The sequence below is a fragment of the Tetrao urogallus genome, assembly GCF_951394365.1.
Source record: "Tetrao urogallus genome assembly, chromosome: 11".
Lineage (NCBI taxonomy): Eukaryota > Metazoa > Chordata > Aves > Galliformes > Phasianidae > Tetrao > Tetrao urogallus.
The window spans coordinates 12,030,837-12,102,925 of record NC_136824.1 but is presented as its reverse complement, the minus strand read 5'-3'; positions in this window follow the sequence as shown (position 1 = coordinate 12,102,925).

Below are 72,089 nucleotides of genomic sequence, written 5' to 3'. Positions count from 1 at the left end.
CATTTTTTACATTGTTGCCACATTAATACTGTTCTATCCAAATACTCCCACAACTCCAGAAACGTTTGATGGTGCAGATTGGTGAATATGACCTCTGACCTCTTCAGATGTCAAAGAAGTTCCTAATCATACCTCATATCTGCTAATTAGTACAACTGTCACCTATCAATGCTATGTTTTACCCCTTTCTAAAGAGGAAAGTTCTGCCTTCTCCTGCTGCTGATCATTACCTCCTCGAGGTATGTTTCACACCTTCAAGGGAGTGGTGGTTCTGTTCATGAAAACTGTTCCTACCTGAAGGAAGAGATTATTCATCTAGTGATCCGAAAAGACAAAGAAAGGGGTCCCAGAGCTTGAACTGTTGTTACTTATTTTTGTTCAACACTTTAGTCTGTTCCCTGTTTAAGTATTCACGTGACCTCTTCCTCCATGACTACATCAACCAGGGCTACTGCTGCACCTCTCACCACCACACTGCTATTTCCTTCAAACACTGGAGCAGCGGGAAAAGAAAAAAGAGCTCCAAGAGGCAAGTTACCACAGGAAGAGTGAAGTTGTTGGAAATGTGATAATAATGCTCCATGACTGCTCCCTGCAAGCAGCTTGGCCTTGCAGCTGTAGGTGTCTGTGATCCATAATCTGCGAGTTCTCTCACCAAAAGTCGTTGTGCAGTTGTTCCTATTGTTGACTCTGACTGAAGGTCCTGCCTTGTATTTGTTGCTATCATCCAGTGTCTGTGAGAAGCCCTTGGAAGTTTTTTGGCTGTTGCTACAGAGCAATTAGATTTGTCTGAAAGTGTGCTTAAGAAGAAAAGCAAAAGGGGAAACTATGAAGTACTGATGTATGGGAAATAGTTTTGCACGAGAATCAAACACAATGAGAAAAAAGAGAGGAGGATTGTAGGGAATTTCCATTTCACTGAGAGGACTCAACAGGTGTCATGGCCTTAATTTTCAGCTGTTTTCCTTTGGTTAGACACAGGTGGGATACTGTCTGTCCTTTTGGGAGTACCATATGCACTGTAGACCCTATTAAAATGTAATAATACTCTGTGTCTCTGTGCCAGGTGATGCAGTACTTCCAATCTCAAGCTTGGATTCGCATGATAACATTTATCTTTCTATTTTTCTAACAATCAAATAAAAGAGAGCACCACCAGCAGGGTCTGGGATATTCTTTCAGGGAAATGCAAACAAAATTGCTCAAATTCAGCAACTCTTTGATATATTAATTTGCCATAGCATGTTAGTAGTTCGAATGTAGCTCTTTGTAGATGATTTCTACTGTTGCATATTATTGCTGTATCTGGCAGAAAAAAGTTGCAGAAAAAGCGAAATTCTACTTCTTGTAGCTGAAACATTAGTAAATAGCACAAGCACTAGCAGATGACCTCCTAGTGAAATAACAAACTAGTATTTTTATTTTTGTTTTTAATTCTAGTACATGTGTTTCTGAGAAATTTGTCCCTATAAGCTGACCAGGTTAGAAGAATAAAATACAGTAATGGTGTATGGCAAGCCACTCTGCACTGACTTTACAGTTATAGTTAAATTCCATGTGTTTATATTTTAATAGTGTCAATGTGATGTTTATTACTGTTCAACGCTAACTAAGTTTTTTTTCCCCAAGCTAAGGTCTCCTACAGATCATTTTGACCATCTCTGAAATAAGAAAATGCTACTTGAATGACACAGGCACTGGTTAATTAAATGTGAGCTGAACACCCAGAACTAGATTATATATTTTACTTCATCGTGTAAAGATCCTTGGACAGTGCTATTTGATCGTACAGATTTCTAAAGACTGACATACCATAAAAGCCTTTTTCCACCTGATGTGGAATTGGCATTATTAATACAGACGCTTTTTTTTTTTTTACTGACGCTGATAACATGTGGAAAAATTTGAAAACACATCTGTGATCCACAAATTAGAATCAAAGTTCCCCAAGACATGGAATCCTAATCTGCTTAACTGAGCCACAAAATTTGGCTTACCTGGATGTTGTGTTTGAGCCCACCCCTCTCTGCTGCTTAGCTAATAAGGAAGTGTGTGCCTCTTTTGAGTCCTAGTGTTTTATTTCTTGCATGCATGGAAGTGGAGATCAGAATTTAGAAGTGCCACATTGTAACTGGAACAGGGTTTAAAAAGGAGAGTCCTAATTCATTGTGAGTTAGTTGAAAGTCTTTTTAGGGGAGATAATCAAATGTAACTCAGCAATATTTTGCAGTGAAAGAAACACCATCAAAAGTAACACTTGGACAATTTTTTTTTCATATTGCACAGTTCTGATTGTCTTTTTTAAAACATCACAGAGTACTTAAAGGACCGTGACAGATAAATGCAGTCTTTAAAACTACTCATGCATTCTTAATGGACAGCTTGTTAATTTGAGGTCTAGGTCATGAATTTGAATGCCACTCACTAAACACTTCTTTGTCAACAAAAGCTAGTTTTCCCTTAGGGTAAATTGTAACTCATTAATTGTAATTAAATTAAACATATGCGACAACTAGAAAACCTAGAATGCATTCAGTGAGGAACACTGGTACAGCAATCTGTGGCTGAGTTCTGGGATGTTCAGGTTTTTTGCCAGTGAGAAGAAAATAAAGATCTGTTACTTAATGATAGCCTCAATAAAGATGGCAAGAAACTATCCTGCCTATTCAAAAATTGTTTTATTATTTTCCTATTGGATATTAATATAAAAAGGTATATAAATATTACATTAGCAATAAAAATCAGGGTTTCTAATTTTTCAGGTTTGAGCCAAAAGTCATAATTCTCAACGTATTTTGTATCCTTTAAATCAACCCTAAGAGGATGTAATTTTCCATCTGTATTTATGTTTACAGTAGTGATTAAACTATTTTAACAGCAGATGCCTTTGTACTTGGAATCGCTGTATAATCCATCCTCAGGTCTTGAGGTGAATCAGTTTGGTTGTCAAAGATGTGTCCCTAATGGGCAATGGTCCACATCACATAGCTATCACGTAATTGCCACTATTTGGCATATTTGGCAGTTCCTATTAGGAGAGGCCCAGGACTGAGCTTGTACACTGAAGCGTTACATCATCACAGATTGGACACCAAGAAACAAGAGCTGCGATGAAAACCATAAACTGGTTTGTACTTTTTGTTGGTTTTTCATTTGTTTTTGGTTTTGTTTTTTTTTTCAGTTAAAATGTGGATACAAATTTTTTTTATTCTGGTGATTTGCAGGCTTTTATCACTTGTCTGCACATCAAAGATTTCTCTCAGTATCTGACTTTTTTTTTTAATCCGTTTCCTTTTTTTTTCAAGATCCTTTTTTTTTTTTTTTTAACCAATTAGTTTGCTAAAACTATTTCAAATTCATGAATCATATGTTGTGCTTTGGTGGGAAGAAATGCTTTCACTAAACTGCTTAGCCCACTTTAGTACAAAATGTATCAGTGTGCTACAGTCTGATACGTGAGGAGAGAGTGAGCTGCTGTGCACACTGTCTTCAGACACAGAAACTGCGGATGTGATTTGAACTGTAAGTGGTTAATGTAGAAGACTGAGGGCATTCAGAAAGAGTAGATAACTGACCTTGTATTATTTGTTCAGCTGAGATATGTGCTTATAAAAATTCAGTTAACATGCTCTCTGCAGCTTCCTAGCTGCAAATCTGTTGGGAGCACATGTCTCTATTTAAAACGTGTGTTGTTTAGCATCACTATTTGTATCAAAATCCCCACTGTGAATAGTCAGGTGACAAATATTAAAGTGGGGAACCTTGTATGAGCAGGAGTGCTAGGCCCCTTTGAATGTGTATGGTGAATGTTAAAAGGAGTTTTGGGGAAAGAAATACCTCACCTCTATCTGATGTTATGATTTACTCACGAGAAACCTAATAATGTGTTATTAATGAACACCACAGTGTTGCAGTTGTGTGAGATTTACATGAAAATTAACCCATGAAATCCCGCATCTAAGGCTTACTAATTTTACAACTCTAGGATACATCTCACCTTTATCGCTGACCCAGTCCTGGAGAAAAGCGTCTTAACAGCAATAAAGATACAGCATTTCTAAAAGTTCTGATTCAAAGAGGCAACCTGACTAACAGACTGCCAGCACTGTAAAAAGTGTTTGGATCTCTCCCCATTGTACAAAACGCAAGCTACTCTGCAAGCAATATGAGTACATGGGAAATGCAAACTCCCAAAGAAGGATGAAAAGCAGAGGGAAACAGGAAGATAAGTGTCGGGTTTGTTTCCTTCACTGGATTTAGAAACCTAATCTTGAAAAAAAAGCCATTGCCTGGGAGCTAAGCAAGCTTTAATGGACATGCTGGCTTTGTCACAAATTGTTCCTCAGGTCTTGGAGTTAATAAACCCAACTACCACAGGGAGTTACTCTTCCCTACTTCCAGTCACAAAATAGAAGCACTTAAATAATACAGGAATGATGGCTACAAGAGTAAGCCATTATTTACCTCCTGCAACAGAGTTCAGCATTAACTACTTTTTCTTCATTTCTTCTTGTTTTCTACTTACTTCCTTTTCATGTCAAAATCCTTTCGGAGAACTAGCTCTTTAAGATCTGGAAACCACCTTTTGCTAACAGGTAAATGCAGGCTGCAGTGGAATTTTATACATGTCAATTTCGCAACAAACCTGTGAAATTATTTGTTCTGCCCTCTGTATTTGGCTAAATTTTCCCTTTCTCCATCTGCAATCAGTGTCCTGTTGACTCAACTCTGTCATCTGTCTTACACATTCTGTGTGTGACTGGCATATCTATTTTGCTTTCTCAGGTGTCATAAGGTGCATTATTGCTACGGAGCACACATTTACTTGCTTTGTTCACCATAGTTTTTTTCAGTGATTTACTACTTCATGAAGACAAATTGCTTTCCAAGCCCTGACTTTTGTATTCTCAGTTGTGTCCTCTCTGGCTATCAAAACACAAGAGAGAACTCCCACCTTCACTGAGCTATCTTGTATTCACTAACTCTATATCTGTGGGAGCAGTGATCAGGGGTGTGGTAAGTACTAATGCATATAATGTGAGGCTTTGCCTTGATGCTTGACCTCCTCTGGAAAGCAGATAAATGAAGAAAGTGCTCCCCAAAGTTCTTTGTGTCCCATTGAACTGAAAGCTGTACAGCACATTCTGACCTTGACCGGACACAGATTTAAATCCATCAAGCCCTTTTCCCAAACCCCACATTTAGCCATTCTATACCGTAACATTTAGCACTGCCTCTTGACCACAGCTCCTTACCTTCCTACTTGGCCACAGATCACTTGATCACATTGGCTTTTGTTACCACAAGTAACTTCTACCCATAAAACTATGTTGTGCAGTTGGGGCACGATATAAAATTTAGATTTGAGTCCAATTGGCTTTGTTTTTAATTGATGTTGTGAAGAAAGGTTAAAATTGGGCAGGTACTTTTTCTATCTGGTCATCCCAAGAAAATCCTTTCTTTACCTCTGTAAATACTAGACATCCCACAGCAAGTATCAAGTATCAAGCTATGTGTAATTATCCCATGATGACAGTGATCACAGCTTTATCACTGTGGTCACAAGAAAATTATGGAGGCTCAATAAGTGCAGACGAAATACACCTTGCTGGCACCCTTGAGGGGTTGCTTGTGACCAGAATCTAAAGTCAGGAAGGGCTGCAGTCACAACCTTCTCTCATTATTCCAATCCAGTCAAATTCTTCCTCTCCTTACAGACAGATTGTGGAGAGAGGGCAGCTGTGCCACTGTTTCTGTTATTATTTAATAATTGTACAATCCAAAAATGTGAAGAATGGGAAATCATCATGAGAGCAACTAAAAAAGAAAATTGGTCACACTGACAGAAAGTACTGAGATAAGTAATGCATCTTACTCACAGGTTAGCGTTATCTTGCTTGGGGGATGTCAGCTCCTTGGCTGTCTGGCTGTATGATTGCCATTGTTAAGATCTGTCAACTACCTGTGATTTGATGAATTATGTGAATGCTGGGCTTCTTCACAAAATGAAGTTTCATATAGATGCATCAGTGCCATTGGAGATCATCGCTAGGCTGCTCCTCTAGTGCAAGCATATCCTGTCCAAACAACCAGATAACATGTTAGCGAAATCAAATTTCAATGGAGAAGATGTCGGTGGTTTCTATGTCTATAGTAAGTCTGGAAAGTTATTTGTAACCTATAGCATTAATATTTCCTTTCTTGTGTCAAGAATTGATGGCACTGTATTTGTGTGTGTGTGTAGGTTTTTACTGCTTCTCATGTCAAGAACCCCTGTGTATCTTGGCAAGTTCAGACAAATTTAATGTTTTTTTTTCACTTGCTTATTTTAGTACTGGGTAACCCCAAGATCAGTCTGTGGAAAATGAAATTATTTCTGAACATGCAAAGAGAGTACAAGAAGCCATATCTTCATCAGTTTTAACAGTGATGTAGCAACAGCTGCTCATACTGTCCTATAATGATGATGAATGGGATGTTAAAAAGCTTCATCCTCACAAAGAAGGTGGAGCAGAAAATTCTGTATCATATCAAACAGGAAAGTGCCTTGGTGAGATAGTCAGTAGTTGCTGGGTGCTGATCAACCTCACCTGTAGGCACAGGTGGAATCCCCTCAATAATGTATCCCTATACATCAAATGCTTTACAAAGAATCACTTCTTAAAGCCACAGTAAAGTAAAATGATTAAGGTTAGCTAAATACATTCACTGCGCTCACCTGGAGGCCCACACCTGTGCCAGCACCACTCTGAGGCCCTGTGGGATGGTGTGGATCGTGAAGTGTGAGCGTGGCAATGCCATGCTCTGGATGGCCCCAACCAGCTCCTCTCAGCGTCTCCTCTCCCCCATCTCAGGGCTTTGTGTCAGCTTGCCCTGCCTCAGCCTTGCTAGTATCCAGCTATGACTCAGCCCTGGCTCAATTTCCCGCCACTGCACCACAGCCTCCCTGAGGGGACTGAAAGGACCCAGCCTGAGGCCCTGCGCTGAGGTAGAACACGTAGTTCTGGTGTGTGTGTTGGGCAGGCCTCAAATCACCTCATCTTTGGAGGAGGGGAGAAAAGGCACTGAAAAGCTCAGTGCTGGCAGCAGCTGGGCTTGTTTCATCTGCTGGTTTTAAGAGAGACTGCACAAGTGCTGTGACAAATCCTGACTGAGCTGTTAGAGAAAACCTTAAATATTCTCAGTAATAGGAACCTCTTCCTCAGGTGGCGCTGATTTGGGCCATGGGAAAAGGATTGGCACGCACTGCATGCAGCTGCCTCACTTCACAAGATGGAGAGGCAGTGCTCCACATACATGGATCCTGCTCTTACCTCTTTCCATAAGCAAAGAGCAGTTGTTGTGTCCTCACATGAAAAATCAAATGGACTTGCTCCAGAAGGCCGTGTAAGCTCAGCTTTTCCCACTCGCTCCTGCCACAGCCTGGGCTGTTCGTCTTCCCAGGAGGCCATCGTGACTGAAGTGAGCAGCGGCCTCTTGTTTCCTCCGTGCTGCAGACAGAGCTCTATCCATGTAACGTATGAGCTTTCTATAGTGGGCATAATGACTCTGGGACAGAAAAAGAAATACTTCAAGGAGCCATGCTGACAAAAGAAGATGGATAAAAGGCACCTTGCGCCTTTCTGTGACAGGCTGCATAAGGACACTTGAGCTGAAGTGGCAGGTGGTACCTGCTGAGCTGTCTGCTGAGAGCAGTTGAGGTGCAGGTAAGAGAACTGGCGCGGGCTGTGGGTGCTCTCCTGTGTTTTGGATGTTATCATTGTATCCCCAGGGACTGAGGGAATGTGTAACTCCATAAGGAAAAACAGTAACTAATGGTGAAAGTGCAGAGGGAAGAATATAGAGAATGTACTAGAAATGTAGAGAAAGCGACCTTGTCCCTAAATTTCTAGCTTCAGCATCACTCTCATTTTTGGTTACTTCATTCTGCTTTCTTGGCTGCTTTATAAGTAGTAAAGGCAAGAGTAGTCGGAAGCAATTGTGTGTGATTAAAGTAAACTGTTTCACCTGTTGCTATGGTTCTTGTTTGCTGTAAAGTTGAAAGAGAAATATTTTAAAAAAATGGATTGTCTTAAGGGTTGATGTGGTATGAATTAAGGGTTAAGATATTAAACAGCAGATATATTAACTGTTTTGCATCTGGTTTTACAAATAAAGAGGGTGGAGACTTAAACTGCATCAGATGTTTATGGGTAACAGACGAAGAATTAGGAAGTGTGCAGATTAACACAAGTAATGATTAAAAAGAGCTTATGGACTTTAAACCCTATTAAGGTCTATGACAAATAACAAGAGATACAAGAAGGAGATGCACAAGTGTGGTTTGGAGAGGAATGGAAACACGCAGAGAAAGGGCTGCTTAGTTGGATTTTGAGTCCTGGAACATCATTAGAAGGATAAAATTGACTTTGACAAACTCAAGCACTGCAAATACCCTGACATTTATTCAGTTCTATTCCTGTGATCTATTAGCTCTGAATCTGATTGTTGTGCTGTTCTGGTTACATAGTATTCAGAAGCCCTCTGTGACTTGGAAGCCATGTCACCTACTAGCATGTAACTGCATATATAGTCAGACTTGGAAGGGAAGTTTGAGTCATCTGGTCTCTAAGTATCAAATAGGCCACGTCCTGGCACTCCATTCTTGCCTCATTTGCAATAAAAAGGACTTACAGTGGAGATATAATGTGTTTTTTGAAGAAATCAGCATTGTTGGTGCAAAACAAAGTATGGCAGGTGCTTTGCAGAATTAACAGAGATTTGTCTGTATTTCACATTATCTCTTCTACCTCTTGCTCTAGAAGTATGTTAGTATCTGTAAATGCTTGCAACTAATATTTGGTAACAATATCTTTTTTGGAGCTTGCTATGTTATGTCTGGAGAAAGCAAAAGGAGAAAGCTCAACCTTATAGATAGCCTTGGGTTGAAGGATAAGAGGAGCTTATTTGAAATTTATATAAAAATATATAAAGTATATATATATATGTAATATAAATATATATATAAAATAAATAAATAAATAGAAGAGGCTGTAAGAGAAAAGGGAACTGTGGAGTCCTGGAGAAGGGACTGGGCAAGTACAGGTGCTTGGGGGTTAAAAAACAAAACAAAAGAACACCTGAAATAAAAAGAGGCATGAGGTATGTTGCAAGAGGAATTTCACCATCAAGTGTGGAGATGAAGATTCCAAAGGTAAGTTCAAAAGGCAGCTACAGGTATTAAGCTGATAACTTTCATGAATTAATTAGGAAAGATTTGGTGCCAGTATAATGCTGGTATTGGTCTGAAAATGTTGCTGAGGAGAGCTTACAAGAAAAAAATCTTCTGAAGGAAAGACGTTGGCATCGTGGTAGGAGTAGATATATGCTGTTGTGCTGAAAATATTTAGAACCAACTGGGAGAAATGTTTTGGTGAGCTAATAAATAAATAAACTGTAGCAGAAACACCAAGACATGGCTTGACCCAGTGACTAAGCACCTGATGGGAAGGCAAGGCCAACATGCTCCGTGCACGAAGCTCAAGCTCATGTGCATGAAATGCAATGCACCTGAGAGACCAGAAGGGATGCAGCCAGGATCCACTCCTTCCCAGACCAGATTTAAATGTTGGCAGTGGAGGCAAGGGTATCTTGCTGGAGATTCCTGCATACCTGGGGCCTTCCAAGGGCAAGTAGACTTTTTATTTTTTGCTGCATCCACAACTGCTGCTCTTGGACTTATCCTCACTAGGAGTTTGCTACTCTGCTATTATTGCTGTTGCTGAGTTTTGTATTGTGCTATAACGTTACACCAAGGCAGAGTGAAAGGCTGAGGTAGGAGGAAATTCGAGGGTGTAAAATTGCAAACCCAGTTTTCCCGATGGTGGTTTTTTTTTTTTGTTTTTTTTTTTTTTTTCCTACTCCTTTCCAAAGCTGGGTACACTGTTCAATAAGAGCATGAAGGTTGCATTGGTTCCATGTCATCCTTCCTCTAGTCCTAGGTTTGTGGGGAGTTTTGACTTGCTTTACTTTTGTTCAGTGTTACCCACCCCCATCCTGAAGATTCACTCTGCGAAAAAGCAAAGAGAGTGAAATTTGTTGAGCAGTCATGGTGGTTGTTCTGCTGTTTGTTGAACTTTAGTGTGAAATCTTCTGTTTTTTTTCCTTTTGGCACTCAGAAAGCTACTTTAGTTATATAGTATACTGTAAAAATGTTATACAGCTTTATGTACCCTACTGATTACAACAAATAAAACTTGAAAACCAGGGTGGAGGTACAGCTGAATTTGTAATTTTCAAGGGGATGTTCAGATTGTACCATAGTTCACAATGTGTTCTAGTAGTTGCAGCCAGAAAAGTAGTCAGTTTTGTCCCTGATGTCGGTTTATGTAAACAGTCCCAGCAGTGACTATCAGGTACTCCTGGCTCACACCACTAAGAGGCTCTTTTCCTTCAAGCTACCAGTGGAAACATTGCTTGGTCTTTTGTAGAATGTCAGTCGCTGGTCAGAAGTGAAGTAACTCTTCCTTTTTTGTTTTTTCTTCCCTTCTGTGATTGTATTTTTGGTTCTGTTAATCCAGCTTCTTCTGATATTACCTTTGTTGTTCATGCTTAGGTGATACATCAGCTGAGAAACAGAGTAACTGTGGTTCTTTTTAAGCTAAATAATCTGCAAAGTGACTTTGTTTGTATTTGCTAATTGGAGAAGATGACTGTTCCTAGTGAGTTTTGGATGAATCAGTGACCGAATTCTTTGTCAGTACCAAATGTTGGACTTGTTCTAGGTTGGATCTTGGCTATAATACTTTGCCTTTTGCCCAGATGTAACTGATGCTTTGACTTGCTGCTTTATGTTTCAATTACTGAATCTCATTGAATATTCTTAAATAATTACCATTTTGCCAGAAAAGCTGGTTTGCCAGAAAACTGCATAACACTTGAGGGTTTTCACCCTCAACCATATGTGCATGTGCAGACCATATGTGCATAAAGTAATCAAGCACAGGCTTCTTTGGAGTTGCCTGTCATATTTTGATAACCTTGGTATTCACATTATTGAATATGCTGAAGGATTTTCTCTTTTCCATCTTTTTTCTTTTTTTCCTCCCCTGTATGAAATATATGAGAAGACTGGGGAAATCGGTGTCCTGCTTCTTCTGTACTGGATGCTGTTTGGCTGGATAGACATGGGAGAGAGTGGGAAGATACTTCCCCACCTAAAGGGCTCTGCTTTCTGATCTTGGCTCCTCTGGGGCAGAGAGAAGGGCAGAGGGCAGTTTCCAGGCTGAACAGTAATAGAAGGGCAAGGCAGTTGTACAGTGTGTCTGCGTTGAGCTTTGAGCAAGGTTTAGTGAAGAATCCCTCTGCCTGCTGTTCAGAGTTGATATATAGAAATCCTGACAGTTCATAGAGCGTGGAGATAGTCTGTGAAGGGGATCTAACATTGTTCCTATGGGAAAGTGGGTTACCTCATTTTAAAAACGATCTTAAAAACACAATATTCTGAAAGGTCCTCTAAAGAGAAACAAAAACTGAAAAGCAAACTAAAATACAAGTAACTTTTAAATTAGCTACAGTAAATCGGATACAACTTAACAACAGGCCTGAAATATTCTTTAGCAGATATCACATGCAAGGGCACCCTACTTCAATTTGAAGTTGCATTCTCTTCTTGGTGTGACGACCATAGCGTCACCAAAGACCAGTGACCAGTAATGAATGTGTCGCATTCGAAGATCCCTCCAGGGTTCTGATTCAATCTTTTGAGTTATAGGATCAGGACAAAATGAACTATTTTTCAGGCTTGTAAATATGTGACAAATGACAGTGCAGGAACTATTGATTCCAATCACACTGATACAATGTTTCATAGTCAGGACGGACCGGCTTTACAAATTACTTGCAAGTTGAACAGCAAAACCATACATAACATGCTTCAAACCGTATCAATCTTCTAGGGTGTTTCTGTCACCAGTTGCCTTCAGATTTGAATAAAGTGCCCCAAATTGAAATGTGTTTTCTTTAAATATTTCTCTGGATGAAAGCAGTGCCACAGAGTTTTGACTTGAAGCAGAGTCAGATAACGGGATCTGGGCCCCCTACGTAGGGTTTGGGCTTTTGTATGGTGCCGAGCGTGTACTGGTGATTGCACAACATTAGCAATGTTTAAGTAGCATGTAGATGTGGATAACTGACTGTTTTCTATGTAGAGGCTGTTCCTGCAATTACTACAGCATGAGAAACGTGTAAAGATAAAACAAGGTTGTCTCATCTGATTCTGAGGAGCCAGTTGTGGCTTCAGGAATTTCTTTGAAATAATGGACGTGACTGTAAATTAGTTTGAATTTTCTGAAACCAAGATGATAATAAGTGATCTTGTTTTTTGTTTTTTGTGTCTTGTTGTTGTTGTTGTCGTTTTGTTTTTAAAGAGTATTGTAGAGTTCATGCTAATAGAAAATTGTTACCCTTGACAGTACTTGCAAATGTCATAGGCAAGCTGTATCTCACGTAAACTGTCTTCTCCTTGGAGATACTCGGAGGAGCCAACTACATGTGGCAAGTTGTTCATGTCACTAAACAGACTGATGCAAAGAGTTTAAATGCAATGATGAAGGCAATGCAGTAACCTAAACAAAGGGAAAAAAAAAAAAAGTCTGGTAAATGTAGCACACAACTAGCTTTTTCATTTTCTGTTATAGCTGGGGGGGGGCCTACCATGTTTATAATACTTGAAATCTTTCCACTGTATACAGAAGTCAAATGAAAACTTTCTTTTTTAGGGATAAAATTTGAGGAGGTTTACGGGAGAAATGTTCATTTGATCAGCTGATAATAAATGGCATACGATCATTTCAGTGGGATATGAACAACAAGCTTTACCTGAGAGCAGCTCTCGGTCTTCTGTAGACATCTCCAAAGTTAGTTGCAGCAGGAAAGCAATAAAAATTGCTTGTGTTAGTAATGAATGATTAAAGTGTACTTTCAGCTACAGAAAGGGATGCAATAGTTTGAGCTTTATAACTACTACTTCCATTTCTTGGCTTTTTGCCATTATCCTAAACTCAGTTTTAGTTCACCATGCTTTGTTTCTTTAAAGAAGCTCTGTGTGGTGATTTATTATAGACATTTTCCTAATGCTTGAAGAAGCAAGTTGTGAGTATCATAACGATGGAAAAGTTTTACTGTATTTGTAAGGCAGAAAAGTTATTAGAAAGAGAAGCCCTTGTTCATGAAGGTGTTTCTCCCACTGCAAGCACTGCTGAACCAGCAAGGGTACAGCTCCATCCTTAGCTTCATACCCAATCACAGAATCAGGTTGGAAAGAACTTTAAAGACCATGTAGTTCTAGCAGCTGCCATGGGCAGGGACAGCCCCCACTAGGACGAGTTGCCTAAAGCTCCATCCAGCCCAGCTTCTCTGAGCACCTTCTTCCAATGCCACACCACCCTTCCTTTTCCTTTTCTCTCCGTTGTTTTAATATCTATTTTTCTCCTCTATTAAACTGTGGTAAATCAAAAGATGGGGGAAGTTAAAGCAACCACTAGCAACCTCTCATTAGGGAGTCAATCTTCTGGCAAGGCCATAATAAAGTAGACTTTTATTTAACTACAAGCCAATACCAGAACATATAATTGGCTCACTTTGCTCAGTCCAAGATTCATGTAGCGAATTCAAGTGAAACTGTTGTCTGGAAGCTATTTTAACTTTAGCGTACTGCTAAACCTAAATTGTAGTTGCCTGAAGTTTATTTGGCTGTGCAAGCTGGGGTATAACATAGCCAAACTGCAGAGAATTCAGCTTTGCCAGGCCAGGTTGAGACAGAAGTGTGGCTTCCCAGGTGAATTTTTCTCAAGCTGGAATCCATTCCTTTGCCGCTTCACTTGGTTGATCAATGGGTCCCATTCAGTGGTAATATTGACCGAGGAAACTAGCTCAGAATGTCAGATGAAGTTCATACTGCTCCAGTCTACAGGAGGCAATGATAATCATCAGCACTTTACAGAACAGCAATGGCACAAAGCAGAGAAGTTCTCAGTTCTTTCCCAGATCTCCAGGAATGTGCTGTTTCAGTGCTTTGTCGTGTGGCTAGGAAAGCATTTAATTGCAACTTTTTCACTAACTCCCATGGCTTTCTGAACTCCTGTGTTTGCTATTCTATAACCAGCTTGGTTCACAATTTTCTATTTGATAATTCACAAGGGAAATGCCTCCATTTATATAGTGTTGTATGCAGCAATTGTTTAAAGTCTTGCATTTAATCTGCTACACTGTGACATTTCTTGACATAGACATTTGAAAAGGGAGAATCACACTTTTTTTTTTGTTTCAAACAAAGCAAAGAAAAATACAGTAGTACATTCCGAAACTGCTTTACAAAACAACTCTAAAGGTTAGAGAAAAGCTCCTACAAACAGAAGTTTAAATATCATGGATCCTTACGTTACCTCAGTCAGTTCAGGTCCAAAGCTGGTATTGTTATGGTCATCTTTATTTGGTGTTAGCTAGTCAAACGTAGAGAAGAATAACATATTCTTCTTTTTCTTTTTGGTTTTCTATAGAAGTTTGACATTCCTGAATTCCTTTGCATTTGAGTGATGTATTAAAAGAGGTAATACATACTAATGCAGAAGTGTGGGGGGGAAGGAGAAAAAACAAACAAACAAAAAAAAAAAAAAAACAAAAAAAAAAACAGATTTCTTACTCCCTTACCACTCTCAACAAGAGGTCACTGCTGGTTGGAAACTTGGCAGCTCCACAAGCAGAGGCAAGAACTTGGTACAGAAAGTTCAGAATTTGTATGAACCTGTTGAAAAAATGTTTCAAAAATGTCTGTGAGAAATCTATGGGAAGGGGAAACGGAGTGAGGCTGTGGTGCTCAGCTCTCGTGCTCTCAGAAATGCATGCTGACTCCAGCTGAGAGCTTTCAGGAAAGCTACAATTAAGCCTTTTTCTATTTACAGCCTACATACAGCGTATGATCTGTGTGCTGGGTGTACTCAGGTTAGGAATGTTAGTAACAAAAAACTCTGGAAGGCTATATGGGTAAACTTGCAATGCTTCACTGGATAAGCAATTTCTGAATCTTGCATCTAAAAGAGACTCTGTTCTTACATTCATTATTTCTGTTTGTAAGAACAGAATTCCCAATGAATACAAACTTCAATCTTGCTTAAGGATTTCATGTAGTGTTCTTAGAATTGCTAGAATTTTGTTTTTCCTGAGGACTCTCATACTAAATTGAGGTTTAGAGAACAGGCTGAGTGGTAGTCACAGAGTGATGGAGTCCGGAAGGGACATCTTGAGGTCATCTGGTCCAACCTCTGTGTGTCAAATAGGGCCACCCAGAGAAGGTTGCTCAGGGCTGTCTCCAGATGGCCTTTGAAGATCTCCAAAGATTTCACAACCTCGCTAGGCACCCCATGTCAATAATTGGACACCTTCATTGTACTGGGGATTCTAGGCAGATTTTTGTGAGTTTTTTGTTTTGTTTTTCTGTTGATGTTTTTATCAAAAAGTGTTTTGCGATGTTTGGATGACTTCCCACGTGTTGGTTTCTGCTCATTGCCTCTTGTCCTGCCACAGAGCACCACTGAAAAGAGCTTGGTTCTATTCCCTGTGCCTTCTCTTCAGATTTTTATAGACATAGATGAGACTCCTCCCAGCTTTCTCTTTTCTAGGCTGAATTGTTGCACTTCTCAGCCTTTCTTCATAGCAGAAAATCTAGTCTCCGTATCATCTCTGTGGCCCTTTTTTGGGGCACTCTCCAGCACATGTCACAGTTTTTGTTTTGTTAATTCCTGTATGCTGACCTATGCAGCATGTTTGGGCTTCGAGTTGCCATCTCCTTTCCTTGTAGCTCCCCGTGAATCTGTAGGAAAACAGGTATGTGTCTGTTCTGCAACCTTCCATCCACAGCTGTTGTGGTTAGCCATATGGACACTTGCACGTTAAACCTAGATGCATAATAAGCAGCTTTAATTGTGGAATTAGAAGGAATACCCAATTTATTCTGGTTTCTTCTTTAATTTTTTTTTAATGTTGGAGCCTAGATACAGCCATGCTAGTGAAGTGTGCACTGCAGTGGTTCACAGCAGGGACCCCCCCCAGAGTCCCTCTGCTTCTTGTGACCATGCTGATGGTGAGAAGGGATTATGTCTTGGCAGGGTGTTTTCACAGCCATACAGAAGATATCTTCTGTCTCTGAACTTGCTCAGAGGGTGACAGAATTGCAAGGCTATTCCATCTGCATGCAGACCTTAGGAGCAGCAGATGGCCAGCTTGTGTTATTAAACTGTGTGTCTTTCCCTAAAGAATTAAGGTTGTCCGAGTGTAATAACCTCTTTTTCATTTAAAGATTGTTCTCAAACAACAGTTAAAAGTACAAAAGCATTCATGAAACATCACTGTTCATCTTGGCAACTGTATTTATATTTGAGAATTTTGTATGATGTGGCCAAAGACATTTACATATTTACTTGGCACCTGGATTAGAGGAAAATGGAGGAACATTATCTATTCAGCTTAAATGGAGATTAAATGAATTGCAAGAAAAAAATTGTATGTAGACTTTATACAATCATTAAGAGAGATAGGGACCCCAGAGCATCATAGCAATACTGTCACACCCCTGAACAATCCCACGAACTCTGGCTCCTCAAGCATTTTTCCCCCGCACAGAGGGAATGTTCTTTGTTGCTCATGAAAACAAAAAAATATTTCATTTAAAATCGAATGTTTACGTCAAGTTTATTTCCTCAGGTGCCTGCTATATTTCAGTAATGCTGAGTGATGTCACCCTTTTAACTAATAAGATGCATGGCTAATAGAGCAACACATTTAAAGGATATAATAGCGGGCTTTAAAGTCTCCATTACTTGTAAACTCATCAGGTGGTGTTTTAATTTTTGTGGCATTACGTCCAGTAATACGTTGCTTGTTCACTCAAGACTCCTCCATGGGGGGGAGGGGGGCAGAATCAGCGTAACTGATTGTTAAAATTCAAATCTGCTTGTCAATTCAGTAAGCACTAGTGTGTTTTATTTTTGTTATGTGTGGATGCTTCACTGTTTTATTCAGTGCTTAAGGCAAGGCTGTGTGCACGATTTTACAGAAATAACTGATGTCCCATTACTAATAGCTTAGTTCTTAAACCATATCATGCAACCTCTCCCAGCGTGAAACAAATTAACTATTGGAAATCTAAACCAGAAATCATTGATAGATCATAGTCAGGTCTTCAGGGTTAGCTTGAATCATAGTCTTAGGGGTGAAAGGTCAGAACTTCAAATACTTCCCAATTCGTTATTTCCTTTCTTAATAACATTCACTTAGATACAGCTGTTAGTACTTCCAGGCCTAAATGTGTGGCCTTGTTTGATAAAGATAAGATGTCATTCTGGAAAACTCGCATGCAGTTTCTCTTTAACTTTGTAGCAGAAGCTTTAAACAATCTAATAGCCAAATCACCTGTATGCACCCTCCACTAAATTAAATGCTGAGTGTGGAAGGGTAGAGTAGGAAAAACATTTTGGTAATGAAATATTTTTAGTCTCTTCAACTAAAATTAGCAAATAGAAGGGCTTGGGATGGATCCTTAGCAGAAGTGAACTTTCTTCTCTCACTTGTGGATAAGTCCGCTATAAAGCAAGTTAAGGGCAGAAGAAAGGGCAGAAGTCCAATAATCCCCTCCTGGTAGAATGGGTCCCCAAGGGGCCTGTCTGGTTGGCATAAATTAGAGCAATCTGACTCATGTTTTACCAGGCTCAATTCGCATTTTACCAGATCATTGGGTGATCTGGGGTGCTTTGCAGGAAAAAAAAAAAAAGTCTGAAAACACTGCTTTTGTGAACAAGTGCCCTGGAGTACAGTCAATATGCATGTCTTCTCAACTAGGGGTAACTGGAAGAGTTTGTCAGAAGCAGTGTGTTGGAAGCCTTTGGAATGGGGGCTGGTGACATTAAGGTATTTTCTTAAGGGGCTGTATTGCTAATAGTGGCCTGCAGGAATGAGCAGTAAGGGATTACAACATGGTGGTGGTTTTCATTTTGTTTAAAAACAAACAAACAAAAAAAAAACACCCCAAAAAACCACCACCAGTACTTTGGTGAAGTGTTATTTCACCTTGTACCTCTCATTCAGTCATTTCCTAATTCAGCAAATCACTCCCTCGCATTTGCTGAATGCAATGGCTATTGCTTCTTTGTCTTGAAACTTCAAGTGCTGGCTCTGCTAGGGTAAGAGGTGAAAGCACACCTTGGTTCTGGCTGCAGTTATCAAATACAAATTCATTAGATGCCAATAAAGCCTTGTGTTCTGCAGACATATTTATTTTCTTTCCTCTAGCTTGTAACTCTGTCACTGCCTAACCACTGCCATAATATTATTTGTCTATTAAATGAATACAGTTTTTTATTGTTAAAATCTAGGCTACTTCTTGCTGCTTCTGTTTACAGACTGCGTATGTCTTTAGTCCATAGGAACAAAGTTAGTATTTATTCCATGAACTGTGTGTATTCCTTCTCTTTCCTTAGCATGCTGAAACAATAAAATAAGTTCCAAAGTAAGTAAACTGCTAATGCATTGAAGATTATTTGTTTGGAGGCACCGCGTATTTCATTTTTTTTCCCTCTCTGCTAAATACTTTGTTCATTAGATGTTTTTTGTCATACATATCTTCAAGTGTTCAGCTGAATGGGTTATTCTGTGTCTGTATGTCTGAAGTCGTTTTGTCTCAGAACACTTATCTTGAAGTTCAACATTAATTCTGTGGTGTAGATGACACAGTTTTCTTGTTGCAGTGCTATATTATTCCCACTGTTTTTCTTGTTTAGTGCACTGCCTCTGGGGACACAGAGAATGAAATTTTCTTCTTGCTTTTCTAAGCATATGCATACGAAGTGCCATCGGTCAGTTGTAGTGGTAGATATGTCCATAGCTTCATATCTAAAAATTAAATGATTTGAAAGGGAACAAAAGGCTATTGAAACATACTGTAGGTCGTTCTGATTGACCTTACAAGCATCCAAAGTGATTTCAGGGCCAAATCTAAATCGATAAATACAGTTTCTGTCTAGAATAAGTTTTTCTGTCGTTGTCAAGAGGTAATCTGTGTGCATCTGAATTCTTATCAGTGCTTCCAGGTTTCAAATTTTGGATGCACATTGTGCTCTCAAGCTGAAACTTGGGATGTGACATTGCATTGCACGCAACTAGAGGTGAGGTCAATAGAAAAATAGCGGAGCTGGTGTGCAGACGATCAGCATAAGTTTAGAAACCAACATGCTTCATTTGTGTGTAAGCTCTATATGCTTTTACTACGAGAGAAATATCAATCAGTACTAAAATGAAGGTCAATAAAAGTAAAACTGAAGCATTCAATATTAACAACAAATTAAGTTTTGTTACTACTGGATAAAGCTCTTCAATTATGATCTATTTCATTTAATTTCAAAGGGAGAATCAGGTAAGGATGATAATGCTGTGAATCAGTTCCCACTACTTAGGTGAAGTATAGCTAGGTTAAACACATTTATTTAAAATGGGAGTTTGTAGGTTCTAACTACTGTCACCACAATTCCTTGTGCAGAGAAGCCAATGGTCTGTGATTGCAGAGGAAGCAATTTCTGGTTTGAGAATTTAAACCAATAAAAAAAATTGTGGCGAAGTTAGAGCTACATATTTCCAGAAGTCCTACTTTGTCCGCAAATATACGAGTGCAAAGACTTTAACGGAGTCTTTCTATTCAATCATTTATAATGGGATTATGCTAGTATACAATATAGAAGGGATTTTCTATGCATCAGCTGCTATTGTATGACCATACATAATTGGGTCTAAGTGCTTACATCAGATGCCTATTACATGAAATTAATTTTTGGAACATATGCTGTTGTATTTATACCATTGTTGTTTCATGCTAGATTAATTCTTCAAGGGTTATAATCACATGACACTTATCATTTTAATTATGCCTCTTTAGCTGCAACATATGACAGCTTTTGACTTCTCACCCTCTCCTTCTGCATGTGTGACAGATAAAATTATTAATAAATGCTTGTTTATTATGTAGTTATGCTGTACATGTCCACAGGGTGTAGGTTGGCCTCATGTATTTTACCCGGAGTACAGTGTCAGCAGAGCCTTTGTGGTTTGCTAATGAGCTAAATCCCACTAACACCACACACACTCTAAACTGCCAAAAGCCCTTTACACATTCAAACACATACAAAGACTCAGCTGGGTCCTTTGTATAAAAGATTAACTCTTTATTCCAATTAAAGATGAGCTGGCCTGGCTTCGTCCAAGCAATTAAGAACTGGAAGTAATGAACAGAACTGATGGACAAGGTGGTTTCGTATCAACAGTCAACTTTGTCCTAGTAAGCAGGTATTTTTATAGATTTTTTGAACCCAATAAAGAGGAAAAAGGTAGGTTCCTGAGAACTCTTTTCCTCATGCTTATCTCTGAGAGGTGAGACATCCTTGCTTGGTGAAACTTTTGTTTCCGCAAGAAGCTAGTTTTGGCTAGGAAGATAGAAAGAGGAACGTTTTGTAACTTAGTGCACTTAAACCCTGATGTTTGCTGCACTACCACTTCCTTCTGAGGTTTGAGTTGCATGCTATTTGTTGCAGAATTTACTACTTCAATTAAGAAAAACTTTTATTAGTTGCTTCAAAACATTTTGGCTTTAAACGAAGTTTGAAATTGTCAGGTTCACAGCATGTTGACCAAGTTTTTTGTTTGTTTATTACATTTTCTTCTCCCATTAATTTTCTTTCCCTTGTTATGCTAGAGCACCTGAAGCTAGTTAAGTACATGCTTGTGCCTGGCTGTTGAATTGTTATCTTGGTGGAAGCTGCCTGGCCAAGTCATGGTCAAGGGCAGCTGGCCATACAGTGGTAATGAGCATGGAATGTGTGAAGAAACTCTAGAGTGTCTTCTGCCTCTCTTTGCAACAATAATAATGATAAGGTACTGATGGTAATGTCTGGAAAGCTACTGGCCAGAAGAACAATTTGAGCGTTTTTAAGCATTTGTGAATATGAGGCATTGCTTTCAAATGATCGCTCCTGCTCTTGGCATAGAATCCTTCTAAACACTTGGACTTTACAAATAACAGCTGTTTGCCATGGATTCCAGGTGCAAGTTTATGGTCTAAAATTCTGTTACTGATTTTTCTGCTCTGTTTAGATAGCACTGTTCTGTGTAGGCAGAGATGCCCTGGCCCTACTCACTCCTCTCTGCTTATTAGGACCATTTGGTAGTGCTGAGTGTCCTCCTGCCTTTCAGGTGGGGCCCTGTCACCCATATGTAGGATGGTGTGGTGGCTTTCCCATTGCTTTATGGGAATGCCAGCTGTTAAGAGCTTGAGCAAGCTGTTCCCTTACAATCAACACAAAATGGGAAAATGTTATGATTTTATGAATACACCTAAGCACAGAAGAATAGTTCAAAATCTGTGATCAAAATAATATCTCGTGTTATTGTATTCACTTATAACTTATTAATCTGTTAATACTGTTCTTGACTGTCACATAGACTGAGCAATACGTATTCTCATGTACACTGCATATGGTTTTTTTTAAAGAAAACCTCCAAAAATATTAATGAAGTCCCAAATATGTGATTTGACATTAGAAAAATAGTATTTAATTCAACAGATAACTACCTTTAGAGAGAACTTTATCTCAAGGGTGGAGCAGAGCCTATTTGGTCTCTCAAGAGTAAAAATCACTACTGCTCCAGTCAAAGTTGGCTTTGCTGGATAAAAGAAAGCAAAGCTTGACTAGCTGTGATACCATTCCAGTGAACGGAGTTACCTGATCTAAAGAAAAGCAGAATTTTGGGTGCCCTATTACTGTTTGCAAATTATTACGCTATTTTCTACCTTAAGTGTGATAATAAAGACAGAAAAAAAAATCTTAATCTAAGCAAGCTCTGTAAAGTTATTTAAATGTCTCAGATATTGATGAGATTATGCAGGCTTTTCAAAATCTCTGGTAATTGGACGTCTATATTCTTAAAAATATCAATGGGCAAAATCTACTGTGTTAAGTTCTTAAACACCTTTAAAAGTCTGAAGTTCGGTAGGTTACTATCAGTGGAAAATTCATGTAAAACCTTAATTTATTTCAGGGCTGGACATAAATCTCCATTAACTTTCAGTGAGACTAAAGTATTTTTAAAACGATTTCTGAAGTATTTGCATGCTGCCATCGCACTTCTGATGTCTTTTATAACTGCATAATCCAGCAGAAGTGTGGCACAGAACTGCCTTCTCACTGCATTCATAAGGCACATCGCCAGTAGCTGGGGGAGGGCTGGTTTTGTACTTGCTCTGCGTTTTTACGTCTTCTGTTTTTTCACCTCCATAACCTTGTCTGATGGGCATCCCTCACATTTACAATGCCTGATGTGCTTCCTGACATCTGTTCAATTTGATTTTCTATAATTTCCATTGATGCCCCTGTTTTCCTGTCATTAAACTAGTATATTGCCCAGCTGTATTCTGGGTCAAGAATGGGCAATCTTTTAAATCTAGTATAAGGTGAAATATGACTGTGGAATGGGGAAGGGAGGAGGAGGGGAGGAAGAAAGGGTAAGACAAGAATTATAAAACTGACTGAAGGACTGTCTGTCCTAGAAAGGAAAAGTATGTGCTTATCTGGGAGGGCTGGGAGAGAGAAGGTACATGTATATTTAAAGGAAGAATATATTTGCTGGCACTGGAAGGCTTTGCAACACCAGCAGCTGAAATTCTGTGTCTGTAGCTGAGATGAATACAAGCAGACAATATCAGCCTTTCTACCCCACGGTGGCTAGCCATTGACCTTAACCCTGAAGGAAAGGGGCACTCTCACTAGGGGAATTGCATGCTTACTCAGCCCTAAGCCACATCTGAGCCGAAGCTACCAATTTTGCCAAATTGTGTGTGATGCTTTTGAAATGTGGACTATTGTCCACCAGGGACCAAGCTAAAATGATCGAATTCATTTCACTTAGGTTTTCAATAGCAATAACATTATTTAAAAAAAAAAAAAAAAAAAAAAAAAAAAAACCAACAACAACCAACTATAAAACATTTATCATTCTGATTTTATTCATCTTTGTCATTTACTTATGTTTCACGGTAGTTTGTAAAAGGTAGTGAAGTTAATGCCCCATTATTTCAAACCCCCAAGGTTATATTTTCAGGCTTAAATTGAATTTAAAAACCACATGTATTGTTAATTTGTACATTAACTAAATTTCTGTCAATCACAAGAGCCTTGGGATCTTGCATATTTTTGTGTTGGTTTTTTTTTTTTTTTTTTTTTTTCTGGAATTCTGAATAGCTGCAAAAGAACCTGAGACCGAGAAATTCTTTTGACCTGTAGACACAAAAATGGTTTCTCAGGTGAATCATTAGCATTCCTTTGCTGTGCAAAATAGCAAAGTGCAAGGTAAGAGCTGGTGTACCTTTGGGTCCTTCGTGCAGTGCTGTCAAGACATCTTCTAATGCTGTTGCTAAGAAATGTTGCAATGCTTCTGGATTTGTGTTGGTAGTGTAATTAAAATGAAAACAAAAATCTAAGCCACTGAGTTGATTGGTTAGAAACTTTAAAATTGTTACTTTGTCAGGAAATCTGTAGGTTTTTTTTCTTTCATAGAGAAAATTTTAGGATTGGTTCTGTCATATTTGCTTAGAAATGATGAAAATTGGTCACAGAACGCATAGGTCTTGGTGGCAGAATTATGTTTCTTATTAACATTAAAAAAAAAAAATCAGACTTTTGTGTAGGAATGAGGTTTTGGGGGAAGTCCTGCTGTTAATAAAGCATTCTGAAAGTTAGTAGAAAATGCCTACACAACGAAAATTGCCTGTGTCGTGTGCTGTGACCAGCACTGATGGAGAATGGTAATACTGAGTGTGTCATTTGATGCCTCACCGATGAGTCTGCGTGCATTTGGCTGCTTGCAGTGCTGTACATTTTGTAAATGCCCATAAAGCTGCCTCCCATCTTGACTTGAGCTGCAGAATTAGGGACAGCCTTAAACTCTGTCGTGCTTCAGCACTCTCTAAACCTGCCTGAAACCACACAAGCACTGAAAAATCAATTATGTGATAGCCTACTCCTCTGTGGTCATTTACTTACAGTGCAAAACTAACTTTTGGCAGAGCTGAGGATGAGCAGAAGTAGAAGTTGTCAAGTGTGCTCCATCAGGACAAAGAATGGAATATAGGAACTGTCCAGAAATAACCATGAGATCCAAGATGATCTTTCTAAGCTTTTAAAATTAAATAATTGGTTTTTTGTTGTTTTTATGTTTAGATCTTCTCCCATAAGCTGCATTTATTCTTTCTTCCACAAAAAGCTACGCTGCTGCATCCTCTGGTCTGTTTCTGGAAACCCAAAAATCTAGCAGTGACCCACAGTTAATATCCAGGCAGTCGTGGCTGTTGTTTTTCTAATTAATATGGTGGGAAGGCTTCATCTTCACTGACCTATATCCTGTATTCATACTTCCAGAGCTTGTTTCTGTAACATCTTGCCTATTTCCTCTTACCTGCTATGTTCATTTGTTGTACTTCTGGTTGTATTTTGCCTCTTATAATATAGCCTCTAAGGAGAAAAGTGTATGGGTCCTTGCACCAGTCAGCTTTTATTAGTGTGAATGCTGGTTGGGAACAGGGTCACCCAGACCACTAAGCCAACACAGCTGCAGAAGCCACTACTTGTCTCAGGGACCTGAAGAGAAATGATGGCGCTTTTCTTGATTGTGCATCAACTTCTTTTTGTTGGAGGAGACAAAATGATAGCATTTGTGGTTTCCAGATCTTTAGAAATAAAATTCTCATTTGCATGCATGCTTATTTTAGACTTTGGAAGAGAACTGGAGATTACCTTCTGGGTGTTTTCACTCCCATTTCAATTCAAAGCCTACTTCTGCAGCTTGAAAATGGTTAAAAGAGAAGGAGCTTAGTATCTTCCCAATAATCATGTTTCCTCCAGCACTACTTAATGTGGTGGTAGAACTGAAAATGAATCCCCCACCCCTGTTTTAAACCACCTTGACAGTAAGTTCAGTAGTTGATCTCTGCCAACCATGCTTTAGGAAAGCCAGTGTAGCAATGGTGTCAGTCTGCTGTGGGGATGCAGTGGAAGGAGCAGAAGAATTATGTGAAAGAAATGTGATTTCAAGCATACCTGTCATTTTTCATCATTGAATTATACTGGCTGAAAAGCTTCTATCTACCCCAATTAGAATCTCATTACAGGTCAACTTGTAAAGTAATACTCAGTAAAAGTAAAAGTGATAGAATTTAGGTCTTAATTTCCCCGCTGGCAGATGGCCCAATTTCAGAAGTATTCACCTTAAAATGGTAGTCATGTGAATAATACCAAATAGATCAGTAGCGCTTTACCAGCAGAAGCGTTTTACATTTTACCAGTGTTTTATATATGTGCTGCAATAAAGGCAAATTCGCAATTTGGAAGTGAAAAATGTATTGTTGTCTTGTACATTATTTACTTTGGGGTAACTGAGATGCAGCAAGTGTGAGGGTATCTGTCCCAGCTTGGCCATTATCTGGGCTCTGATAAGAACCAGGTGCTGATTTCTAAGACAAAGTGCTAGAACAGAGCAAGAACTTGATATTTCACCAACTTCATTTATCCTGCACAGTTTTGCAGCTTTGGGAGCTTTGTGTATTTGATACCTTTTCTGTTTGGTAGCTCTCAATGGGTTTTCCTTCTATAAATTTGCTTGGAGACATTTTGATTCTGTATACCTGTTAGTAGGTAATCATCAGAACTTCTTAACCTGTGTTCAATCTGGATGAAACCTGCTCTACAAGTAGCGTCAGTCTGCCACCTGAACAGAAATGCTACTTTTTTTAACAACCAAACTGTAGCATTCTCAAAAGACTAATGGAACAAATGCCAGGGAGGTTGGTGAGCCCTAATATTTTCTGCCTCTGGGGTGTTCCACAGCACTGGCTATGCAGGCATAGCAGTTGAAAACTCTTCAGATGGGTAAGAAAAACAGAATCGTACTTGTATGTATAATTGAATGCTAATATAGCACAGATATACATAGGAGATGAGGGAACATTACATTTGGAAGACAAAAAATCCAGTCTAATATTCTTCATTCTGAGGAACCTTTGGTGTAATATTTTTGGAACTGAGGGAAGTCAATTTGAATTATTCCTTTCTAAGGGGAAAACACATTTCCAAAGAAAAGAGAATTCCAGGGGGGGAAAAAAGTTTTATTCTATGTATCTGAGGTTATATTATGAGGATTTTGGCTACCATTTTTATTATAAATCTTTATTACAGACTGTGTATGTGTGCTCACGTGTACACACAATGATTTTGTTAGCTGTCTACAGAAGCGTCTGCCTTTGTAGAGCCTTGCTGATTCCCTCAGGTCCAGTTTCTTGTCTGAGGAGAGTGATGCTTCCCCAGAGCTCTGCTGTCTGTCTGCAAAGCTGGTTCCCTCCCCAGAGCTCTGCTGCCTCCCCATAGGATTAAAGCCACTTGTCTTCAGGGTTTTGTCTGACTGAAGGCTTTCATATCTATAGCCTGTGAAAGTTCACTTCTATTGTAAGGATTACTGTGTTTGCTTTACATACTTTACTGCTTTAGACTCAGCCAGCTTCTCTTTTGATTTTGGAAGAATGGTCTCTTCCTACAAAGAAATAAAGATGAAATGATGATGATTTTTTTGTCACAAAACAATTTTTTGTTTTATACATTCAGACCAAACAACATATTTTCTAAAAAGAAAAAACTTTCAGTCCAGTATATTAGCTTCACTTAAGTTTTCACCAGTCAGTGGTATTTCTGTAAAATCCTATACTACTAACCTTTCTGATTTTCAGTTCTTAGTGTGCTAAAATACTTGCTTGGGATCTTTGCTGGTTCTTTGCTAGGTGTGCTAGACACTTCATTCTACTGTTTGGCAGATGTGATTCCTACAACCACTTGAAAATACTGACAATACTTTTTGGTTTAATGTCCTCAATTGTGTCTTATAATGAAATTTGATTAAATGTCTTAGTTGTTTTGCTTTGAAAATTAATATTATACTTTTCTGCCACCTTCTTTGTCTTGCCTGATACTTGTAGTAGCCACTAAAAATGTTTTACCTAAAAATGTTTTAACACAGATGAGGCATTTTAATTGTCTCCTGTTATTCAAGGTATGGCTCCTTCATTCATTTGTATCATCTTCCTTAGCTATGACAAACATCTCTCAATCAGGAAATGCAGTGATTGTGGTCCCTTTTTTCACTTGTTTCAATTTCAGACAATGTTACCTCAATAGCTTGGCAAGTCAGCATGGATAATTTCCTGCGCTCCTCATCAAGCTGCAGGCTTCTACAGACACAGAGAAAGCAGTGTCTGGATAAAACTCAGCAGCGTCTGAATCCAGGAAGGGCCTGCCCAATTGACAGAGCCCCTCAGTAGTGCTACTGCTGCTACTGCTGAGAACATGCTATAGGACAAGTGCATGGGCAGATGTGGTGCTTTGTCTGCCGTCAGCTCCAAGAATCTCCCTGCCTGGTGTTTGCTGTGTATCCGCATAACCTCCCAGGAGACAGATTTTCCAAGGAGAAAAGCTGTGCTCAGCTCCCCTCACTATCGGAGCCCTACCAAAGTTGGTCACAGGAAACCTTGCTTTGTAACTGCAACCTGCAACTCTTGCAGTGAATCCAAATATTGTACTGACAAAAAGGTGAATAATAACATTATTCTCCTTTTTTGTTTTTTTCTTTCCATATGTTTATTGGGACTTAGCATTTTTGTGTTCTATTCAATGTCAGGTATGTAAATCTAGGCTGGTACTATCCTATGTATGCTAAGATGATGTGTTTCTGTTTAGTTTGTTGTCATAATAAGGGGAAATACAATACTTTTTTCCTCAGAGTTCCAACTTCGTAAGTCCTTTTTCAGCTCCATTTGAAATCAATCTGAGGAAATTGATTTCAAAGCCAAGTGAATTCAGTTGCAGTTATTCCATTGACTTTGAATGTGCTTTCAGATGTGCCCTGCAGTAGTGGCATGATCACAGCTAAAACAGGAAAATTTTAATCTAGTATTGAATAGGATGGTGAAACTATTCTTTATTAAAAATTTCTGCCAGCTGGAATCTTAGGGTAATGCTTGCAACAGCATTATCAGTGTACAAAGATCCTGCTAAACAAATGTTCTCTTCCAGTCAGCTTGGTGAGCGAGGAATCTGAATGCACAAGAGCTGTGATAGATCTGGTGCAAGTTTTAAAAACTAGAGGAAGTATTCCTGAATTCCAAAAGCAAAGGCCGTACTCTGGAGTCTATCAGCTGTTCTTAATGCACTTAAATATAAATTACATAACCAGATGTTCCAGTACCTTCATGAACTGCCTGGGGATACCTGTATATGAAGGCATATATCAAAATTAAAAGATAACAATTGGGTTGTTTTGTTATCAAAGTGGCCTTTGCATAATCCCGTGTGTATCTATGAGAAAACATAGATAAACATTCACTTTTGCTTATTTGGAGGAGCTTCTTTCCAGATGAGAATTGAAATGTTTAAGTACTGCTTGTGATCACATGCGTGAGACCTTTAGCCTTTTGCACAGTTCTTGTGGAACTGTACTGTTCACATTGACTTCAGTGACATGGATGGTTATGTTATTCCCTGTGCTCAGTGTTAACACTTTTTTCTTTCTTGTGCATAACTGCAGCTGCAGATTCGTTCTGAAGAAGCCATTAAATTAGTACAGTAGGCAGTTGTTCCTTCAAATGCTATGAATAGAAAGCTCCCTAGCGAACAGGGCAAATGTCACCTGTATTGGATCAGGCTAGAGGTTATTGTTCCTTCTGCAATTAAGTACAGACAGCCTTCACATTCAAGCCTATAATAGCTGATGTGGAAATGGCTGTGAGCACAAGCGCTCAAACAGTATAAATGAATATCAGTGCTTGTTACTGAGTTCAACTTTGAAGACATTTTTTGGTTTCCTTTATCTTGGGTCCCCAGGTCTCTTAGCAAGAGACCAGAAGCCTGACTCAAAGAATACTTGCTATCTCCAATATTACTCTTTAATTTTAAAACCAGGGAACTAGTTCTTCAAATGAGTGCATGAGGTGGTTTGTGTTGATTTAACTGGAGAAATGTTTAAACATAAGTAGTTGTAAAGCTTTCTAGAAATATTGGGCTAGTTCTTGTACATGCAATCAAATGCATTTTCCTTGTGAATCGTGGAGTCATAATTTGTCTTGATACAAACAAGCTGCTACCATTTATCCAAATCCTGCAGGGGGAAATGAATATTGCAATGTCTCTGGTGCTGTTCATTAACATATGCTATTAATTTTTTCTCTAATACCTACTAATCCAAAAGATTACGAACATGTAGCACACCAGAAGAAAACCCTAATTAAAAATGAGCACTAAAATGAGCCTGAGTACACAAAAAATCAGGTTGTTTTGTTTAAAAAATAACAACAAGCATTATCTCTAGGCTGTGTTTGTGTAGTGAAACATGAACTGCCTTTACAGTGTTTCTGGTGTTGCTCATGTAACATTTCCATGAACTCATAGGCTCTCTACAGGAGGAATGAGGGGGTGCCAGAATTTTCCCTGATAAATTTCAGTTTCTGAATCCTGTTAGCCAGTGGCTCTAGCAATAATAATAATAATAATAATAATTAAAAAAAAAAAAAAAAAGGCAAAGTGTTCTACAGCACCTTCCTCAGGATGCCAAAACTTCCATTTGTTTCCTTGAAAAGTTCTGAATTCTAGGAAAGTTCCTTAATGATTCTGTGAGCTGGAAGTCTGCTGAGGTAGATGGCACCTCTGCATCTCTTAATGCTTCTTTAGCTGTTACGTCTGCCCAAAGGCAGGAAAACAGATTGGACTACGTATTATTTTAACCTGCTTTAGTTTGAATATTCTCTTGCTCAGGTCTTCTATTTGTATATTGTTAATTTCTTGAAGAATAATCAGGAATCTCTCAAGTGGGTGTGATATTTTTCAGTCAACATTTCCTTAGTGTTCAAGATCGTTCTTGTAGAAAACTCCAATATATATATACACAAAAGTAAAGCACTTTCTAACAGAGGACTTCTGGCAGAGCAGTAGGTACCTAAGGGTATCTGAAGTTGTCTTTCCAGTTGGCATACACCCTTCTGGAGTCAGAACAGGTTAATGCCCAGCTGTGGAACTACCAAAGGGAGAGGCTGAAGCTCATTCTTGTAAATACAGCATTTCCATAGTGCCACACCGGTCAGGGAGTGTTCATGTGATGTATGAGCGGGAGCTGCAAAATGCAGCCTTGAGGCAACTTTGTGTTTCTTACCCCAGTGATGCAGCACATAAAAATAAGCACAGAATAAAATTCTGTAACTTAGGATGATTTATGCTTGAGTACTAAAAAGAGTTTGTTGTTGTTGCTGATTGTGATATTTATTATTGCAATTAATAAATTTGAATCAGTTCTTTAAACATCCTTCTGTTATGATTTACAATGGATATTGAGCCATCAAGCCTATCAAAAGCATTAATCTTTAATATGAGGTTAATTCATTTATCTTACTAGAAAATTTTAATTAGAAATTCCTAATCTCTATGATACTTAGCTGTATTAATCTTTCTGCATTGCCATATCAAGTTTTGGCTGCAGGAACAATGTTTTAACTTTATTAATTCTTGAGGAAAAAGTTGCTCTGAAGGATGAGCTTTGTTAGATAGCTATTCAGTGCCTCTTCTGCCCTTGAGAAGCACTATGAACTGTACTGGTTCAAAAACCCCAGCTTTTTTGAAAGCATATGTGTTTTATGTGTCCCCTTAGAATGCAAGTGGCTCCAGATGCTCTGTCAGGGAAGGGCTGAGGTCCTAATGCCTTCCCAGTGGGCTCTGTAACTCATCCCACAGCCTTCTCACAGCAGCAGGATCCTAATCCTCATTGAGATCAGGATGCAGAGCCTCTAGAAAGCTGATTAATGTAGATGATTTTCTCCAGAAGAAACAACAGCTGTAATTGGTCAGAAATGATAGTGCAATTAAGTCTTTTTGTGACATGATACACTATCAGAATGAAAGGTTTTTTTCTTTGATTCCAGGAAAACATTTCAGCCATTATTATTGACAATATATTAGTGGTAAACCTTGATTAAGATGATTTGCACAACAGCGAAGCATATTTCAAAGTTTTTAATTTATCCTAAATTACGTTATGTAGGAGCTACAATTTCTCTTCAGCCAATTGCATAAACTAAGAGAATGCCTGCTTTAAATGAAAAAAAGAAGCTAGTTCCAGGTATTAAAAAAAAAAAAAAATTCACATGAAAAATTCCTAACCTAAGAATGATCTAATCCTACCTATATATTTATCCATTTCCCACAACCGTGGTTTTTCATTGTAATTGCTGAACTTACAGGAAATAGTGTTTTTCTATCTCATATTAAGTAACAGGTGCCTATTTCTTCTCATATCTTTATGCACATGTCTCTTTCAAGTAGCAAATTTAATTTGTGTTATATTGTGCCTCTTCCTGTCCACATTCTACCAGTTAAGATGTGAAAGTAATACAAGAATTCTTTGAAAATATTTTTAAGACTCTACTTAATAACAACAATAAATATTTGATATGTAATCTGGAGCTTTTTGATTTAAAAAAGTTAAAATAAATTCCCTGAAATTTGAAGCTTTCCTCTTCTCCTTGTAAAAGCCACTCCCTGCAAGCATTCTTTAGAAGCCTGCTCAAGCTACTTTACCCCATCTTCCACAGAAGGACCTCATAGAAAGCCTCATTTCATTTTAGGTTCACTGTTTTGAAAGCATGTGTAACTTTGTGCCCTGGCTGCACTGAACTCTAGGATCTAATTAGGCTTGTTCATAACAGTCTGAGCACTGGGAAATGCACTCAGGTTGTATCAAACCTGTGCTGGTGGTGTTTTTGTGGTTAAATTTTTCACTTCAGTTAATCTCTGCTGTATGTGAGTCTAGTTGTTTTTTTTTCTCCAGTATCTCGTGACTAACGTTATGCTATGCTGCAAGGACTATACATGAGGCTTTGTTCTCCATATAATCAATTATTATATATTATAATCAAATAATTTTTTGCAACATTTTCTTTTAAATCCAACAGGTTATTGTTATTAACGTTCTCTTTTTCTGGGGAAACTGAATGCTTGTAATGTTAATGAAGATATAAGTGTCTGAACCAGGGCTGACCTCAAAGTTAGACACATTAGTTGGTGTTCTATGCGCTATGAGAAGCTTGTGCTGAAGGCATAGATGGACCAGAACAGTGTGCTCTGTAGCTTGTGAGGAGCTAACATGGTCTTATACTGAACCCTAGACTCTCTGACTGGATGTGTCACTTAGAAGACCTGTAGCATGGAACAATGAGCTGAAGGAAATAGAGCTTCATGAGAGGTATAAAGTCATTTTTGAGCAAGGATGTTTGTATTTCTTTGCATTGTGCTTGTGAGATGAACAGCATCTAATGCAGATTAATAGGCAGAAGAAAAGACAGTGGAATGATCTGAAATTTTCTTTGAACTATCTCACTTTTTCTAAGCTGAAAGATCTGAGATTGCATCCTTTTTATCCAGTGTTCAGTGACCTTTGCTATGGTTTTATTTTAAGGCTCAAATATCTGCCTCAGGATGCTTTTTGAGATGACTTAAAATGTAGGAAGAAAACATACTCTCATTTCTTAAACCATTTTCTATCATTTGAAGAGTGAACACAGCAGTTATAAATCTGTAGCATGTTTAACTGCACTTGTTTGTATCTGCACCTCCTGTAAAAATTAGTGTCCAGACCAACAGTTCAAGATTATTGTATACTAATACGTTGTGTTTAAAAAGCCCTGTAACCTGGGTGTTGTATGGACTCTCACACAGAAATTCAGAAGTCTGGAGCAATAGACTTATGGGTATTTTGGTCATTTAAATAATGGTACTAGTTGTTTTACGAAGAGTGTAGAACAGTAAAATCCAGAAGAGATCCAAAGGTTCTCTTCCATAGATCATGGAATTGAAATCTGGATGTTGGTGCAGAGGGAAGTTTGCTACCATTTTAGCAATGGCAGCATATACAGTGATTGTACATTTTCTGGTCCCGATTGAGAAGTTCAATGAGTAGACAACTTTTCTCCCTTCTAGAGATGGGCCCTGGGTCGGGAGTGAAGCATGTTGAAAGAGCTCTTCAGTAAAGAGCTGCCATATACTGCAAGTGTTCTCTGTAATGTATTTGTGCGGTGGATCAATGGCGTAGATTTTCAGTGTCATAAATCTGAAAGTTCAACAGCTTTCAAAAGCAATGCAGGCACTTACAAAAAAAAAAAAAAAAAAGTCTAATGGTTGAGTAGAGATTTCAGTAATGGGGATCAGCAGTGCTCATGGAAAGCAAAACAAGCAGGAAAGGTATTTTCAAGCTGAAGAAATTCTAGCAAAACAAAGCATTAATCAAATAAGGCAAATCTGTATAAATATATTATTTAGTTCCTAAATCCCAGATATGAATAACCCAACACTACACATTCAAAATTCATAAATGAACGTGCTAATGGGCACTTATCAGAAGGCACTGCAATGCTTTCATACGTGTCAAATACCCAAACCTTGAATACACTTATGCCTTAGCTAAGTAGCTATCTATTTCTTCTACTTCTAATCCCTTTTGCATGAATATTTGTGATATGGGCCCAGATGCTGGCTGATGCACTCAGATGGGGGTTTTAGACACACAAAATTGTACTTAGAACTGCAGTCTTAAATAGGTACAGCAGCAGAAGTATCAAACAATTATCACCTGAAAACTGAATTATGATCAATTTGTGCATTTTTTTTAAATGCATTTGCAAGACCTTAATGCACCCATCAGAGACTTGCTCTACTTTATGTTACTACTCTGTAATGGGGGAGTAAGGCAAGGAATTTATAACAGTGTGTTTTCTTGGTGAATAACGTACTCTTTCCAAGGCATGGAGGTAATACAGACTAGTGTGTTCATGTGTCTATGTGAGAAAATAGAATCCTTCTGTGGATTTAATATGCTGTATCAAGAAAATCTTCAAGCCACAGTGTAAATAAGTGCTACCTTCCTTTATTCTCTTTGAAAATTCTCTGCCTCTCAAATACTATGCATGAAGACCTACTATATTCTCCTTTGCTGCAGTAACGTCTTGAGACACTGAAAAAACTTGGCTTTCAAGGATGCTGATATAATAAGGCTTAAGGTATTTGTAGAAAATTCATAGGGATTAAGGAGTAGTTCATGGAATATCTTCACATTCACTTGTGTGAAGCAGCAATGCAGATTTTAAATTAAATGCTCAATTAATTTTTAACAGTGAAAGAAGCCACTTTTCCAAATAAATCATTTCAATTAGAAAAAAAGTGTATTCATTTCTAAGGCTTTGTGGAAAAAATCCTCTTCATCTTTGGTCTAGGAAGCTAATATCTGAAGTGGATATTTTCCTGAAACCGTGCTGAGAAAGAAGCACATCAAAAACTGCTTTTTGCTCGTGGTTGAACCCATCATTGTAGCTGTGTAATATGGCTAAGCTGCTCTTGATTTCTGAAGATGGAGTATTGCTCTGCTTTAGAATTGCTCGAAGCCAATTTTGCTCTTTAGAAATACAGGACAATGAAGAATGAGGTTCTGCTTTTTTTTGTCTATCAGTCTGCATAATCAATAGTTGACACAAAAGGACTAATTGCTCTTAGCATTTAAAAGGAAGTGCTTATTAGCACAAAAGCTGTGTATCCTCTTATTGTAGTTAGTAACTCTACTACTTTGATACTTATCTGCAGCCACAATCAGATCAAAAGAGTTGATTTCAGCAGTCAGAATCTGGGGAAGAACTAAGAGCTATAGGAAGGTGGGAAGAACATAAGCAGTGTAATCCAGTTGTCAAGAAGTTTCTTTGCTGTTATTGAAGTATTGGTCTGTTGCCTTTCCCTCTTTCCCTGAAATTCAATTATGTGACAGTTAAAACTGTAATGTCTGTCCTGCATTCCCTTTCTGGTCTGGAACCTAGAAGCACAATAGAATTGTGGTGAAAAGGTAACACAATTTCAATATGCTTTATTTTAAAACAGTGACCAGGAATAGGCATAAACAAAATGTAAAGTGCTTCCACTGGTTGACTACATCAGATAATGCTCCAGACAATTGATTTTATTGCTTGCACTTATGTACAAAGCAGTGTGTTGGCCTGATTCAGCACATATGTATCATGAGGCTGTGGAAAAGAGAGGCTAATTCCACTGAGTGTTACGGAAAGTGTGTGCACATAAAGCAGGTCGGTGCATATGTGCACAAGGAGGACATTAAATTGACTAGAATGCTTGCCAATTACACAAGATTGCTCAACGTTTCCCACTGATGTTGAAATTCTGAGCTTCAATTTCATTACAAGCTTTCTGTAGAAAGATTTCAGAAATGTTAAATAGCAGTGCTATAATATCCTTCAGTGCCAACCACTCTTAGCATTCTCGTGCTATACCACGGAATACAACCACACTCTGAAGTCTACCAAAATGAGCGAGAAGATGCTTGCAAATTTCTGTGGTTGTTGAGTCAGAGCCCAGATTCCAGGTGTCATTGTTAAGTAGCTGCACAACAGCTTGTGCTGTCATCACGTGGTGAGGGTCAAAGTGTGGAAGTGGGAGGGCAAGGAGCAGGGCTACTAGCAGAATTCTTCCTGGAAGTTGAATTGCAGAGAAATTTCTTTTTCAGATTAGATTTTTCTATCACTATTGTCTAAATCCGTGATTAGATATCTACATTAATGTAATCCAGTACCCACTGCTTCCTCTGTGGTCCATGAGAACTGTAGATGTACAGCATGTACAAAAATTTCTAGGTAGGAGGCCTAGCTGGGCATTAACCCCAATTTTACCCGTGTTGAACAAGCTCTAATTGAAAGGTATGGGAGCGGCAATTGCAAATGAAGAAACAGGACTACAGCATTGCAGGACATCTCTTGTGCTTATTGACACACCAAACACAGCAATCTGCCTTTAGCTGGGGAATAGTTAAAATTTGAATCAAATCTTTTATGTTGTAAAATAAAAGTTGAGTTTATTTTCGGGTGAGGAGCAATTGGTCCCTTTATGTAGGTACTTTTCATAGTGCTCTCTGAAAATTTCTTTAGAAAGATCTGCTTCCATGAATGTTTTGCTTACTGTCCTGTGCAATTTTGATATTTCTTGCTAAGATTCTCTGCGTTTTCACGTTCTTGGCTGTTGAGTGTTTCGCTGATGTTTCAAGCATCTTCATTGGTATTTCGGAGCTCTGTGTTTGATTTTGGTGCCAATTCCCAATTTACTTTTAACTGACTTCTGCTTTTCCTACTGAATTCCTTCTAAAATACTGGCTTTGGATCTTTTAGGAGCTGAATAGAACATGGATTTATTCTCTGCCTTTGTAGGTCCACAGTACGCCTAATATAGAGTTTTTTCTGTCTAACATTGTGGCAGCAGCAGCATTGTCACATGAAATACCTTTAATTCTAACTGAAAGATTTCTGGTCTCTCTTCCTGATTATATTAATAGAAATAGTTCTATCACAATAAAAAAAAATATTAAACAAATTTTTCCAGTGTCTAAAACATGCTTTTACTACTCAAATTATTGGGAATGATCTTCTAACCAGTTATTGTTAGCAGGATGATCAATTTGTTCCAGAATTTATTAAGAGATTGCTATAAAAATCAGTATTCTTGCTATAGAAATCTGACTAATTCAGAATAAACGGAGTCTGGCTGATTAAGGGTATGAAATGGAGATATCTCTGTTTCTTTAAGATCGCCTTTTCAGTGATGCCCCTGAAAAAGTAGGTCTCCTTTGTACCTTCTCTCTTATATTTATTCCTAAGGACTCTTTCCAACAATGCATGACTAAGTCATTCTTTTATCTTGATTTCTGTGAAAAACTACTTTTCCCTTATGGCTTCTTTTGGCCTAGAGCCTGTGAACTTCAGTCTTTGTCAGTATGGCATGAAGGAATACAAAATTTTCTGCAAATTGCCCCAGTGTATTAGCACCAGAGCTATGTGAACTTTTCCAAGTGTGATTTGAAAGTAATGCTTTCAAATCATAACTTCTGTGGGAGATCCAGTTCTTATGGGTTCACAGGCCAACCAGTTAAAGGAAAGGTTTCAGGCTGAGCTGCCCCCTCCCTTCCCCCTGCATGTTTTCCCATGAGTTAGATCTCATTATAAACCCACAGGCAAGGTACGGGGTCAATCACATCATGTTAATTCATACAGGTTGACTGGTTCATGGGACTGGATGCTGGATTAAAGGTGAGAAGTTTATCACAGCAGCAGAACTCTGATCTTAGAAAAACAAACATCTCAAAAATGGGTTTCTAGTTATCACAGGAATCAACATTTTAAATAAAACCAGATCATTTTAAATAGTACAGGGAATCAATCTTTCCCTACGTGAAGTACTCAGAGGTTGGCTCTACTTCTAGCAGAAGAACTCTGATCTCAAGGAACTATTCCTCTCTGAAACTTGGGTATAATTACATGAGCTGAAGTATAAAATAATAATGAGACAGTTCTATATACCTGGGAGAATAGGAGTGAAACACACAAGGGAAGGAAACATTTTAATGACTATACTGTCTGGAGAAGTAAACTCAACTGCTTTTTCTTTCTATGGAGGAAAAATAAGTTAAAATGCTCTCAGCTGAGCAAAAAATGACACCAGACAGCTTTAGTCCTATGCATTAATTTTAGCTAATCAGAGAAACATGGGAAAAATTAAATTATTTTCTTATGTGAGCTCTCCTACTAACTACATTTGAAATATATCATGAATATCATGAATTTTACTGTGATTGATCTGAAAGCAGTCAATGGCATTCCAAGCAGTTCTGGTTTCATTTCTATGCACTTTTTAGTGTTTTAAAATCAGTTTGTATCAAGAGATTTTTTTTTTTTTTTTTTTTTTTTTTTTTTTTTCAATTTCTAAACCTAAATGATGCCAAATGCAAGCAGTTTGTATTGTTACGCTTTTACTGGATGATAATGCAGACTTCTACGCCTCACTTTTCTCTTTACTGGTGCTCTCTTTTCACCAGGCTATTCTCATTTAAAAAAAAAAAAAAAAAAAATGCCATTCAGTTTGATTTGGATATATGCCATAAAAACAAGTTACCTTTGATAAGTACATAAATATTTAAAAGTAGGTGTATATTATATCACATGTACACACTGTACCTAGCGGGTATAGTGCACACCAGCAGCAGTTGCTGTACTTTTGGAGGTAGTGCTGTACAGTAGATCTGAACCTAAAATGGCTGACTAGTTTCTAAATAATCCCCTAGGAAACAGTTTAGTCTAGGCCATTATCTTGATAGTTCATAATTAGGTTCAATAATAAAGCTTGTTTTGCTGACCTAGGTCAGATCATGGCGTCCACCACATCTGTGCGCAGTGACCTTGCTCTGAGAGTGTATTGTTAGAAAATCCATTATTATCATCACATACACTTCGGAGAAGTGGCTGTTTTGTGAACTGATGGTGTGATGTTGCCACTTTAGATAAAAGAATCCATGAATTATTGACTTAATGAGTTAATGTTGCTTGATTTCACAACAAGGTCTTTTTAGACTGGATGCTATTTACTGAACACATAATCACAACATATGAAGGAAGACACAGATAATAATACAGTACATTTGCAACACTTCTAACAAAGCAATGTTTGCTAAGAATTGTTCTGCCTCCTTTGGAAAACCATCGAAACTTACGCAATCATAAGCAATTCCTGTTTAAACAATTAATAAATAAAATATTTATCTCACTGATTCCTTATCTTGTCCCCTGTTTGGCATAAGGTCTGTGCCAGCAAAGCATTTTTACATTCTTAAAAATTAGGAAGTTCTTCATTCCTGCACCTAAACCAAATATTGCTCTCGTGTGGAGATCCAAGGAAAGCCAATCTGTGTCATCCAAAGTACATCATATTCATATTATTCTTTTAAAGCACATTTTTTTCTGATAAATTTATGATATTCAGAAACCTTGATGATATCAAGTTTTCATTATAGAACGCAACCTGTGAGAGGAAAGCAGGAATACAGATCCCTTAATAGTATAAGCATCAGGTTTCAAATACCTACTCTCCTTTGATCCGAAGGTGTGAATCCCAGCTCTGTTAACTGTTCACACTTACAAATAGATTTAAAAAAAGGTCTGTGTGCAGTATCTTACAGAAACACATCCTATGGAAATGTGCCTCTCACGATGACTGAAGTCAAATTTGTTTTCACAGAGGCAGGAGGGCCGTAGAATTCAGCTCCACATAGAGATCTTTAGGATGGGATCATATCGACTGACGTCCTCACATTCTTCTGAGATCTTCATTGATTTTTATGCAAAGCCGTGACTGTACAGTGTTGTCTCAGTATGTATTTGTATGTGCAGTTTCTGCAACCGTAGATGTAGTTCAAACATGCTGTCCACGTATGATCCACTGTCACATGAAAATTTTACTCTAGCACTTAACAGTGTTTTCTGCTTGCTTTTTTTTTTTTTTTTAACCTTTCAGTCTTCAAATACTGTTAATTGCGTCAGATTTCTATTGTTGTCCTTGTTTTAAAAGAAACTCCCAGAAGGGGACACACAGTGGTGAATAAACTTACCCTTCTGTATACACACAGGAAACAGTTTAAGGGCTGGATGTAATAATGCTTCCATGATTCTTCGTGCTCAGTACTACAGAGAACTTCGGTCTATCTGGAAAATGGATGCTGTGGACCCATGAGTCCAGAAGTACAAATGGCAGTGGAGGTTTTGAACTTGGCAGTGTGGTCGTGTGGGGGAACATGACAATGAGTTATCCCGTGCTTTCTGGAAATTTCTTGTGAAGATACTGTGAACTAAAAAAAGCTGCTGAAAGCCTTGCTTAATCCTGGAGTTTATACTGTGCTGTGAAATCTTGCCATCTAAGCTCATTGAAACAAAGCATGCTGAGGATAACACGCATCATGGTGCTTAACAAGCACAACTTTTCTAAGTTTGTTTGAATCGTTAAGTTAAAAAATCATCAATATTCTAAATATTTTAGGACATTTGGTTTGCAAATGGTTAAAAAAATGTCAGGAATCCAATAGCTTAAAAACCTGAGTGTGCACATGGAATATTTCCTGGAAAAACTAATTCCGTACACTTGACCAGCTCTGGTTACAGATATCTTATTTCAACATATCACTGATTTATTACATGATGCTCAAAGCCAGGAACAATCTGCAAAGAAGTAGAAAGCTAACTGATGTACTTCAGTCACAGTGAAACTTTCTTTTAATGGAAAAAGCATTTCTTTCAAGTTTTCAATTTTCTTCATCTTCAGGCTCTCAAAATTCTTGAGAAAATTGTGTTACACTAATGTTGCTTTAGTATAATCTGATTCTTGATGTTAAACTGCAAATGAGTTAATAATAGTTATTAATTATTTGCAAACCTCATCATAGGAGTTTTGAAACAATACTTACCAAAAGGAAGAGTAACTTCTTTTTTCCTTTTCATGAGGAGAAGGAAAACATCAGGGCTTCAGGGAGGTTCTCAAACAAGCCCTAACATTTTTGCAGTTACCACTTCAGTATTACATGTCTATTCGATTCAGTGGAGATTAAATTTAGACGGTTATCTAACTCTTGTAAAACTCAATAGATTATGTTCTTCTTTTTAACAGTACCCATGGATATAGTAGGATTATTTTTTAAATTAATTCCCACGATGGAAAAGCACACCACAGGATTCCTGACCAAAGCACAAGTTTTCTGAGAGCGACAGTGAAGAAGCAGCCCGAGGTTGTCAGAGGCTTGTGAAACAAACTGCATCAGTTCGCATCAGCACATGTGAATTTCCCTTTATGTCCGGCCTTGGCGTGCAGGTTTTCTGCTGTTGCTTTTCAATATAGGGTGTGCTCAACATTGACCCAAAACAATGTTCTGCAGGCTCTGGTTCCCATGTACATTAGGAGTAAGGGGGGAATCATGGCAGACTCATGGCCACATGTGTTTCTTCTCAAGTGCTGCGCTCTTTGTAAATTAAAGAGGGCAATCAATAGGGCAGTAAGGAAGGAGGACAAGTAGCCTGCTGGTACACACTGCATGGAATGGTCAGCCTGTTTCTAAGGTCTCAGAATTTGCTGGGTTTTGCTATAGTTTGCCAGTAGTAGAGCAGGGAAATGAGATGAATGGGGTTTTCCTTAGGAATGCATGTAAGAGCTTTAGAATACAGTGAGGCACTTTATTACTTTTCGGTGTCTTGTTCCATTCCGTCACCATGCATTGCACAGAGGTGGAAAGGTGGTGGTGGTTTAATTGGTGTTTTGACTGAATATTGTTTTTCTGTGCAATGGATATGCTGTTCAACCCAAATATGCTAGGCAAAATGCTATCATTCTGTTGAGGTAGAACTTTAAGGCCTTGATTTCAGTAGTTCTCTACACGTGCACCAAGCTGCTAGAAAATTTGCCCACGTCTCCTTACATTTTTTCTCTGCTATTAAGAAGGAAAAAAGACATTGATTCCATCTGCCTATGCTTGGAGATGATTTGGTGAAATTAAATTGGAAAAACATATAGCAACACAGCAATAGATGTATTTTGTGGTACTTCGGAATCGATTGTGTGTGTGTGTGCGTTTGTACCTCTTATTTTCTTCCTTTATACCAAATTTCCTTAGTGCTGTGAAGTTATTTGTACAGGTCTTTCAAGGCTGAGAACTTGAATAATTAACTTCCAAGTGTGATCTGAGAGCCTTTCAGTGCCTCACAACACTGCAATTTGAAAGTCTGATATCTTGTGATTTACCGGGACTAAAATAAAAAACTTGGACATCTGATAAAGCATATACTAAAAAATTAAGGGTGTGAGTTTATTGCTCGCCCCCATTTCTGAGCTTCCAGTGATTTGAGATATTAGATTTTAAACTTGCTGGTGTTTTAGAGTGCCCTGAAGCTCAGATAACTACACTGTGGAGGCATATTCCTCATCTGCGGGAAGTAAAAGCTTTCTTTTTAGCGGGTTGTTATCTAGAAAAAAAAATGACGATTGTCTGCCAACAGCTGATAGGTTTAGAAGGTTAGAGGTAGTCCTGGCAAAGATGGATTAGTGGGCAGAGTGCAGGTGAGGCGGTCAGAGGTGCTGGAGAAATGCAATTTATCACTTGGTTTCAGAGTCCAGTACATATATGTCACTGCTGCATATATGGTGCGTGTAATTATTTTATATGAAGGACAATACTCTCTGTATCCTTGTTGTAGAGGGTAGCACCATCTGTACTGGTAAGACAATATGAATTAGGAGAGGGATTATAATGACACTAACCAGAAAACATCTGAGCATCTTTTGCCCAAGCAGCTCTCTGTGGTTCATTAAAATGCTTGTATCTTGTTTGCTGCTTTGTGTATTTGCAAAGCAGGATCTTTTTACTGAGATTAGATTTTCTTCTGGGTTTGGGTTCTCAACTACTTGAATTAACTCATCAACCACACTTGCAATGATCTTGTTTGCTCCCCTGCGCTAGTGCCCCTCGACCACCCTTAGTTCTGGTTACCTACTGCACTAGCCAGATTTCTTCTCTACTCTCCACTTTTCTAAAAACCCATGTTCTCCTCAGGATGAGTATTACTTACTGTCCCTGTAAGAAACATCAGTGACTTAAATTTAGGTGCCCTTGATAAAGCTAGCCACTGTAAGCAAGAACAGCAGTGCCTAGCTCACTGGATTTTACTGGATGTAAGAATTTTTTTCAACTGATTCACCTTTACAGCTGTGATATCTGTTGGGTGTCAAAGAAGGTGCTAAGAGCATCAGATAATCTTTCTGCTCTTTTCTAAAACAATAATAGTGATTGCTGGGAGATCTTCCACAAGGCTGTCTGTACTGTTTCTCTGCAGCTCACTGGATCAAATGGTCTGCTTTTGTAACTGTGGAAAATCACAGTAGACATCTGGCACCAGAAGAATCTAGGTAGTAAGGGCAGAAGTCATCAGAGAGGCAGTGTTAATGAGAGCGCATCTGCTTTTGAAAAGCATCGATAAATTATTCAAAATACTAAAATGCTTAAATGCTTCCTCTTCAGTCTTACCTATCCTTTTTTTTTTTCCTGTGTTTCTCTACTGGCATAACTTCAATGACATCTGCAAGTATTTTCTAGAGGAAATTGACATTTGATGTGGTTCAGCGACACTTTAAACACACTGATACACAGCAGTGAAAGAAACAGTAATATATTTGGGGAAAAAGGTATGTGGTTTGGTGGTTTGGGTATCATTGCATAAATAGTCTTTAATTTTCTAACTGAATTAACTTCTGGTCTTGTATAACAGCAGTTTTATCTTTCAGACAGAGATAAAGAAAGTGACTTCTAGCTGGCTGAAATGTAGGTATCTCACAGATTTTCTTATGTTACTCTTCAGGCAAAACCTGTACTCAGACACCTGTCAATCATACTCGGGAAACTTTTTTGGGCAGCATTTGACAGCAGTCATGTCTTCACAGGGTATATACTCTATTGGGTATATATACTACCTCCTGCTACACTGTGAAGCTGCCTTATAGGGGGCATGAAAGGAAAAACAATCCCAAATACATAAATAGCTGAGGGCATGAATTGCAGTTTTGTAAGGGAATTAATACAGATGGTCCATTCCACCATCATGACTGATAAAGCAGACATCACAACAAAATCTGCTTTCATTCAGTTTTCATTAGAAATCAGTTTTCATTAGAATGTATCATCTGAGACAAGTCAGTGCCAAGCGTAATGAGCATTTCAGCTCACAAATGTAAATGCGAGGCAACTTTATTCTGTTTTGTTATTTTAACCTGCGCAAGCAGAGAAAGCCTCCATCTTTAGATTCTTCTTGTAGCAGTGTAAGTGGTTCCTGATGCTGCAGTAACAGGAGCCAAATGTAATCACTTCTCCAATTATATTTTGCTCAGACATGGTCACATCTCCCTCTGCCAAGCAAAATAACACTTCAGTTACTGCATTCCTCAGCCTTTAGCAAACCTCTTTGCTTTACAAGAAACTTGAGCAGGAGTTCAGCCCTGACCATCAGTGAAACACTGAACTGACTTGCCATAGGCTTGACTGTAGAATCTTTTTGCAGATGAAGATGTCAAAAGGCAATCTGTAGTGAGAATGACAGCGTGATTAACCAGAATGAGGCCTAAGTCAGAAGTAGCATGGACCACTGGGAAATTAAGGCACCAATTTTTGCCGTCAAGATTGGCTGTGATAGGGCTGCATATCCTAGCAACAGCAGAAACCTTTACCTCACCATCAGCAAAAACTAATTTTGTTGTGTTATCTGTTCCAATATCTTTTAATCCAAGGTCTTTAAACAGAAAGTAAATACTCACATGCTACTTTTCCAGGAGCTGCTTTCTTCTCTAATTAAGAAATCCCTAATTCAGTAAATTGAAGGTTACAAAAGCTTTAACCCAAATTTCTTTCCTTTACCTTCTTGGAGAAAAAAAAAAAAAAAAAAAAGCTAGGGAAAAGGCTCAGAACATCATTTTTGTTGCACCTGCAACAGGTTAAGAAAAGTTTTAATGTGCAGCATGGTTTTGATTCTGCTTAAGGTAAAAAATCTGTATCTCTAAATATGTATTATAGGCTGGTGCCAGTCTTACAAGCACTAATTACAAAAATTACTAGTGGATAGTTAAGATAACTTTCACAAGAAAGAAATGGCAGGATTAAACACTGTCTTCATGAAGGGCGTGTGTTCATACAGTGGGACCATAGCTCATGCATTTCAGATTGGAAATCATGGTGCTACTCCGCATCAGTGGCAAATGAAAATCCTTTTATTCAAAGGATAATCAAGAACAAATCAAAGAATAAAGAAAAATGTTGGTTTGTTTTTACAATTACTAAAGTGTTTTACAGTCCAATCATCACTAAAGTGGATTGCTTTGTGTATTAAATATGGTCACAGTGGTGTGATTTGCTGTTAATTTTGAGTGACGCTGGCAAATATTTGGGTGGGACTTACATTATTTTGGGTGAGTCTCCATGATCCTGAACTTGAGTGGGCAGAGATTTTCTTTGACCAGCATAGTTATGTAAAATATCTCTATTTTCCTAACTCGTTTGCCTCTGTGTGCATATAAAAGAGTATATGTTCATGAACATATAAATAGGCAAGAGTAGACTTCTCTTCTTGTCAATTCTGTTCTGCAGTGAGAGTGCTAGGTCAAGGCAGAAGATCTGAGGCTTGTTTGATTCCCTTTGGGGGAGCTCAATATCGGAATCTGAAAAGCGGGCAAACATTTAAGCAGGAGAGTTTACCAAGCTTGTTCTTTTTGATCAACTTTGAAAGTCTTAAGAATGGGAGGTTTTAGACTGATTTTCAAGGAGATATGTTAATGTTTTGCTATGCCTGACAATTAGGCTTTCAGTAGACTTAATATTGAAAAATGCTGCCTATGGATTACACTGATGTGTGCATGATAACTTCAATGAAGTAGGTTTTCTATGCAAGGGTACCTCAGTGTAGATTATAAAGCATTTTCATACATCTGGGTAGAAGCTATATTTTCCAAGCTGTCACGTGCCTGTAGCTTTCACTAATTGCAATGGAATTTATGAGTGTGTATCACTCTTGAGTTTCAGGTAACTTCTACTAAGAGCCCAGCTTAGGTTCCATGTAATGTGTATTCATTAAGGCATACACATTTTGACTTGACCCCAAGTATATTATACTTCAGTGGTTGTTACAAGTTCTTATATTGCTAAAAAGGAAAATAGATCTTTCCTTTTAGTTGACCAACTCTAGAATTCAAATTACAGCCACAATTTCTTTTTAAATTTTGCAAGGAAGCAAAGCAGAGCTGGATAAATATTCCACTGTTGTCCTGCTATGCTTGTTGATTTACCTGTGTAATATGTGTTCTCATTACCTTCCATAAAAGGTTTGAATATCCAGATGTGAAAGTTTGTCTTGTTGCAAGCAAACTGTCCCATATTGATGCAAAAGGGAGACTGAAGAAGCCAGGAAAATGCTTTAATTGATTCGTCAATGCGCAAAGTGTGAACAGGCGTGATGAAGTGTAAAGAGGGATGTGACACCAGTGTGGCAGAGCTGTCACAGTGGAAAGGGTTTCCTATAAAAGTGATGGCACTTAAATATTATCTAGGACTCCTGTCTTAGCTCTCATATTCCCTGGAAACTTATGCCTTAGGGGGAAGTGTCTGACCAACTTGTGAGCAGCCAGGCATCATGCCATCTCAACAGGTAAACATGCACAAACTGTGAAGAACTCCCTACAAATGTATCACGTTTGGAAGTTAAGAGGGTTAGGGTATCACATTTGGGAGTTCTGAGGTTAGGCATTCAAACAATAAACCATTTATGTATATAATCTTGGTGGAGAGGTGATGATCACTAGCAGTGACTGCATGCAGTATCTTTTGTCTCAAAGCACCATCAGATCAACAAATGAAGTTCAAATTGGAATCAATATCCTCAGTGTTTAAATGATGGTCCCTCCAAGGTATAATGCAGCAGTTCCTACACATTGAACATTAGACTACGTTTCACGTTGGTAGTGTAAGACGGTGAAGGAGAGGCCATTGATAGTGAAATATAATTGCAGGAGATGGATTTGAGCCAGACTATTGTACCAAAGTGTTGTTGCAAAGTTCTCCAAGGGATTTTTACTAAAGAGACTGTAGTATGCATCTCATGCAAAGAATAGCAAATCAAACAAGATGGAAGCCCTCAGAGTCTCTGAGGTTTTGGCTCAGAACTCATTTGATTAACTGGATATGAATGCTACTAATTTAATATTGATGCTTCATACAATACCTAAAATCACTTCTGGGGGTACATTCTCTCTGTTAAAATTGTTGGTAGGGTATTAGGTGTGAATTATTCTGAAAGGGTTTTGTCACCTTTACAGGAGCATGTTTGAAGAAGGAAACATGCCAATTATTGCTGGGCCGTTTGCTTGTGCATTCACAGGTGCACCAATTCCTGTTTTGCTCTGGAAAACCAAATTCAAATATGGTCTTGAACTGAAAATATTGGCAGAACTACAAATGCAAGCAAAAGCATAATACTACTACTACTAATGTTACTTTGCTACTTTGAAAAGCACTGGTCAGACTCCATTTGGATTGCCTGCAATTCTGTAACGTGTTATAGGAAGGACATTGCTGACCGAGCTGGTAAAAGTGCAGTCGAAGGCAAACAAATGCATGATTTAGTGTTTTGAAAGTATGACTTATAAAGAAATATTGACCTAACCTTTATTCTAAAAGTTGAGAAGAAAGATTTGAAGGACTGAGGAATATTGGTATGGACAAAAAATATTTAAAGTCATCTGAGAGAGAAAGATACATTCCAGTCGTGCAGCGTGGCCAGATCAATAGTATGTCTGAGGCTAAGACCACTGCCACTATAAGGCCCATGACTGCTGCTCACATCCTGGCACTCAGAGCTGTGGCAGCCAGGTATCGAACAGGCAAGGGAAATTGGGACCATGAGGAACACTGCACCACAGAAGGCAGCCTCTTGGCATTTGGCCAGGCCCATGTTGTCAGGGACTTGACTGGCATCGCAGGGAACAGGAGGTAAGATTTAGGTGAAGGTAATGAAATCCCTGTCTATTTACCAGAGGTTGTAAGAAAGTCCAGGCCAACTAAGAGTAACAAACACAGGAGAGGATGTAAGTGCTCTTGGTAAAACTGTGAGATGTGTGTGTACTGTTGCCATTGCCCTCCATACCAGAATAAGACTGCAAAAAGTATTTATCGTCACAGATGTATGTTATCTGCTGTGGGAAAGATTTTTAAATAATTCCATTTGACTTTCTAAACTATTGTTGTATTTTCAAAAACTACAACAGGACAGATTCTAAATGAGCTTGCAATGGTTGGATATTTGCATCAGTACTTCACTGCTGATTTTTCTGAAGTTGTAAGATCTGAAAACTTTGGCTATGGAGACAAATGATACAGTCCTGCAACATGGTCGTGATCCAAGTCTTTAAGAATGAGTTTTAGATGCCTAAAAACATTTTTTGCTGGTAAGAATTGATTTCCAATCAGTATGATATCACTTGAAATTGAGTCTTTCACTTAGAGTGAATTTGTACAAAGACCAATTACCATTGATTTCTAAGTTTTAAATTGTTCACTTCTTTTAGCTACAAACACAGCAAAGACAGCAACAGGGGCATAACCCAGCAGCAAGGTTTCCCTCCATCAGTGAAAAGGAGATAGCTTGGATTTCCTTAGACTAGAAAGGGCTGGATAGAGATGCACTTCTCCACCCAGCCATGATATCTGCCTTCTTTTCAAAATGAGCAATTTTTAGGGAACAGCACAAAGGTACTGGGAAAGACAGTGGGAAGAGATAAAACAAACAGTGTAAACAGCTTTTATTTAAAAATGTAATGACTGCTGTTTAAAGAAAGATTAAATATTTAGACATGAGCAGCTCAGAGCGTCTCTTAGGAAGGAGCTACTCTGGGGCAGAAGGGAGCAGCCAGGGAAGAGCTGGGGTGAATCCAAGCTCCAGCAGTCTGTAGCTGTGGACAAGCTAAGTGAAGGCCAGTCGAGACAGTTCTTCACATGGTGCCTTGTGCTAGCAGCAAACCAGCCTCATCTGCTCTAGAATAAAGGATTTGAAAATTCTACATTGCTCAGCTCCTACGCTGTGCTCTCCAGAAGTGGGCTCTCCTATGTAATTTTTTAAATTGGCAGTAAGCATATCATCATATTACCAAGTTTCTGTTTTCTGCAAGTTAATTCCTGTAAGAACGCTTATTTGTCCACTTATTTCTTTGTCTCATACACATTTACAAGAACTGAAAGCATCTGCAACTCTTAAAAACCTTCAGAAATGTCTCTGTGGTCATGAAGAGCTCCAGCCCATGAGCTAGAAGGAAGGGGGCTTTTTTTCCACCAGGTCAGTAAAAAGATAGGTGGATTTGAGGAAATCTGCAGTAGAGGGAACACATTTCATTCACTGTAGAATAGCTGAAAAGATGAGTTTATACTGAAGTGGATAATACTTCAGTATTGGATTGAATTGGATTTTCCTGCAATGCCAGAATAAACTAGAGAAGATTGCCAGAACCTTGCATATTCACTTGCATTGGCTTTTATATCTCTTACAGTGCACATTAGGGTAAGAGTCAGATTTGGACACAATCTCCAGGGGAAAAAGTAATGTTTGCAAGGTTTTGGTAAATGTAGCACATGTTGAGTTTATATTTAGATACATCAAAGTCTGATTTTCCTCTCCCTGATCGACCTCTCTTGATTTCAGTGGAGCTACTCCTGATTTATACTTGTAGTGAGAAGAGAGTCCCACTCCTGAGACTGATTTTTTTTTTCTCTTTTTCTCCCCATTATCTAAATGCTGAACATTGTAGTTGTTTCTGCCAAATGCTGAGCTCCTCTGGGGGTGTCTCAGTTCTTGCTACAGTACATGGCCAACCACAAATGCTTCAGTTCAACATTGCCTAAGCCTGCAGTCCTACAAAAGTGTAAAAATGGCTCAAGCTTAGTAGGTGGCATTTTGATTTAGCAGTTTCTATTCTATTTCGTTGTAAAATAAAGAGCTAATGGTGCTGACTTCTCAATATGCTGTTTCAAAAGTCCTCAATATCACTGAACATAACAGATTTTATTACAGCATCGCATCAACAGCAAATACATTTGACCTGAAAGATTAAGGTATTTTCTCAAGAAAACCAGTGCTAACTGGTGATGATCTCAATTCTTCAGGTCAAGTTTACAAAAGAACATAGGCGTTCTAAGATGTAGCCTTGGAAAATCAATGATTGACAGGTGCCTTAGACATTTATGCCAATCTCCTTCCTAGGTACTTGCCATGCCTTTGAATAGCATAATTTTTCTACAAACATACTAAATGAGCCAAACTTACAATAATAATAATAAAAATTACTATAGTATAAACTCCCAGTTGAATGTGGATATAATTACTTGTTACAAATATTTGATAGCAGCATAAACTAGTTATAATGGTAACATATATAGGCCTTTCATTAAATATCTCTATTTTAAATTAGCTAAAACTGAAAACCTGCGATCCTAAGCACTAAAAATCTGACAGTCCATGTACTGACCCACTGGAAAAGTCTGGAAAGTATTCAGTAGCTCGCAGCTCTTTCATTTCTTGCTCTTAATGGGCTGCGTTAGCCATTAAACCTGCAGATTAAAACAGACTCTTGTGCAACCACTGAAATGGCAAAAAGTAACCTCAGAGGCCATGTGGTTAGTGGAGATCGTTTCTCTTTGAGTGAGAACGTTATTCCAGCTCAAAGCAAATTGCAGCTACAGTATTCCCCAGGTGCACAGGTGAGAGCTGCACCTGCGCTGAGCACAGAAAAGGTGCTGCAGTGCTACAGCTCCAGCATCTCAGGCTGGGACCCAGGCTGTAGTGTGAACACAGAAATTAAATCTACATCTTTCCCAAAGAGCACCCACAGCTCAGATCATCTGCTGTGGCTTCATCTGTGCAGATCTCATTTGGTATTCATATCTTTACTGATGTTTGTTCTCTCTTAGTTGGCTCACAAACATTCTGACTTTTGTCATAGTGATCAGAACTGGGAGAGAAAATGTATCTCAGGGAGCTGCTGCCCTGTGGGATGGGGATCTGCTCAATCTGGGAGAAATTCTCCGAGGGCTACGGGTAGAAAGAAGTGGTGGATGCATAGGAAGAACTCAAGCAGATGGAAACATTTGTTGTTCCATTTTAATTGCAGATCTGATCTCCTGCAAAAAAGGCAAGGGCAACACCATCACTTAAAGAGCAAACCAAATGAAGGAAACTGTTTCTGTGATGCTGTAACATCCCACACATATAGAAGTTCTCTCTCCGTGAAATGTTTTTTGGAAGAAATGAAAGTTTGTCATTTCCAGCCACGTGAATGCTTACTGCTTTTACAAGTTGTACATCTTGTCTTTAATAGTGTCATCAATGTGGAGATTCTTCTCTCTATCATCACTGTATTGCCAGATTTTACCTGTTTAAGGCACTGAGTGAAGGGAATCAAGTATAAAATGTTTGGTGTTGGTCAGATTCTCTGCTAGAATAAGCAGGAAGAATTCCTCTGAGTTTAAAGATTTCTGACAGTTGTGAATTTAATCTCATATCTTCCTTGAATAAAAAGATTAAAAATAATATGAGTTTAGGATACAGCAGGAAGCTCTAGGTGAAATATGTTATTGCATTGATTTGTCTCTTATTTTCTGTCTTATGAGAGATGCTCAACTTGCAAATAAAGGGTCGAGTAGGACGTTTAACAATGTATGGTCTATACAATATTAAAAGACCATCTCATGGTTAATCATATGATTAATTTCTACTAGAAGGCTCCACTAAGTCTGCAATAAGAAGAAATAATGAGGTTTTATAATAAAATTGAAAAGCTTTTCTAGGATGCACACAGAAGTCTTTTAAATAGAAAGGTAAGAAAAATCAGCTGTCCTCCTTTCACTCGGTGGTTTGCTGCAATAGCTTTACGTGGGTGCTCTTGGGCTCTTTAGTGACATCAAGTCCTGGATTGAAATGGTCAAGTTATAGGGCATGCTTAAGGAACTTCTCCTGTTTGCAAGGTATATTTAAAGAGAATAAGAGGAGGTTCACCAACTGTCTAATGTACTGTTCTTTGCTTACTGGCATTTTATAATAAGAGCTTCTTATATGCAGGGGGGTTGACAGAGGTGTATAGGGTGATTCTTTAATTGTGTAAGATCTGGCCAGATCCTTAGAGACCGAAGGCACAAATTTATGTTAAAAATGGCAAGTAATAAATCTTACTGTAATGCTAACAGCAGCCACTGTTACAGTGACTTGGCACTTACACACTGTATTATGAGTTTCCAATGAGCGCCTTAAATTCCACTGAAAAACTCAAGATGCCTATAAAGACACTTGTTTTGATCAAAAGATCAAAAACCTGAGAAAAATACATGTGTGAAGCAGAGGGGCCAGAATAAAGCAGCTGAATACTAATCCACTGGCAAACCAGACTGTAAACTAGATTTAACTAGATTTACTTTCAAGCATTAAAGCAAACTGGAGAAATTGCCCTTACACAGACTTCAAATCACGAGGCCGTGGAGAGAGAAACCTGCGTCTTGGTAATCTGGCACTCCTCTGCTCACCAGAGAAGATGGCAACCATTGAAAATGCAATGGAGTCTTGTACTTTCTGTTAGGGATCCATCCATGGAGAAATTTTTACTTGCAACATTTCATCTCATAGGAAGTAACAAACTTATTTGTTGTTAATGAGTTAGCATTAACAACACTAGTTATGCACTAGTAGTCCAGGTTAACCCAACTTTAAGGTTGCTTCACTGGGTTTCAGCTGAAGAGTACATTTGATGTCTATGGATATGTGTTTTCTTCTTTTACCTTGTCAATCGAATCACAAGCAATCAATTAGTAAATTGAGTAAATGCTTTCGTGGCACCAGTTACTGTGCTATTTGATTCTTACTATTTTATTCTTATTTTATTTTATTCTTACTATTCTTACTATTATGCTATGTTCTGGATAGCACATCAGTATACCTCACTGCAGTATATTTGGTTTCCACTTTGTGCCAGCATTTGCACAGCGGGCACTCTCTAGAACACAACCAAAATTTCCCAGGCTCCAGAAGACAAAACAGCCTTGACTGAAGCAAGCAATGAATTTAATTACATCCTATTTGTCTGTAAATGTGACAATGAAAAATCCACAGAGAATTTCAACCTGGCCTACGAAGGAGCAGATTTTCAGCTGAGCTCCTATTTTCTTCTGTTTCTCACCAAATAGAAGCAATCATTGCAATAACTCTTAGCATTATCCAGGGCCGATTTCATAAGATCTCCAAAAAAAATCATAGTATCTGAATTTGAATTTTGTCCTGGCCATGAGAAGGTATACATAACAATTATTAAGGAACAAATATATCTCTGTGATAATGAATGACTTTCAGTGGCAAAACTATATATAAATCATGAGTGCTATGTTCTGCGTTCCTGCATTAAATGCAAGCCTGCACAGTTGAGTGTGAGAAAGGTGAAAGTGCAAAGTGTAGTGATGTGTTGAGCTAACAATCAAAGTAAAAATCAAAGATAAAGGAAGACCCAAAAAAATTCATTAAAATGTCAGTCACTTTCATTCTGATTCTGAAATAATTTTGTTTTATAACCATGAAGGACCTGATGCATTTTGAAGGAGGTAAACATTGCTCAAGAATTAGCATTATCATGTACAGGAAACTATTTTAACTACTTGGATTCTCTTCTGTGTTTTTTGTGGCTTTCTTTTTCCTCAGCGTCACTTGAAATTTTGCCCCATAAAATATAGTTTTATAAGGGGGTTTTCACTCATCAGAAACCAAATATGCTATTAAAATGGGGAAGGAAATTTTATCCCCTTTTTGCAACAGAAGTCTACAATTTTACTTCTGTAGTCCTTTGTGTAAATTTGCAAATTTAAAATATATATAGTGTAGGAATACCTGTAATTTCAAAATATGTTTTCTTCTTTTTTTATTTTAAGGAATTTTTTTCCTTACTTAAGACGATTATTTTTACATGTTTGTGTGCAAGTATTTCGAATCCAGTCAGCATTTGTTGTCTAGCAAATCTCCCACATAACTCCAGTTCTAAACCTAAAGATTCTTCCATGATCTATAGAGTGTCTCATGGTCAGAACTTCATCTGGAGCAAAAAATTGCCTTATTTAGTCTATTGGTGCAAGCTTAGGACTAGAAGAGGTGTCAATTTTTGCACTTAAGAAGTTCTATAAGGAATTCTATAATACTCTTTTCTTCAAAAACACAGTCAATTTCTGACTGATTCATGTAGAAAATGTCTTCAGGCAGATTAAGCTCTTTGAGAATTTCTATGAATTTCCACACAAAGTTTCTCCTTTTAGTTTACCCTAAAACCATTTTTCTTCTCTTCAAAGTAAAAGATGTGGACAAGATGAAAGAATGGTAGCTCTACAGAGTTGGGCAAGCTAGAATTGAAAGCATTGCAACTGTGCAACTAACAAGTAGTTTGAGTGCATTAGCCACATAGTTGCGTGCCATTCCAAAGATTTACAATGCAACTAAGTTAAATAATTCTGTGCAGTGCTTTGGATGCCCCTAGATGACAGTGTCTGTGGGTCTCAGAAAGCACAGTTGAAGATCAGACAGCAGCTGATCTCTGGTTTTGTAATTTTGCTTGCTATTATGGCTTTACAGCATGCTGAGATAAACATGTTTCTGCTGAAGGGATTACATACCTTAGATACCTCCACTGCAGCATCTGCCTCTAAGAAAGCATTTCTTATGAGATCTACTCTAATGAACTAAATGCTCTTTTAGATTGAGGACAAACTGGAGGTACCCTATGATTCCTCTTCTGCAATGCTTAATAACAGTAGGGCAAATTCTAAAGTCCTTATAAAATCATCACTGAAATCATTAGGTGTTTTATCTGATTAAGGACTGACTTAAATGGACCAGCAGTTTCATGGGACTCTGAAGGCTGATGAAAGTTAGATTGCTAATCTGTACAACATATCTCTATGAGAAGAGGCTGAGATAGCTGGGTCTCCTCAGCCTGGAGAAGAAAAGACTCCTGCAGGACCTTACAGCAGCCTTCCAGTACCTGAAGGGGCCTACAGGAAAGCTGGGGAGGGACGTTTTACAGGGGTGTGTAGCAACAGGACAAGGGGAAATGGTTTTAAACTGGAAGAGGGTAGATTTAGACTAGGAATTAGGAAGAAATTCTTTACCATGAGGGGAGTGAGATGGGAACAGGTTGCCCAGCTGTGGATCCCCCTCCCTGGAGGCATTCAAGGTCAAGCTGGATGGGGCTTTTAGCAACCTGGTCTCTAGAGCGAGGTTCCCTGCCTATAGCAGGGGGTTGGAACTGGGTGACCTTAAAGGTCCTTTCCAACACAAACCATTCTGTGATTCTATAATATCCATTTATGACTAAAATTTAGAGAGCATGAAAATAGATTGAAACAGGAGACAGCCATCAGTTCTAAATATTGCAAAAGCTGATAATCGTAAATGTATGTATGCATACATTTTATATTTTTACATGAATAAATAGGCACAATTTATCTTCTCTATTATTTCCTTTTCTTTTTTTTAATCTTTTGTGATTCAGTGAACACATAAACATTAAAAAGCAGGCAGCATTTTGTTATCTATATTACTGATGTTGATTAAATACTATACTGAACTACATAACACAATCACTTGCCACAAAATTTTTGAGCATACAGCATTACATATTAGTATTTGACTCACCTGAGTCAAAAACTATGGAAATTTTGCTCCATATGAATATATGAGCTCTTTAAATTGCAGTGAGGAATATAGACAGTATGTAGAAAAATGTCTCGTAGGTGAAAATCTGGTCCATGAAATCGAAGGCAAAATTCCAATTTGTCATGAATGTAACACTATATTCATCATTTCATCTGCTCTGCTAATATTGACTGCTTTCCTCCAGACTATATGAAGATGTAAGCAGTTGGCAGTCCTGGTAACAATATGTAAATTACTCTGGGTGAACCTAATCTTGTATAATAAATGCCAATTTGACTCTAAATTTGTTAACAGTAATGTAATGTGGTAATTGAGGTCAAGGAAGGCTCCGGCTAAATACTGTGCTATCTATATCTGTCAATGTTACATAGTACTTAGGTATCCTAGCTGAAAATCTGATATCCAGGTTAACATTTATCATTGGGTTTTTGCAGCCAGAAATCAAATAAAGTGTATTAGTCTTGGCAGCATGTAAGTATATTAGTTTATAAATGTGAACCTGCAACTATCCCTAGCTTTTTGGACTTGTTTTGTATTATGACAGACCAATAATTGCACTTTTTCCTATTCTGTATATAATTTTGATTAGAAATCAAGTAAAAAATACATGCCTAAAGGCTCCTGGAAATTAACTGGCATGTTTCTGTTCTGTCAGGTGATTGACAAGGCCCACTTTTAACCAATTTTATTCATGGTTTAACTTATCATTGCTTCTTTAAAAAGCTTTCCAACACCTTGATAGACGTGCATGTAATGAACTTCTATAGCAACTACACTGAATTGAAAAGATGCTGCCTATTAAAATGTTCTAATTTTCCCTGAAGGTGATAGCATTCATCAAAAGTATGTAGGCAATGCTGAATCAAAACTATATTTACAGTTTGCATGCAGTTGCAGCTGTTATGGCAGAGAGTTTCATGCAACAATCTTCCCCATTTCCCCTCCATTTAATAAGTAGGGCCTGAATTACTTCCTTTATACCCAGGAGCTAATTTATATCAGACAATGGAAACAGCTTTGCATAGGTCCAAGGATATCTAACAATTCTTTTCTGAAATGTGGTCGAGGTATTTTTTGTTTCAGCTGGGTGGTTTTCTGTGAATGTTCAAGCTGAATGTTATTTCAGTCAAAGCAGACTTGTTTAAATTTCCTTATCCTAATTTTGTTCTTATTTAAATGGTTGCTGCGCTCAGTGTAAGAGGATAGGACTAATCCAGGGGATGTCAGCCTCCTTCAGCCATTAGGTGGCTGGTTGCAAAGGAAATTATCACCTGAGAATAGTAGTCTGCCTCCTTACACTGCACTTGGTGGTGGCAGTGGCTCTGAGCCCACCAGGGAGCACTGCCACAACCTCCTGTGCAACACATGTGGAAGGGCTGATGTTGATAAAACGCAGCTACAAGTCCCTCACTTTCTTATAGTCCTACAGGATCATGATCAAAAGAAAAAAAAAAAAAGCCAGGAAAATCCCTGTGCAATTCTTACTATTGGAACAGGTTCTCTGTGCTCCTTAAGGTAAGTTAGAGAATTTCTTTGTACCACTCTCAGTGGTGGATAAATGTAGAACTGTTATATTTCGCCTATATATATACTGCTCTTAATGAAATAAATCCTTGACTATCTCACGATTTCTGATATTTCATACAATCTGATGCAGGGCACTATCAGTAAAGAGGAAAGAAGGCTGTGATGGGTTTGAAGCCCTATAGAATGGCAAGCACTTCAATGCAAATCATTTTTAAGTTACAGACATGGAAAATATTGGTTCCAACAGCACCTGCATGGGACAGACAAAGCTCGTCCAGCACTTCCTGCAGCTGGAGCCCTATTCTTAGTGGAGTACAGTATGGACTAATAATAATGGTGATTGCCAGTAGGTTTTAAGGGATTTACTGTTTAATCTATGGGTTCAAACCATAGTAAACAATTTGTGTTCAATTTTTATTCCAACAAGGAAGGGTAAAATCTTATTTAATCCAATTTTCTAAACATAAAGCATTGTCTTCTGTCCTGAACACTCAGGATTTTGCAGATGTTCTTATCATGTATAATAGTACCCCGAAAGCTACCCCAGTTAATCTGGTTGGTTTAAGTTTTGTTTAGCACCTTGTAAACTTTGCACATCTTATAGCTCTGCACTGACTGAATCTCCAGATAAGTAATAGCTTCAATAAAATCTTCTCTGGTGGAAACACTTCATGATCAAATTTACAGAACATGTAAGAAAGTTCTGTATATAATCCTTCCCTTCCTTGTTAATGCTCGTACAGGGTAGCACTACTATAAAGTATGTTCATCCAGTGAATAAAGGTACTGCATGATAAACCAGTTAACAAAAAGCTGGTATTAAATTTAAGCTGATTGGATCATTTCTAGTTTACCGATTTCAAGCTCCCATTGCAGGCAGTGGGGATATTTGTCTGGGAGAAGGAAAAGGAAGGGGCTGGTCAAAGACTTCAGGATTTAGCCCCTGGGCTTCAAAATGGATTTAATAAAAACAAGTAATAACCTGTGCTTTGGCATAAACCCTTCAAGGTATATAGGGAAAGAGAAGGTTGGCTGAAAATAACTGTAGAGCCTACTTCCCAGCACAATTCATAGTTAAACATAGCAAACCCTGGAGTGCCTGATTCAAATCCCACTGAATTCAGTGCCTGTTACACAGCTGTGGTTTGTGCATTCACTGGGCAGCACAGGGTTTCAAGAATTATCTCTCATTCTGCGTTCTGGTAGTTATAATTTTGCTAATTCCCCATTACTTTAAATGCTGCTTCACTGATGTTTCTTAGGGCTCATCTGCCTGTTTGCAAACAGGCACTCCTCCAACTATTACTGTGGCACCTGATCAGAAGATTGTGATGTAATTTGGAGAAGTGGTACTAGCAGATACCTTATAAAAATACACCAGGACCGAATGCATTCTCTTGATTGTCAGACCTCAGTGAGAATCAGAATAACGTCCTTGTCTCTATTGGAAGCCAGGGCTGACATACAAAATTGTAGAGCAGCTGGGACAGTGCAGTGGCACTGAACGCAGAAGAAGCATTTCAGACACAGAGCATCTTTATCTAGTGGTATTTCCTGCTCATCCTCAGGGAAATCCAACCACACTGCAGACATTCAAACACAGAAAACTGTTCTGGCCTTAGCTAGACTAATAGAAGTCAAAACTTCTACCAGACACTTATTAGTTGCTTTGCATGCATAAGGTGCCTTTGTTGGTGGCAAACAAGTGCATTTGCAGCTTGGAATTGATAATGGCTTGCTTGGTTGTTTTGGTTGGTTTGTTGTTTTGGGGGTTTTGTGGTTTTTTTTGTTTGTTTTTTCACCTTTGTCTTTGCTCAATATAAGGTTAGGATTGTGCTGTGTACCAGATCTTCTAACAAGTTAATGCCATAAAGGAATTGCACTTAAATGGAATCTTTTATATCTAAACTATTTCATCTGGTTACTTCCCTACTTTTTCCATCTGACAGATGGTATTGCCATATAGAATGATTCAGACAAGCTGATAAGTCAAACAATACACAAAATACCAGGTTTTGAAAGAGTCAACAGCGTTTGCATCAGTTCTTGTGCTGCAAACCTTCAAGATGGTGCTTGGTCGGATGATATGACAAAGCTCTTCTTGTCCCTAAGGTTATGACAGGAGAAAATGATTCCCAGAAATAGGGAAAGAAAAACGTAACATAAGCAATGTAGGTATTTAGTGAAGTCCCACGACAAGATCTGACTTCAAATTCCTTGAGTAGGGCAGACTTTCTAACTTGAAGCTTTGTGGAATGAAAGGAAAATAATTTTCCATCACTTAGTAATATGAAATTACGTGCACCACAAATGCAAGGATACAGAGACCAGTTTTGTGTTCTGGAAGTACAAAATGAAAGGAAATAGAAGAAAAAGTCAGGGTGATGAGATTCATAACGCAGTTGGGTGGCTGTTTTCACAGCAATAATGTAAATCTAGCTTTCAGAAGCGGTGCTAAGAAATAAGAAGAACTCTACAAATAGAAGCTCACAACTCCATAATGTTGGCATACAGATTTCCAAAAAGTAGAGATGCTTTTTCATTATATTAACATTTTTCCTTGTGTCTAATCAATGGACTTGTAATCAGTTAATTTGATTGTATTTGCATTCTTATCTGCTTATTTTGATGAATTATTTTAATATACTCCAATTTTAACTATGCAAGTACAGCATGGCAGTCAATTAACTTTAATTTGAAAGGAGTGCTTTCACCACTGACAACAATTTAATTAAGTTTTTGTGACTAGGAAATAATCCTTTGTTGTCCTACCACCTGAATCAATTCTACATGATTCTATAAGAGCTAAGACTCTTCTCTCAAAATATTTGAGAATTAATCCCCATTAAAAGGTTCAAGTACATCAATGTAGGAGCTATTGATTGGCTTCGTAGATTTATAAACATTTCTGCCACATTCACATTTTACGTGCATAACACTTTTCGTTATAATTGTCAGCATTTTGTTAAATCTTATTTGATCTTCTTTGAAATTGCAAAAAGAAAAAAAAAAAAAAAAGAAGAAGAAGAAAGTTTATTTTAGTTAATAAGATTTTTGGCAGCATTTTCTCCAAGATTGTGTGAAATAATTTTAAAATGGTTTTAGATTATTGCCTATAGAATGACTACTTTTATTAAAGTATTTTCAATCTAAAAAGTGAATAAATGCTAGAAAAGCCAGGGAAAAAGTTTCAGGCAATTCTGTCTATGTATATTTTTGCACTGTGTACATAATTATAAGCTGATGCAGCTGTTCTTGAGACACTTTGACTGACAAACTTCCCCTGTATATCACATTAGAGAAGAGGTAATGCAATCAGCACCGTGGTCCATGGCAAAGTTCTTATTTCTCTGCACTTGTCCCAGACTTCTTCCATTTCTCAGTAGTTCAGTGATTGATGGGGAGTTTCAGCATTCTGCTAGGTCCTCAATGCTGTCCGCTTTATGGTTTACAAAACAGGGATGTTCTACTGGTATAGGTAGACTGAAGTGGCTCTTCACCTCAGCTGCAGCTTGAAATCCCATTTTTCTCTGCACTCTGGGAGGTTCTCATGGATCTGGGGAATCATGAGGAAATAGGAAAATTAGAGGAAAGGCTAACTTTTCAGATTCCTTTCCTCATGTCCAATCTATAGGTCTCTTTTGCATCCAGTTCTAAACCTTTGCAGCTTTGTGTCTCTTATCTGAACCAACAACCATTGCGGGATCTTCAGCACTCCCTGTCATTTGTAGTCATGGAAGCAGTCCTCATGCTGGACATCTATAAGATTCTCAGGGACTGAATTTCCTTTGTGTTTGAAAGCACATCAAACTCGTATGGACTCACAAACAGATTTCTTTCCCCTGTAAGAGCCAGTCACCTTGAGAATTTCAAAGAGGATATGTCCAGAACAAAAGCCACTACGAAATAATGCTTGAAGATGAATGCTTGAAGATTGAGATGAAGATAAAGCAGGTGTTTAGCAACCCAGGGATGTGAACTGTGTTAATATCAGTTCTGTGATACTGGAGTAGGAAGCACACCCAAGAGAAGGAAACCACAGAACAGAACAAAATCTTGAGTTTTTGATAATTCTCCTTGAGCACAGTTTCTTTAAGGATGCTGTGATTGTGCCATTTTGGGGGATTTTGGTTTGGTTTGGTTTTATTGTTTGTTTGTTTTATTTTATTTTTATAGCCTTCTCTTCAAGATTAAAATTCCTTGTGGCTGCAAAAGAGCTCTTCTGCCTTTGGGTACCTCTGCATGGGTGCAGATGATGTAGGTACACGTTTTCAGAACATATCCATTATCAGCTGATAATTTTAGTCTTGGTACAGCACAACCCTGATCTTGGACTCCATTTGCACAGACACCCTATGATACAATTGCTTTAATTGCTAAGGCCATTATTCTTCCCAGTACTTTTCTGTACTTCCTGCTCTAATTTCCATCTGTAGTATGTATCCAAGGAAATCAATGTTTGGAAGTAAAGGTGTTAAATCTGTACAGATTTACTGAATTTCAAAATATGAAGTTGCAGTAAAAGTTGATTTTAAACAACAATAATGAATGTTATTTTCCAGTAACCAGACTTGGCAAAGTATATATATTAAAAAAAAAAAAAAAAAAAAAAAAAAAAAAAACCTTTTATACTGATAATAAACTTTCACAAATTTATAATTAACAGCTGCAGTCACATTTTAAATTACCTGGAATCTTGTCAATTTGTTTCTATGTATGGGAAAAAAGGAAAGCTGCCACAGAAAAGTCCAATATCAAAAGCTTGCCTTCAAGCCTGGTACTATGCAATGTGATCTACAGATATTATGGCCGCGTTTTCCATTTTTTTTAATCGATAGAACTTGATAAAAATCATTTCATCCAGCAGTGATTTTTTATGATTATTTAGAAATGGCTGAAAATTTGTTTCAGAATTGTTGCTGACAGTTCTTTTAACTACAGAAACACATCAGGTACTCTGTAATCAGAAGGTGATTATTAGGCTTAGATTATAAAACAACTATGTTATTGCCTACAAATAATATAAGAGAATAAAGCAAATAGAAAATGCAAATCTTAAACATCAGGAAAAGAGTGATTAATCATCCTATTCATATAAACAGGGTTATTTTTCTTTTTATAACGTGACATCGAGCCAAAAGTGTGATTGATTTTATAAATCAGTCACTACCCTGTTCTTGCCATCTTTTTTTTTTTTCTTTTAATGCACTCTGCATTAATATCCTGCCTCTGGCTTGTTTAATTTCATTTTTTCTTTGCTGATGGAAAGTAAGCAGCAATGTATGTTTAAATTCAGTAAGCGCTTCTCTGGAGAAGAAAAAAAAAGGAAATAAAACACAACAAAACACAGGAGAAGGTAGAATTTGGGGAGCTTCCAGTGGGAATTCAGGGATAAGCATGATAAGCTTGTTTTGTGTTTGGAGCTGAAGAGTTAGATTTTCTGTTAGGCTTTCAGAAATTGCTCCTGCAACAATAGTTTTCCTACTGTTAAACCTCTCACATAATATGCAATGCCTTTCTGACTGCTTATAAGAATTTCCAATATCTAGCAATAGTAGGTAATGCTCAAGACTACATCCTGACCTCGAGCTCTACAACTGAATAGGACATTTTTTCCACCACCCTTGTGAAGCACAAAGCTTTTTCTCAGCCTTTTTTTTGTTTGTTTGTTCTAATTGCTAGCCAGGCAGTAATTCTGCTAATTTCTCTCTTTATCATAGAAGCAAGGAATTTCAGCAGTGCATAATGCCAGAAATCCAGCCAGAGGAGGGTTTGGATTACATTTTGAATTCTGTTTTATTATTGTTAAACTATTTATTGGTCCCCATGTGCTGGCACTCTCACTAATATATTTGATAAATTCGTAATAATTATCATAAATACTTAAGATACAGATCTATGGTTTGCCACTGGCATTTTTTTTTACTCAAAGTAATTTTTCTCAATCCATTAGTAAAACGTTCCTGCTTTGTCTCTGTATCGGTGATCTTGTAAGAAGGGAAGATTCTAGGAACTTTACCGTACATTTTAATAAGCCCCAGAGCAACAAACTACTGATGAATATTTTCTAATCTTGTCTGTAGAGAAAAGATCTTATATCATCTATCATCTGAGATTGTCTACCTTGTTTTATGCTGTTGTTACCAATTCAACTGCTATATTTAAGCTGCTTCTAAATTTCCCCATGAAGTCCTCTTTTCCTTGCGATAGTTGATTTGCGTTAGGTGAGTTCTAAGTCTTTCCACTGCTAGTTACTGTCCGCAGCCCAAACACGTTAAATATGTCCTACTTGTTCCAAGTTGATCCAAGCTTTTGAGTAAGTTTCACTGAATTTTTTTCTGTGATGAAGTCTCTCCATTTAACACCCAACTTCTTTCATAAGCGTGTGTATTTTAGACAGTATCTTTTTTCCACTTCTATTCAGCTATATGTTAACATATGTGGGGTCAGTAATACGGATTTGTCTTGGCACTTACCACTTTCAAACATCCTCATACTGGTCTGCCTTGTCATGATGCCTTGGCTTGGTTTGTTGTTGGCACTGTAAGAAACATCTGGAATTTTACTGAATTGAGCCTGAAGAAATGCAGTATGAAATAAACTCGCAATTCGTTTACTGTAAATTCCACTAAACACGATGCTGAATGTGTTGCATCAAAAATCTCTGATTACATTTTAGTAAGAGTATGGGATAGTGCTTCACCCATGTATTTACTGTTAGAATTTTCTACTTTGTCAGCAAACTACTTTTCTTACACCTGAAGAAATCACTCTAATTTCACAAGTCTTACAGTTAAAAGATGGTGCTCCTTACACTATTCGTTTTTTGTGTTTCACTCAATTCTTCTGTTTCCCATTTCTTGTTTTCATTCTAAAAGCCTACCGATCCCTTCTCCACATGATGGTTTATATAAAAGCTATTCTTCCTTAACCTGTGTTAACTTACACTTGTATTCAGCTCCAGATCTTGTGGAAAATTATTAATTTTAGACCAGTACCTATTTCACATCTTTCCTAGCACCTGAGTTTAGTACTCTGGTACTCCTAGAACTGGTTTTGCTCTCAAGAATCAAAACTGACTTGGGAATCATTTCAGTACCATTGTTTCTGAGTATGCAACTATTTCTTATTTGATGGAACACATCACAATGCACTGTGCTTTTTTCTTACAGTGTAGTTCCACAGAATATTTTCTCCAGCAAAGCATGAGTCCATCTGTTTTCCCATTAGTACAGCTGCTTCACTGTCAGAGCAGCTGGACAGTACCTGTGTTGTACGTGTACACCCAGTGATTAAGATGATTCCAGTATCCCAGCTGAGTCAAAGACAATGTCACTACCTGGGAAAGCCCACAGACCTTGGCATTCACATATAGTATGTAAAATGCATATCACTGGTAGTGTAGTGCAGTGCCTGTGCTCTCATCTGTTTGCATGTGGTAGATCAGCTGCTTTTTTCTTTGTCACCCTCATAAAAAACAACCTCAGGAAAAATAGCCTTTTTCTCCCCTTCAATTATGTACTGTTTTGTTTTGTGTGCTTATTTAACGTCTACTGGAAAATAGTTTTTACTTAGCACAGTGCAAATGATGGCATGGTTGTGTTAGAGTAACACGCAGTTTTTAAATGTTTTATGTTTGGAATGGGAAAAAGGCAAATGGCTAACTACTAACCACATGATCAGGGTAGTTAAATGGACAGTCCTGGACCACATATTTAAAGCTGTGCAGTAGATGTGGGGCTGTTTGTTCAGTGCTATCCCATCACAGAATTACACAGCTCGCTGTGGTTTCAGTCTGATAATTATTATTGATTCGCTCTCAGGCTGTCAATCTGGGGACAGCGCTAAAGCACTCCATGATGGACAGAAAGAGGATTGGGCAGCCACCATCCAACAAGGAAACTTCATCTTGAAAATGAACTTAGATGAGATGGTGCTAGTGGATAAGGGTAATTGATGATTGTTTCAGAGTGGAAGAAGGGAAAAAGGAGAGATAAAAAATTCCTCTTTGGCATTCATCCTTAGTGTCCTGCAATACTCCAGGGACTGTCTGCAAACTCTATAAAGTTTAAAGTTTCTATTTTCAATAGTTAGCCAAATATACTGCTCTTCCTACAAGTGATTAGCTTTGGGTCACCAGGATCCATGAGAAAGAACAGTATTTCAGGAAATAACTTTCTGCAACCTAGACGTATTCTCTTGATCTCCTCTTGAGTTTCTAAACATAATGAAATATTGGCAATTTCAGGCTGGCTAAAACATACAGTACTTTGTATATAGTTATTAGAGCTGTAGATCTGTATGTTCATGAATTGCACCTGCGAGTGACACAACTATAAATTATATTTTCAAGCATCCATACCTTGTTACATATTTCTCCAAAAATCTGTCCTAATAAATTGTCAATTCACAAGGGAACAGACGGTCACAAGCGGTTGATGTGTGATGCTCCTTGAGCAGAGGCAGTCAGAACAGTCAGCCAAAGCAAAATGAAAGGTTTGTGGAGAAAAAGGTCATTGGCATCTCAGGTTCCAAAAATTATCCTTTTTTGTCTTTTTGGGACACGTAATTGAGGCAGCTGTAAAGATACAACAAAGATCTATTTGGTTTTCCCAATAAAGCTAGCTTAATAAATGTAAGGTGCTGTTATAACACCTGCAAATTTTTGTTGCACAGTGTATAAAGACACAAAACACAGCCTGAATTTCCTCACTATTATTTCCATGCCAGTAATGAAACGAGAAGCAAGTCACACACTCAGGCAATGACTCACAGTATGTACTGCTGATTTTCCAGTACAATCCCTAGAAGCATCTCAGCTTGGACCAACTCGTGCTCCTCCACACAGGTAAAGCCAGGGTTTGCCTGCTTATGGATGAGGCAGCAAGGAAGGACATGGCTGCATAGATGAAAGGTATGCCATACCATCCCATCTAATATAAAACCCAAAAAACAGGCTCTGGCCTGTTTGCAAACATAAGTTTACTAGCAGAGGCACAGTGGTTGTGTAATGCCCTGTACAAATAAAATCCCTGGTCTAGGCTTACACCCAAATCAGACACTGCAGTTTTATTGTAACTGCTGGTTGCCTTTTGGATCTTTTGCAAGATCCCGCTTTTGCAAAGGAAACTATAATAAATTTGGTAGCTAGGGCTCTTCAAAAGCCTTGAGCACTGAGACTGTGATCAGAGAGAGAGCAGAAATCTTGAGAGGTAAATAAACAACAGAGCAAATCTTCCTTTATGGTATTTTTGTTTCCAACCAGTGATATTGTCAAAAAATACTCTGAAAGAGTTAAATGCAACCACAAGTGTACATTCCCCTTCCTCTCCCATCTAGCAGACATGAGGAAGAGTATGTTCTCTCTTTCTGGTCTTGGAAGAGAAAAGAATTGTCTCTGTGGGCTTTCCAAGGCCGTGGGACTGCCATAAGACATGTCAACAGAACTGAAGGTGTAAACCTGGTGAGATGGATTTATAATCTTCTTTGCAGGTAGCCAGGAAGGTTTATTCCCTGGGATACAGCTAGAAAATGGTTAATCCTCCTTCCCTCTTATATTCTTTCTTTTTAGATGAACTTTCTGATAAAGCAAAATTGTATGAAATTTTTCATTACTGTACCTTAGAAGTAGCAGAACCAGAGTATTTCAAGCCTGATAAACATTTGCTGTCAGTCTGGGACTAATTGTACCAACATGCAGCCAAGAAGACTGTTTATCCTCAATTTCTATTATAGAGCAGATAGAGCTTTGAAATGAAATTGCCTGGATTTAGGTGGGAAAAACGAGAAGGGTTGTGATGGAAAAGACATCACTTTCTCATTTGTGACTCTTTAACATTTCCAAGGTTTACCTAGGTCACCTGAAGAATTAGCTTGGGCAGGTGATAAGGCAAGATATTCTGTTGCCACTTTTCACAGGGGTATCTCAAAGGCTTCTAAATCAAGTTGTTTCCTTAACTTGGCTCTACCATCACCTGCTGCCCACTGTGTAGACTGTTTGCTTTATTCCTGCCCTTTTGATTGACATCTTCCTCAGGAAATTAATACTATTCCCAGAAATACTGTGCAAAGGCTCTTTCCTATCTTATCCCTTTGAGTGCTGTCCCTATTAAGGATGAGTCCAGGAGGTTTTCCTGTTCACTTCTGGTGAGAGCTGCATAATGCTAGCCCTGGTGCAGCACTGTGGTCACCATCAGTCCTGCCGTGGCTTCATCCTTGGTCCCCACAGCAGCCAACATGCAGCCTCAGGTGGCATTCTGAACTCAGCCAGGCTGCCCGATTGCTGGTTTGTGCAACTGCTTCTTTCTAAAGGCTGTGATTCCTAGAGCCTTAGAAATCCCCCTTCTACTCAGATTTGCTGACTATGACGGTTACAGCAAGGTCTGCTGAATCTTCCATCTCTTCCCAGAAATTGTGAATTGAATAAGGCTGTGTAAGTTGAAGAATTGTTTCTTTGATAAGATTGTGGTTTTTCACTGTTGATACTAATTTGTATCTTTATTATTTATATTAACTAGCCTGCCTGGCTATCCGTACTTATGACAACAATAACTGCTGGGACTGGGGCTAGGCCAAGCTGCATAAGTGCCAGGAGAAAGCAGTCAGCTGTCCACTGACTATCTGTGTACTGTTCAGAAATAGCCTGAATCTCACTGTGGGCAGTACAGCCTTGGAAACTTTGGTTTCAATAGCTTGTCTTTTGGGCAGGTTGCCTTGTGAGAAAAGTGACTGGTTTGCAGCCTGCCCAGACCACAGGGCAGCAAAAAACCAAGCAGTCCTCAGGTTATATAGAGGGTGGGCTGTAACTCTGAGAAGCCAGTACTCCCAGCTTTTACCTACTGAACAGCAGAAATAATCCACAGATCTTCAGGAGCTCACTTCTAGGAAGTAACACCCCATCCCATGAGCCCACCAGCATGGGTCTGCCCAAGCCCCACCAATCCCTTACAAAATAAGAGAGTTCAGGTTTTCTGGGGCCACACAAGGATTCTTTGCTGAGGGGAGCCGGTACCAGAGCCTAGAGCAGCACATTTTACATTCCTGCATGGGTTTATAGGGCAGGCTGTATTTTTACTTCAGGGGTCATTTCCTCAAGTTACAAGCTGTGGCTTCAGGATTTCAGCAGGAGATAATCCCGTGTCCTGGTAAATCCTTGAAAGACAACCACTGACATGGGAAAAGGCAGGTCCTGTTGGCTCGAGTGATACAAGCAAAGGACTGCTCCATTGTCTCTTTGAAAAGCACTGCTGATGGGTGGGTGCCACACCAGTATTTTCTCTTAGCACAAAGAGTGTCTGTGTGTTTTCAGCTGAGAGGGGAGAGGGCTGCAAACTGGTGTGTGCGATCCGTTTTCTGGAAGGCCTGCAATTGCTGGGAAGAAAACTGCAGCTGAAAATATTGAATTTCTTCAGATCCCTAAGCAGACCTGCAGATATAATAATTGATCACAGAACATTGTAAGCTGTTCTGAGATGTGCAGAGATGAGGCAGGAAAAGGCACGGCACCTCAGCTGCCTCATTCTATTTCTCTCTCTCTCCATCATGCTTTGTGTCGCATCCGTTGCCTGGGGTTCAAGCATCTCCACACCTCTGAGCTTCGTGTGACAGCTGCTGCCAGAGGTGGCCATCACCAGAGCCTGACCTTTACCTCTGGGCGCATATGCATTTTGTTAATGCTGTAGCAGTTCAGATGAATCCTTTCAGACTGTGACACCATTAGTTTTCTCTTACAATACCAATATAGTAATCTGTACACTTGTTTATTTGGAAGGAAGCTTTTGCCTGAGGCTCAGTGGCCTAAAAGTAATATTCTGTGCTGAGTAGGTTAATAAGTTTTAATGGTTTCTTAAGAAGTAATATTGCTTCTCTCCTAGTAACAGGATAATAGTGCAAAATAAGATTCCTACACTACTGTAGGTGTAAAAACCAGCAGGATATTTATTCCTTACATACTCCACCTCTGAGTAGTCAGACTTTCCACAGTAGAACTGTTGCCTGATTTCTGACCCGAGCCAGGGTTGGGGAGTACCAGCCTCATGAAAGAGAAGCACAATAATCCTATAAATGGCTGGGACACACTTGTACATCATTTGAATGAGACTGTGTCAGTCAGCAGGTAAGCAGTTTTGCAATATAAAAGAAACTGGTTTGCAGGAGCTGCCCAGCAGTCCCACCACTTGGAGCAGGTGTTACGATAAGATAATGGTCTCCGGTAGTAACCCTTGTGAATCACAATCCTTGAGGAAAAAGTAGGGACAAGCTCTTCAAATTGGGTTTCAAAAGCATATAAAGAGTTGACCTTACAGAGGTAGTTCAAGGAATAACCTAATCTTTCTGTCCCATATCCCCTCATGTACAAAAGCTTGCCTGAAATTGAAAGGCGGGGAGGGGGGGGGAGGACTTGTAAAAGCAATGTTGATACCAAATAAAGAGAACTAGCGTCCCCACAAAATCATTTTACAGCCTCTCTCTGCAATCTACAAAGGATTACAGGTTTGCAGCATGTTTATGTCTGGCTGAGACCAAGGAGGGTTTGCTGCAAAATGCTTTATCAGTACAGAATCAAGGCATGAACAACAGCATGGACACAGAAAGCTTAATAATTCAAATAAATAGAGTGGAAGAAACTATGCATCTAATAGACAATATTGCTAGAACAAAATATTTTCTGCTGTAATAGGTTGGTTTGTTTGTTGATTTGGGTTTTTTTCCATTATTAAGCTTTAGCGAGCTCATACACACTCAAAGGCTCGCCTTCTGCAAAACTAACATGATTTTAACAATTAAAGATTGAAGTGTGGACGTCTGAGATGATCCCTTATGACCTACACTTTATTAGATTTATGTTACCTTTTGATATGTTCTATTTGCTGGAAGCCCCAGCATCCTATCATTATGATTCAAACAGGCTTTGCTCTCTGCTCACAAATAATTGATGCTCCCTTTGCACAAAGCATAGTTTTCAGCTGATAAGCAGCAGGGTAATTGGCACCTTCACAGGATATTAGGCAGGAAAAAAAAGCATCACACTTAGCAGGCAGGAAGAAGGTAACCAAATAATTGTGGTAGTGCAAGCGGGGCTAAATACTACTTGACAAGTCCTGTATGTTTGCACTTCCTGTAGTAAACACTGCAATTTCTATTTATCAGCGGAGAGGTGATGGAGCGGAGTGCACGTATGTAGGGGAGGCACACGGTCAGCAGTATCAGTATTTAAATTGATTCACAATCACTGATGTTTCCTTGTATGAAACATCTACGTAGTCTCTCGTTTGCTAGTGAGGGTGACAGGATGGCACTGTCATAGCAGGTAGGTAACTGTGCATAATGGTAAATGATAGTGGATGCCTGTGCAACAGCATGCTGTGCTCTATCCACAGGCTTGCAGCTTTAAAAAAAAAAAAAAAAGAAAAAGTGTATTTGATAGAGCCAAGAAATGCTTTCAAGCCTAAAATCTTACGCTGTCCGAAACTGATAAAAAGCTTCTTGGCTGCAGTCACTGGCAGTGTCATCGTGTCTCTCAAAATATTTTTAGTTTGTTTGACTTTGCAGCACTATTCTGGTTCAACTTTTGTGGTGCCCAGAAGCTAATAGCTATACATTTATTTTGAAATTATCCTTTCATGTTTGACCAAGGGCCTCCTACAACTAAAACCATCGAACAAATGAGTCATACCAAATGTGCACTCTCATCAAATGTAGCTTCTTATGCCCTGACTGGTATTTTTAACAAGTGTGGCCTTTCTCACCGGTAATTGCTTTTCATTTCTTTTCTTTGTATAGATTATGGACTTCATAGTAAATTTATTGATGCAGAAAGGTTAAAAATAAGTGTAACTATGCAGTGCCATACGCTATTTCTAGCGAAAGCGTTCCTGTTTGCTAAGATCCACTTTTATTAGCTCCTACTTATAATTTCCTTACGTGTTTGAGAGGAGGAGGACGTTACATTAACCAAATAATTTGGTGATGAATTAGATTCCATTTTCCAGGCATAGGCCAGGTCTTAACAGTTAGCAGTTGTTAGAATATCCCTTTGAATCAACACAGAGCACCAATACATATGTATGAGGTTTAATTGTTACAATAGGGTTGCGAAGGCTGTGGCAGAGTACTTTATTAGATAAGAATAAAGAGTGTCAGTGAAAATAAGATCTATCACATTATACAACGACTCGCTCCAAGACAAGCACTTGTGTCTGTCCTGATGATGGTGTTGCTGTATTTGTTTTCCAATTACATTTTGAGCGAGCTCAATAGAACACAGGGCATGATGGGAGAAATCACCTCTCACTGCAATTACTGTTTATGGTCTGCCCAGAAATAGGTGGAGAAACATTCTTCCTTGCCACCCCTACTTGATTTCTGATTGCATTCCTCAGTACTTGCACCAAAATGTGAGCCTGTAGCAGAAGGAGGCACAGAGCACAGCTCTCTCAACTTTGGTCCTATTTCCCATTGGATCACACAGCGACTACAGCGGAGAAGGGGATTGATTTCTCCAACCAATTATGCTTAAACATGCTAAGCTTGTTATCGAGCTATGTTGTTGTTATGTAGAACACTGCTTACGTGGTACAGTGCTTTCCACTGTTGTTAATTGCTGAATGAGTTCTTGCTGTCTTCACAGCGCACAGATGGTGACAGTCTTGGTCTGAGTAATGTATAGAGGCGGTGGGTGATAATTCCTCATGGAACATATAGTTTGGGTGATCACGGCAGAGTGTGTTTCACAGTAGTACTAGTCAAGCAGAATTACAGAATCACAGAATCACAGAATTGTAGGGGTTGGAAGGGACCTCCAGAGATCATCGAGTCCAACCCCCCTGCCAAAGCAGGTTCCCTACAGCAGGTTGCACAGGTAGGCATCCAGGCAGGTCTTGAACATCTCCAGAGAAGGAGACTCCACCACCTCCCTGGGCAGCCTGTTCCAGTGCTCCGTCACCTCACTGTAAAGAAGTTCTTGCGCATGTTTGTGCGGAACTTCCTATGCTGCAGTTTCCAGCCGTTTCCCCTTGTCCTGTCTCCACTCACCACTGAAAAGAGTCTGGCCTCGCCATTCTGCCCCCCACACCTTAGATATTTATAGACCGGGATCAGGTCCCCTCTCAGTCTTCTCTTCCCAAGGCTGAACAGACCCAGTTCACTCAGCCTTTCCTCATAGGAGAGATGCTCCAGGCCCTTCACCATCTTTGTGGCCCTCCGCTGGACTCTTTCCAAGAGATCCTTGTCTTTTTTGTACTGG